Below are 60,528 nucleotides of genomic sequence, written 5' to 3' on the forward strand. Positions count from 1 at the left end.
GAGGCTCCTGGGAAGGGAGAGGGGGGCGGGAGGGGCCACAGCCACTAGGAACGGACCCTCTCCTGTCCCTGCCCCTGCGCAGGGGCATACCCCACCGACACCTGTGTGCTGGCCCCCCGAGGCTGACTGGGGACTTCTGGCTGCAGGACGGCAGGGCCGTGCGCCGTGGTCAGCCTCTACATCGTGGTGGTCCTGTGGCAGCTCTAGGAAGCCGGGTGTGACGGGGACTTCCGTCCCACTCGCTGGCCAGCATGAGAGCAGCGACGTCTGGGAGTGGGTACCAACCCTCACGGAAGGGGCGTCGGGGCTCCCTTGGCGGGGCGTCCCGTCCCGCTCATGCTTCCAGGTCAGGTCGTGCTCTGGGGCCCTGGGATCGAGCCCCGCGTGGGGTCGGGCCCGGCGGGGCGTCTGCTGGAGACTGTCTCCCTCTGCCCCGCCCCCTGCCCCATGCTGTGTGTGTGTGTCTCTGTAATAAATCTTAAAAAAGAAAAACCCCTCCCGTAGGAAGACCACACTGGAGACACGCCGCAGGAGAACAAGAAGTCCTTACGCAGTTTCCTCGCGAGCAGCTGCGCACACGTCTTCACCAACCGAGCAGCCGAGCCAAGACCTTGACACTGATGCTTATTTTGCCGCTTAAAGAGTAGGATGACCTTCCCGTTGGTTGCATTACTGGGGCGTTTCCACTCTGTATTCTTGCCAGCAGAGGGAGAGCCCTGGCGGCCGGCGCCAAGTGGCCAAGGAGGGGGGCTCCCGCGGCCAGCTGTGGGGTGGGGGGTGGTCACTCCAGGGACGAGACGAGACACTTACCCTCCCAGCTGCCCCCACGCCGCTGGGGTTCAGGGAGGCCCCAGGAAATGAAACCACCAGGATGCAGGGTGCTTTGCAGCCCTGTCCAGACCGGGAGAAGCTGCGGGGGGTCCTGGACAGCCCCCAAGGAGCCCTCAGAGCGGCTACATCCCGCTCTCAATGTCAAGGGTGCACCCGCGAGCCCAGCGCCCGCTCCCAGCTGGGACCCATTAAGCAGCCCCAGGAAGCCGGTTACAGGACGGCGCGGAGCAAGCCAGAGCCCCGCTTCTTCGGTTCCAGAATGCGAAACTCTCTTGGAATGCGGGTCCTTGTGGTGAGACGGGCGTAATTGTTACCATTCCTGCTCCTCTCACAGGAAAACAAAATTAATCCGCGATGACCCAGGAAACAAGTATGAAAACCTCGCACTGACTCTTGAGAAAGGAAGCGTTTTCAGCCCGTGAGAGCCCCTCAGCACAGAGCCAGGCCCTCCGGTGCGACGGGACAGGCTTCGGAGCGGTTTGGACGAGGGCTGCCTGGGGACCTGGAGACCCTCAGCCTCGCTGGGGGCCGGGGGGGCGGGGCTTCCGATCATTTATTTTAAATTCAGTCGAATGGCGGTCATCCAGCGGTGTCTCATTCTGTCTGTGAAACGTCTCTGCCGAGAAGACTTCATGGCCTGACGTCCTGTGGAACCGATGCTCTTACGGCCACGCAGAAATCCAGCTTTGCTGGGTGCTCTGGGCCCCGACCCGTTCGCTGGCGAAGTCGCATGGAACGTCGTATTTCGGTCTGAGACGCTCAGGGTCCTCTTTCTCGTGGCGTGACTTCGTAACTTTTATTTTCTCCCCAGTTTATTGAGGTAGACCCGACGCAGAACGTCTCGTACGCTTGGGGGCACCGCGTGCAGATGGGACACCCTGATTGTGAAGGGACGCGCGCCCCTGCCTTAGCCGACACCCCGAGCAGCTCACGTGATCACCGCTTCTTTCCGTGGTGAGAACATTTCAGAGCGAGAGTCTTCGCCACTTTGGCGAGTGTAACACGGTGTTACTAATCACCCTCCCCGTGCGGGTGTCAGATCCCCAGAACTTACTCATTTGATGACTGCGAGTCTCTACCCTTATCGCAACATCTGCCCTCCCCGCCCCTCCCGCAACAACCACCCCCTCCCAGCCCCGGTAATCACCTTCCAACTCCAAGTCATTTTATAAAAAATCTGGACAACACAGAATTTCCCGTAAAAAAATCAAAAGAGCAAAATCTCTAAAAATATGTACAAGAAAGATCCAACTTCCGGTTTGAAATTCAGGAACCGGCATCTCCGTTAAGAAGAAGGATCTGGTGTAGGAGGGGCCAGGTACCCCCGAATCCCGCGCAGAGGCTGCACTCTGCTTGTGCCAAGTGTGATCGGTAGAAAACGTCTGAGGCTTTCTGTGGGATCTGAGCTTTCCCCGGCATCAGGTCCAGACGTGGAATCACGACTTCTGACGTTGCCGGTGTCTGTCATTGATTCAGAATTTCAAGCCCGTTGTTTACATACACGTAAGCTTCTTGCGTTTGATAATACAAGTTTGTGACTATCCATCCTGTAATCGTAGCTTTCCGCCAAGGGCAACGGGCAGGGAGCACGTGGTGGATCCGGAAGGAGTAGCTGCTATTGGCCCCTGGCGGGTCGAGGCCGGGGATGAGGCTCACCGTCCCACAACGTGTTTTCTGTTGGAAAAAGGGCGGACAGTCGGGAGCTCGGCCAGTGGTCCGTCAAGGTGCCCCTCCGAGGGGTTGCAGGGCTACCAGCGGACCGGAGAAGGGGTGCGCCGTCTGCACCTCACCCTGCGCCAGGACATGACCCACAGCCATGCTCCCTGATGCGACCTTCCTCTGCGGAGGCCTAGCGGGGTTGACCCTGCTGAAGCAGGGGGCTCCTTCCTGCTTATTAGGAGCGCCCTGCTTCCTTGCACAGAACCCTGCAAAGTGAGGGGCTTCCTTGACGGAGAGAGGGGGCCCGATGGAAGTCACCTAGGACAGAGACTGTCTGTCGGACTGTCCCGGCTGCTGCTTGATTTCCTGGTGCCGAGCATGAAGTGGGCACTTGGTACCGGCTTGCGCAGGGACGGCTAAAGCCAGTAATTGCTCAACAAGGCGAGTATTGCCTCGAAGGGCGTCCGGTTAGGACTGGCTGGAGACCCTGTGTGTGGGGCTTTGCTTCTGTTTGCTTTCCTGGGAGCCATGGACACGGAGGGCCTTGATCCCATTAATGGAGGTCAGAGTGTGAACTTGGAATGTGCTTCTCTGGAAAATAAATCCCAGTGGCCCCAATCTTTGGGGCTTTCTGAGTTCCCTGTGAGTGTTTGGGGAAGAGAAACGTGCATCGGTCTCCTAAAAATCCCTAGAATTTCCTCAGAGGTTCCAGTCCACCTCTGTCCACGGTCACTAGGGATACTCTCCGGCACGGACGACACCGGCCAGGTTTCTGTTGGAGCCCCCGACCCACGCTCACCCCAGAAGAGTCTCTTGGCTGGTAGTACACTGCAACTGCATTTCTTTTCCGATACTGCCTTATGTTTTTCCTGGTCTTTTTACCTGCTTTTCTTTTCTTTCTTCCTTTTCTTCTCTTTGCTTTTCTTTCTTACGCTCCCTTCCTCCTCCCAAGCTTGCCACTCTCTTCCTGGGAGCTCACAACAGCACCTCTTCCCAGTGCCTTTGGGCGCCTATCAGTTTGTGCAAATAGACAACTACCTTCCTCCTGCTGAGTGGGTCTCCAGGGTAAGGCCACGACCCAGGGCACTGCCCGCTGTGCCCCTCAAGCTGTTGGCTTCGGGCTGTACCTGATTCCTTCCAGTTGGCCCTACAGAGGCCCGGTGTCCCACCCCAGGAGCCGGCACACACCGAGCTCACTGCAGAGCAGCCCGTAGATGGTGGGCTCTGCTCCTGCGTCCCACGGAGTGGGGGCTGCAGCAGAACCAGGCTGAGCACCCCCCGCCCCGCTGCCTCCCCGGGTACCTGCTCCACTCTACCAGCACCCCCCACCCAGCTTCGTTCCCTGCAGACACCCTGCCTCCCCAGTCCCTGCCAGCCCTTGATCCCCAGGGATGAGGCAGAGGGGACCCAGACACGACTCAATCCAAGGCAGGCAAGCCCAGGAGGGTGTAGGGGCAGGGGTAGGTGGAAGGGGGGCCGCTTCTCCCAGGCCAGAGCAGCCGGGGCTCGTCCCTCATCCATCCACAGGCATTGCTGGCTGAGCACCTGGGTTGCTGGCAGTGACCGCAGCAGGACAGATCCTGCTCTGGGCACTGGGGAGCTGGGACAGAAACGACAGAGTCCCGTGCGGTACAGCATGACCCGGACTCCGTGGGGAAGGGACGAGCGTGGAGGTGGTGGGGCTCTCTGAGCAGAGGCCAAGTGGAGCATAGAGTATGCGCCTACGGACGCCTGTGGGGAGCATATTAGGAGAGGAAACAGCACGTGCAAAGGCCCTGAGGCCGGCTGACGCGAGATGAAGGCATCGTGGGAGGGGAGGGGAGGGGAGGGGGCGGAAGATTAGAGTTTCATGGTGGTGGTTTGGGCTTTGGGGTGGGAATGACGCCTGCCAGCTTGTGTGTCGAGGGGAGAGAGGCAGGGAAGAGGAAGTGAAGGCTGGAGGGAGCGGTGCTTGGGGTGGGTCCTTCCAAGGTTTCATCCAGGCCACACACCACCTCCCTGAACACAGGCTCCCAAGTCCCAGGCTCTGACTCAGCCCCAGGCCTGTGGGTTCTTTGGACACATACCTGGGGCCCCCCCGCAGGCTCTGGTGCAAAACAGAGCTTACCCGGTCCCCAGGTCCTGCGTCTGCAGCCGTAACAGTGACATCTGTCATCCCAGGGGCCTGGAATCCTTCTCCAGGAACCGAGTAGAAGGGAATTGGCAATGAGCAACGGAGACTCAGAGACGATGTCCTGTAGGAGCCTGAGTCCAGCCTTTCCTTGCCGGTGGGCACTTGCATTCACGGCAGATTACACATAATTGAGAGCAAAATGGGGAACTTTTGTTCATAGACTGGGGGGCTGAGCAGTGGCCCCAAAGAGATGCGCCCCCCTCCAGGCCCAGGCCTGATGAATGGAGATAGCGTTTGCCGATGTAATTGACTTACGGACCTTGGGATAAAACCAGCCTGAATTAGGGATGTTGATAAAATCCAACAACAGGTGTGTTTATGGGAGGAAAAGCCGGTGCAGGCGGGAACCTAGGGGAAATGGGCAGGGGCACAGACACCTGAGCAGGCTGGGGCCGGCCAAGCTGCTGGGGAGGCGCTGTGGGCCCCCTCCCCACCGTGAGAGCAAGAGCCCAGACCTGTGGTGGGGAGGCACCCCGCAGTGCGCCCCCCAAACCCGGGAGAGCCGGCCTGCAGGGGAGCAACCGTCTCCCTCCCCCGCTCCTCTTTCTCACTCCGCTGGAGCCTAAAATGAGTCACATGGGGCGCCTGGGTGGCTCAGTGGGTTACGCCTCTGCCTTCGGCTCAGGTCATGATCTCAGGGTCCTGGGATGGAGCCCCGCATCGGGCTCTCTGCTCAGCGGGGAGCCTGCTTCCTCCTCTCTCTCTGCCTGCCTCTCTGCCTACTTGTGATCTCTGTCTGTCAAATAAATAAATAAAATCTTTAAAAAAAAAGAAATCTGGAACATACGTTCGTTTTCTCTCGCAGGAGACAGGACTTCACCTTGCGGGGGAGACTGTCTTGTAATGTGTGTGATGTCTGGATTGTGAAATAGAAACTTCTGGATGTAAAATCAGCCTCTCGGCTGCCAACCCAAGCACCTGCTCCAACTGCTTACTCATGGCTTCAGAAAGTAAGTCCCAGTGCTCGCGGGGAAATGGCTCTGATCCCTGAGGCACAACCAGCTCTGAAGCCAGGAGGAAAGGAGCCCCGAGAGCTGGCCCGCTCGGGTCTGGTGAGGCCCCCAGATCTGCGCCCCCCGCCCCCGAGGAGACACTCTGGGGCCTCAGGGTGCCTTCTGGGGGTCCCGGGGCTGGCTCCCCTAAGGCAGCAGCCCACCCGTGAGGGCAGGGGACGGGGCCTCCACACCAGGGCAACAGGGGGACCCTGCACCCCTGGGGCCTCCTCCGGGCGGCCGCGTAGGGAAGTCGCAGCCGGGCGACTCCGAATCTCTGAGCCCGGTGCCTCTGCGGCCCGCGCACCCGGCTCCTGGCCGTCCTCACGGCTGTGGCCAACACAAAGGCAGTCCTAGTAATGGCACTGATGCTGGGGAGCTGCCTGCCGGCCACACCCTGACCCGCGAGGCCACCCGAGGCGGAGTGCGGGGGCAGGGACACTCAAGCTGCCCGCCCAAGCCCAGCACCGGCCGCAGAGAGACAGGCCGACGCCCACCCCAGCAGGTCGGCCCTGGGCCTGGCCCTGCCCCCCAACCCCAAGGCTGTGCAGTGGGGGTTCCGGGCCATGGCCCTTTGCGGGCGGCTGCCCGAGCGTGGACACACCGCTGCTGTGCTACACTTCCTCCCATGACGGGCCGCACACTGGTGTTCACTAGACTTTCCTGGAGGGGTTTTCCGATGGTAGCGAGGTCTGCTCCCAGCCCGGCCTGTGCGGCCCGGGCCGTCGCGCTCTCTCTGGCCGGCGTGCTCAGCGGTGTCCCGGCGCTGTCAGGGCCCTAGCGTGACCGTCGTCCCCGCCAGCCTGGCCCGGCAGCGTACCTCGGACCCTCGGGGCACGTGGCCCGGACAGTTCTCATCCAGGGGCATAGCTGGGTCCCCACGCGAGTTCTCAGAGCTCTGCCAAGTCTGCAGACTCGCTGGGTGGTCCCTGCTGGGCGGGGTGGCCCTGCGACATCGTGCGCGGGCTGGACACTCTGCTCCCCATGGTGCCCAGGACAGAGAGACAGGGCCCCGAAGTCCGTGGCCCCGGGGAGCACCCTGCTGTGGACAGAGCCTGCACCTCGTTCCCCAGGCTGCGTTTGGCTCACTGACGTCGCGTATGCGTCCTGCCTTTTCTGGGACCGACCCTGCCCGGCACCTCCCCCAGCCCCTGAACCCACTGTGCTCTCTTCAGCCCCCGGTGCATGGGCCCGCCGCCGCGTCTGCCCCCACCTGTCCCTCTGCGTCCTTCCTCCCCGCTGGACCCACGGCCCAGAGTGAGCCCCACAGGGTTGTGGTGCCGAAACCCGGCTCCTCACAGCACCCCAGACCCCGCGAGGAGCACCAGGCCCAGGTAACCCAGTGTGGCCTGCGCTGTCGCTCCCTGCTTCCTGCAGAGGCGAGGGGGTCCTGTCCCATCGTCACCACTGGGCCCACGAGGACGGCTTTGTACGGGACATGGGATTTGAGGGGGCCCTGAGGCACGTGCGCGAGGTGTGCGCGAGGTGCGTGCGAGGTGGGCGCGAGGTGGGCGCGAGGTGGGCGCGAGGTGCGCGCGAGGTGGGCGCGAGGTGCGCGCGAGGTGGGCGCGAGGTGGGCGCGAGGTGGGCGCGAGGTGGGCGCGAGGAGGGCGCGAGGTGGGCGCGAGGTGGGCGCGAGGTGGGCGCGAGGTGGGCGCGAGGTGGGCGCGAGGTGCGCGCGAGTGGGTGCGAGGTGCGTGCGAGGTGGGCGCGAGGTGGGCGCGTGGTGGGCGCGAGGTGGGCGCGAGGTGTGCGCGAGTGGGTGCGAGGTGGGCGCGAGGTGGGCGCGAGGTGGGCGCGAGGTGGGCGCGAGGTGGGCGCGTGGTGGGCGCGAGGTGGGCGCGAGGTGTGCGCGAGGTGGGCGCGAGGAGGGCGCGAGGTGGGCGCGAGGTGGGCGCGAGGTGGGCGCGAGGTGGGCGCGAGGTTCGCGCGAGTGGGTGCGAGGTGCGTGCGAGGTGGGCGCGAGGTGGGCGCGTGGTGGGCGCGAGGTGGGCGCGAGGTGTGCGCGAGTGGGTGCGAGGTGGGCGCGAGGTGGGCGCGAGGTGCGCGCGAGTGGGTGCGAGGTGCGTGCGAGGTGCGCGCGAGGTGGGCGCGAGGTGGGCGCGAGGTGGGCGCGAGGTGGGCGCGAGGTGTGCGCGAGGTGGGCGCGAGGTGCGCGCGAGTGGGTGCGAGGTGCGTGCGAGGTGCGCGCGAGGTGGGCGCGAGGTGGGCGCGAGGTGGGCGCGAGGTGGGCGCGAGGAGGGCGCGAGGTGGGCGCGAGGTGGGCGCGAGGTGGGCGCGAGGTGGGCGCGAGGTGGGCGCGAGGTGCGCGCGAGTGGGTGCGAGGTGCGTGCGAGGTGGGCGCGAGGTGGGCGCGTGGTGGGCGCGAGGTGGGCGCGAGGTGTGCGCGAGTGGGTGCGAGGTGGGCGCGAGGTGGGCGCGAGGTGGGTGCGAGGTGGGCGCGAGGTGGGCGCGTGGTGGGCGCGAGGTGGGCGCGAGGTGTGCGCGAGTGGGTGCGAGGTGGGCGCGAGGTGGGCGCGAGGTGGGCGCGAGGTGGGCGCGAGGTGTGCGCGAGTGGGCGCGAGGTGGGCGCGAGGTGGGCGCGAGGTGTGCGCGAGTGGGTGCGAGGTGTGCGCGAGTGGGCGCGAGGTGGGCGCGAGGTGGGCGCGAGGTGGGCGCGAGGTGTGCGCGAGTGGGCGCTAGGTGGGCGCGAGGTGGGCGTGAGGTGGGCGTGAGGTGGGCGCGAGGTGGGCGCGAGGTGTGCGCGAGTGGGCGCGAGGTGGGCGCGAGTGGGTGCGAGGTGTGTGCGAGTGGGTGCGAGGTGGGCGTGAGGTGGGCGCGAGGTGGGCGCGAGGTGGGCGCGAGGTGGGCGCGAGGTGGGCGCGAGGTGGGCGCGAGGTGGGCGCGAGGAGGGCGCGAGGTGTGCGCGAGGTGGGCGCGAGGTGTGCGCGAGGTGGGCGCGAGGTGTGCGCGAGGTGGGCGCGAGGTGTGCGCGAGGTGGGCGCGAGGTGTGCGCGAGGTGGGCGCGAGGTGGGCGCGAGGTGTGCGCGAGGTGGGCGCGAGGTGTGCGCGAGGTGGGTGCGAGGTGTGCGCGAGGTGGGCGCGAGGTGGGCGCGAGGTGGGTGCGAGGTGTGTGCGAGGTGGGTGCGAGGTGGGTGCGAGGTGTGTGCAGGACAGGTGAGGGGACACCGTGGTGAGAACAAGGCCCCTTGGAAGGCCGGGGACAGCCCGAGCCCATGGGGGAGGTGAGGGGAGCAGGGGACCCAGACCTGCCGCACAGACCCGAGGCCGTCTTGTCTGCCCGGTCATGGGAGCCCTGTGAGCTGGGGGGGGGGGGCTCCTAACAGCCGCCGGGGGGCGGTCCGGGGGTGCTGGGATGGAGGTTCAACCTCAGGACGCTGACCTGGAGAATGTCCCCCTCGTAGGAGAATGACCCCTCACCGGTGTGTCCCTGCCTGTCCCACCCCTGCCCTTCACCTGCTCACAGAGGGGCAAAGCCCGGGTCCACAGTCTGAGTGGCTCGTAGGGGATTATCCTGGGCACGTCATTCTGAATCCTGATTGTTTGCATGTTTTCAGGTCAGAGTATAAACGTATCGCTTGTTGTGTTACCGCAGAGCGTGGCCCCATGGGGGTCGAGACCACAGAAATGGGCCTCGTGGGGGGTCGGGACCACAGAGATGGCCCCCCTGGGAGGTCCAGACCACAGAGATGGACCCGCAGTGGGTCCGGACCGCAGAGGTGGGCCCGTGGGGGCAGGGGCGTCCGGACCACAGAGCCGGGTCTCCGCACTTGCATGTAGTTACCTAACAGGCCCCTGGGACCTCTGAAAGCCAAGGGCACTGATGGGTCAGTTCTAGGTCTTTCTGGGGCTGAAGCACAGGGCGTTAGCCATGTCCGGTAACGTTAGGAGTTGTCTGGGAAGTGATTGTCAAAAGGCTCACCCAGTTGCTGCCCAGCGCGAGGGGCTCAGGGCCTCTCCTTCCTCCACCCTCCGAGGGGACTGGACGGGGCCCCGGCGTCTGTGCTGGGGCTGTGTCCCCTCCCTTCTCTGCCAACAGCTCTGAACCCCGCTCGCAGCGGGCAGGCCTTGCCGTGCTGGGAACCGGAGGTCGGGGCCTTGCCCGCAGCGGACAGAGGTGGTGTCGGAGAGCGCGGGCCGTTCCCGTCCTGCTCGCCCAGGCAGCGCCCTTCCGGACGGGCGTGCCGGCCCTTGTCCCAGCCCTACCGGTGTCAGAGCGCCCCAGGGACCCGGAGCCCGTGCAGACAGGTCGTGCCGTGGGAACCCCACACAGCTCTCGGGCACTTGCGACACGCCAGCCCAGTGGCTGGGTGACCCGGGCCCTGGGGGCAGGAAGAGCCCTCCCAGGGCAGCGGGCTGAGGCTTCGGGCCCCTGGAACCGGGGAGAGATTTATGGCGTCTCTGGAACGGGTGCATTCGTGTTCTCTGTGAGGGTCGCCTTCACCCACTTACCATGTGTTCTAACTCCTCAAGATAAACCCACCAACTTCAAGGTAAGCTGGGCCATCGTCCGTCTTGAGGAGCGGGTCTGTGGGGCCCTGAGTCCCTGCTCACCACTGTCAAGCCCAGCCCCTGGGGGGACGTGCCCCCGTCCTCTGGCCTCCGTCCCCACTGTGGGAGGAACGCTCCTGGTTTCTTCCCTGTGTCTCCGTCAGCAGGTGCTGGCTTGGGTCCACCCCTGATGGCTGAGCCCGTGTCGCCCCTCCAGCGGGTCACGGCTCGTCCCTGCCCAGCAGGATGCGGGGATACACGGAGTAGGTCTGCACACGCAGCGCGTCCTCAGAGCCCTCTAAAGAGCACAGAGAACGGCCCTTCTGCCCTGTCAACCTCTCTTCTCTTCCAGAGAATGTCCCTGACATTCTCTTGTTCACACGACCTCTCTGTCGCACAGCCACATCCCCAGTGCCCGGAAGACATCCTGCCCTGACTCAGTGCTTGGAGAACATACGGACCTTGAGGGCAGGGGCGGGGTGGCTGTGGAGGGAGTAGACGCTGGCTGAATGGATGCTGGCGGCGGAGGCCGGTTGGATGGAGGACCAGGTGTCTTGTACCACAGCCGCCGTAACAAGACCGTTTCCTGAGAAGAGAAAGCCCTGGATCTTGGACTTACAGAGGCAAAGGGGGCCTCAGCTGAAAGTGTTAAAAATAGAGGCCGTTAAAAACATTTTTAACCAACTGATGGAAATTCCCCTTATCAAAAGGAGCTACTGTAAATCAAGCCACAGAAGCGATGTGTCCTGGAGCTCAGGGCTATTTCTTGAGCAAACAACGCGATCTCCGGGGGCTTCCCTGGGGGGAGGCTGCAGAGGCCCCTGCTGCGGTCCAGCGGCCCCTCGGGTTGGGGGTGGGCCTGTGGAAAGCAGCCATTCAACATTAAAAAAAAAAAAGACACCGACTATTCGTCCCTGGTTTTTGAAAATAAACCACGGGGCCCGTGGAGAGCATCGTTATTTAGAAAAAATGCTCTTGGCTGATTGGTGCCGAGGGTTCTCTAGCTGAACAGCATCTCTGCAGCTAGGGCATTTGGGCAGGAAACACGAAGATCTGGATGAATCATTTGGGGAGGGTTCTGGGCTCAGACACCTGGGAGCGGCAAAGTGGCTTTCCCAGATGGGCCCAGCCCCGCATGCAGGCCCGGGCGTTGCTGCAGCGTGAGCCGCACCCTGCAGCCACCCGTGCGCTGCCGGCCCCTTTACGCCTCGCTGCAAGGTTTCTGAACGCCAGACGGCTGTTTCCCAGGTCCGGGGGCTGCAGGGCCCGAATGGGCGCCGCTCGGCAGGGGGGCGTGCTGGCGGGTTCAAGCGCGCGCAGGCCCCGTGGGTGAACGCTGCCTTGGGCTTTCGCCTGGGGCGCCATGCTGGAGTGGAGCCCCACTCGGGGACTACCTTGGGGCACAGACCCCTGGGCCTGGTTCAGTCACATCAGGAGTGGGACTTCCTCCGCCTGAGCCGTCAGGAGCGCTCCAGTCCCCAGGGGCGGGCCGGGTGGGCTCCTGGAACAATTCACCTTGGGGAGCTTTAAAACCCGGTGCCTGGGGCTCCCTCCAGACCCTGTGACACGACTGGCCTGGGATGGGACTCGATTAAAAGCTCCAGGAAGTCCTAATGTGACCCCAGGCTGCGTACCAACAACTGAACCCCTCGGGGGGATGGGGGGCGCACTGGGAGCTCGGCCGGCACAGCGGTGACTCCGGCGCAGTGGGGAGGCCGCGACTTGGAAATGGAAGGTTCTGCCATCAGCAGCGCCGGGCGGCGAGTCCGCTCAGCGTCCTTGCCGCCGGGAAGGGGCATCTGGCTCGTCCTAGCCGCCCGTGTTGTCATGGGGGTCCGCTGAGCCGTGACTCCCAACAATGCACCATGCAAATGCTCACCATTCACGGTGCAGCTGTAGAGGAAGACACGTGGGCAAGAGGCTTGTTTTCAAGTCCAGGGGTGCCAGCGCCCGCCAACAACACGGGCCCCGAGCCACAGAGCGTGACCGCTCAGCCCGGGGGGTCTACACCTGCAGAGAGCTCGCGCCCGGAGCCGGGTCTAGAGCGGGGCACGGCCTGGCCTCTCTGGACAGAGCTGGGGGGCGATGCCTGTTCTCTCTTTCCCCCCGCCTGCCCCTCCCCCAGCAGCCCCCAACGGGAGTGTCTCGGGACCCCTGGGTTGGGGCCCGGTCTCTCACAGGCTCTTGTCTGAAGGAACGAGCCCCAGCTCTCTTACGGGGTAAGACCAGGAGGTGGGCGTGACCGTCTAGAGGAGTGAATCCAGCTGCTCCATAATTTTTCGTTTTTGTTTTTTGTTTTTTCCAGAAAAAAATTGCAGGGTTGTGGAATTTGATGGAAACAATTTAAAAATTGGTTTGTATATTTAGCTACTCGTGTCCTTTGGCCCCCTGTGGTTTCCTGTCTAAACTCTGCCTCCCTGGTCTGCCTGCAGGGCTCACCCGCCGGCGGCCTTGGGGCTCAGGGAGACCCCAGAGTCCGGTGGGGACCGGCCCTGGGGTGTGGCTGTGCATCGTGACACCCCTTCCCTGCCGTGGGTCCAGCACCCTGGGTGGCCCCAGGCTCACTCCTGCGGGGGTCCAGGAGGGAGGGGCCCCTCCCCAGACCTTACTGGTCTCCCTGCCCTGCGGGACCCCTGCAGCCTCTCTGAGAAGCTGCGGACACTCAGTCTAGAGGCTGCTGCTGCAGAGGCCCGTGGACACCGCGCTCTGCAAGGAGGGGCTGGGGTGCCCGTGGGGAGCCCTGGGCAGCGTGGACGGCACTGGCCGGCACCCCGTCTCCAGCCCTGGACCCCAGCTTTGCCTGCCCCCCTCCCTTCTGCTTCCATGGGGACCCTGCTCTGGCAGGAACGCCAGGGCAGGCTTTGGGGGATTCTGTGTGTTCAAGGGGGCCCTTTCCGAGCCGCCTTCTTAGGCCGTGGAGTGTCACTTCCTCTCTCGGGCCCAGGAGGCAGACAGGAAGTCCAGGGAGGTAATTTTAACTGAAAGTGTGTCGCTCTTTCCTCTGCTCGGGTCGGGTTTTTCTAAATGCGATTCTCCGTGGGGCTCCTCGCCAACCTTCGTCGAGGACACTTCTGGCCGGCACGGAAGGTGCCCACCGCTCACGCCTCGTGGCGGTCACTCCCCAGAGCCCAACATCCCGGCCTAGAAGCCGGGGCTCACGCAGCGCTCGCTCCCGTGTGCACTGCCCCTGCCCCCAAGAAGGGCTCCAAGCCAGCCGGCTCCGTTGAGGACCGACCCACAATTTCTGATGTCGGATCACGATTCTTCACGATGAAAACAATCCAGGACAGTCCCTTCCTCGGGGCAGGGCGGGCCCCTATTCACGGTGTCCTCCTGATTGTGGGTCACCCCGACCGTGGGACCCCTGACTTTGGGTCCCCCTGACTGTGAGGTCTCTGCCCATAGGTCCCCCTCTGAAGTTTTTGTCCCCGTGACTGCGGTCCACCCCCCAAGCTTGGGTTCTCCTCGGACCATGGGTCACCCCAGAACGTGGGTCGCCTCTGACTGTGGATACCCTCTGACAGGGGTCCCCCGACCATGGGTCCGTGTCTGACTGTGGGTCTCCTATCTGCGGCCGGTAGCCTCTCCCAGACCTGGCCTCAAGATGCCTGTTACTGTACATTCCTACTGGCCTTTGCTCAATGCTTTATCATCAAAGGAAGACGGTCCCCGAGTCTGTTCCTTCGTTCGGTGTTGGATAAACGACAGCCCCGAGCCGGTGGGGTTCCTGTCCTTCGAAGCCCACAGTGCAGGTCTCCCCCGTCCGTCCCTGGACCGGTGCACGGAGCCCTGGCGGCCTGCCCCGCCACCACCTCGTTCCCAGGCCGGGGGCGGACAAACCAAATCTGGATGGTGACATGAGCTCTTCCTTCCCAAACGGGCCGCTAAGACTCCCAGGAAGGGATTTTCTTTTTCAGATTTGGAGATTTTGTGGAAAGACGAGCAGAGAACCCCATCAGTTAAAACACAAGGACAGGCCCGGATCTTGATCGCACCCACGGGGGTAAATGGGAAACTGGGCCGAAACCCTGAGACGCTGACCTACTCTGTGCAACGAGCCCTACCACACACACCTGTGTGTGGCCGAGGGCAGTGCCCCAAGTCCATAGCGAACTCGGGGGCCAGGCTCCCCAGCAGCGCCGAGCGGATCGGTGGGACCCGCGCCTTGGCCCGGAGCGCACAGCAGCCCTCGCGCCCGGCCCGCCCTGAGGAAGGACGCGTCCGTGGGGTCCACGGTTGGCATCGCTTTTAGGGGACGAGCAGCAAGAGCTTCCCAGTCCGGACACGCCGGGCCGTCAGTGCAGTCCTCGCTCTGTGCCGACACCACGGCAGGGACATCCGTTCTGCTCAAGACTCTACAGGTTATCCCCCACCTTGGTTTTTAGGAAGTGATTTCTTTTAAGTAGCTTTTCTGCCCCCAGGACGCTATGGCGTGGCTCTAAGTCCTCTCGGTTTTGGAGTCTGCAGCAAAATCAGCGACTTCTCTTCCTGGGCGGAGGGTGGCCACCAACCTCCTTTGGGCCAGGTGGAGGCTGGGCTCCGTGCACCGCTGAGCCCCGGGCCTTGTGGGGTTGGGGCCGCTGAGGACACGATTTGACCTTCTCGGTGAAGAGGGATTTGCCAGATCTCAGTCCGCCGGGGCTGGCGATTGCTGAGCCTGAAACCCATCGCCCCCGGCCCCTCCCCGGCAGCCTCGGCCGCGTGCCCGGTCGTCCCCGTCAGCCTCGGGCCGCTTCTCTTTCTAAGGACTCCTCCACCGGCCTCGTCCTCCTCCCACGACCTCCTCCTCCGGCCTCAGCCCGGCCAGCATCCCGCCTGCTGGGGGACGGAGACGCCATTTCGTTGCATGGAGGCCGAGGTCTGAGCGCTCACGCTTACGGGTGCTGCCCGTGCCTGGAGGGGACACGCCCTCAGGCAGGCCCAGAGGAAGGCAAGGGTCTAGGGTGCCTGCCTGGGCTGCCCCTTCCCCAGTCAGCCTGCCTGATGCGGACTGCGGCACGTTGCAACCGTGAGGTACCGGCGGAGAGCGGGCCCGTGGGAAGGCTGCTGCGGTGCCGAGTCAGACCGTGCAGGGGGAGTCAGGGGCCGGCAGGGCAGGACCTTGGCCGGCGCAGGGGCAGGGCTGGGACTCACCTGCTGGGCCTGGCCCGTGGGAGGACGTCCTCGGATGGACTGAATACGGCCGCGTCCGTGCAGGCCATCCTAGGGGGCCAGGGCCCGGGGCTGGGGGGGAGCACGGTGCCGCCCGTGTGCCCACGTGGACGTCTGGACCCGGCCAGGCTGTGGCCCCCCGGAGCCCTCACCCTCTCCCTGGCCCCTCCCTCTTCCTCTCCCCTCGGGTGCTGGAGTGGGTCGCACAGTGCCGCTACCCCCAAAGTTTAGTTAAGATGAGGTCAGCCTGGGTCGGGGTGGGCCCTGAATCTGGAGGCCGGTATGCTCTGGACGCAGGGGACACAGACACAGGGAGAAGCAGAGAAGGGGGCAGCTTACCGGGACGGCTGCGAGCCCCTGGCCGCTGGAGGAGGCCCGGAAGGATCCTCCCCGTGGGCCCCCACAGGCCCTGGCCTGCCGACAGCTTGACCTTGGACCTCAGCCTCCAGACCGGGAGAGAAGAGCCCTCCAAGCCACCAGGACCCTCACGGAGCTCACAGGCTCCCCCTGCCCTCACCCCCCGGGACCCCTGGGCCCAGCTCCCTCCGGCTGTGCTCTGTGTGTTCCGCCGAGGCCTCGAGCAGCAGGGATGGGAAGACCACCGGGGAGGGGCCCGGGGGAGCGCACCGGTGACAGCGTGACGCGGGGACTCAGCCCGGACCTGAAGCAGGCCGTGTCGCTGTCCCCTCGCGTCCACCACGGTCAGTTCACGGCGACATTTTGAACACGTGACTTCTGCACTCCCCGAGACACTGCGCCTTCTGGGCCCTCAGAGCACAGATCCCCGGGGCGGTCCAGTGACCGCCACCCCCACAGGCTGGGACAGGTGCCCCCCACTTCCCCGCGGCTCACAGCAGCCCCGGCACCTGCCCCAGGCCGACCTGGGGTCACATGGGGGACTCAGGGAGAGGAGTCACGCTCTCCGAGGGGAGTGGTGGCGCCTGCGCTCAGCCCAGACCCGGGGACAGGGGACTAGGGAGGGACGACGGGGCGGGGAGGAGGCAGGATCCTGGACAGTTCTTGGCTGGGACAGCCCCCGCCACTCCCCCAAGGCCCAGATCCAGGTCCGGAGGGGCCTCTGCTCCCAGAGGCTGCGTCGCGCTGGGAGCTGGTGGGCCACGGCCCCACACGGCTCTGGGTATCACAGCTTTCCTCGTCCGTGTTGTGAGGGGCCCCGGGGTCCTTCCCGGGACCCCCAGCTGGAGCTTTCGGCAGGAGGTGCCCCTCCCGGGGCTCAGCTCCTTGCCCCTGAAGGGGGCTGACGGCACAGGAGGCCCCGGGATTCTTGATCATGATGTCCCACGGGTCCTGGGAGGGTGGGAATGAGGGGGCCGGGGTGAAGGAAGGGCCTGGGGCACCCTGTCAGGGCAGGAGAACCCCCAGGAGCTGCTGGGGTGTCGCGGTGCAGTCCGTCTCCAAGGACAGAATGATCTCAGGCCCCACCGGAGTGACTGCCTTATTTCTGGAAAGCTGGGAATGGGGGGGTAGGGACCAGGCGTGGGGCTGGGGGACCTTCCATTCTGCCCAGAGCCCACCTGCCGGCTCCAGCCCCGGCCCGAATGGCCACCAGAAAACCACAGCTGCCCTCCCCAGGGTGGGGGCCGACACACTGGCCAGGCTTCTAGAAGGCATCTGAGCGGCTGGGCCAGTGGGCAACAGCTCGTTCCGCCTCCTCGCCCCATAGCAGGGACAAGCATCTGCCTCAGGCCACACAGGCTGCTGACCCTTCTGTCCCCTGCCCTCGTGACAAGCCGTCCTGCGCGCTCACCCGGGCTCCTCCTCCCCAGTGGTCTTCCCATCCCTGCCACGTGCAGGTGAGCGGGAGGCCCCCGAGGCCAGGACTCCCAAGGGCACAGGTGTCGGGGCAGGGCCTCTGGCCAGGCGCTGAGCGCACTGAGACGGTTCCCGCTCGGGAAGGAGCCAGGCTGAACGGGAAGGAGCCTGATGGGAGACGTTCCCCAGCCTGGCCCCAGGAATCCCCTGTCCTACGCCACAGACAGCCGTGGGCCAGGAGCCCCCATGTGGCAGGGGACAGGGGATTCACCCTGCCTCCCAGGGCCAGGGGCCAGCGGAGGGCAGGGATTCGCGCTCCCAGTCACGGACCCTCACGGCGGGGAGCTTCTCTGTGGCAGCCGTTCTGGGTCCCTCTCCCCATTAAAGGCCAGTGGCAACCCCGCGTGTGACAACCTGACATGCCGCCAGACCTTGCCCAACGTACCCGGAGGACATGACTCCCCGGGGTGAACACCAACGGGGCGGGGGGCCCTAGGCCAGCGGGAAGGACAAGCCAGGCCGGCGGGGGAAGCCGCCGGACACAGACACCGTTTTCATCTTGTATTCTCGTAAACCAGGTTTACAGAAGCAGACATGAGAACAATGGTCTCCGACCCGTCCACAGACGGTGATGTCCAGGCCTCCGACCCGCCCACAGACGGTGATGTCCAGGCCTCCGACCCGCCCACAGACGGTGATGTCCAGGCCTCCGACCCGCCCACAGACGGTGATGTCCAGGCCGAAGGGCGAGGGGTCACTGTACCTGCTCCCAGACCACGCTGGGTCCTGCCCGGGGGGCGCCCTGCGAGCGGGGTCTGCTGCAGGCTGCAGGGTGGGCGCCCGGGGCTGGTGGCGGGTCCCGCGCCCCCTCCCCGCACCCCGGCCGTCCTCATGCTTCCGCTCTGGACGCCCCCGACCCCGTCCCCCCGCAGGGACTTGTCCCTTCTCATGCTTCCCGCGGCCGGATGCTCACGGTCTTGCCGCGCTGGCCTCAGAGCCGTGAGGGGAGCTCCGGGTACAGAAACAGACGCGGACAGTTTCTCCCAGAAAGTGCTGGGCTCAGCTTCGCCCCGAGCCTGGCCCTCGTGTTTGTCCCAGTCCGGGTCCGGGCCTGGGGGCTCCTGACGCCGTCAGTGCTGAGTGACCGCAGGCAGGACGACAGGCTGCGTTTCCCAGGGGCTGTGCACGCTGCGTCACCTGGCAGCCTCCTTCACAGAAGCTCCTGGAAGCACGAGCAGCTCGACTCATTCGGGGCCACAACATGGGAACGGCCAGAGCCGTGGGCCGCACACCTCTGCGTGCCCCCCCAGGGCCCGGGGGGCTCCGAGGAGCCTGGCGTTTGTCCCTTCGGGGCGGGCTGGGGGTGACCGGTGCAGAGGGCGGCATGGAACTCACGCCACATTCTGACGCAGGAGGACGCCCCCTCCATGCGTGTCATGCTGTCCCTGAGGGCCCTGGACGGCCCCTGGCGAAGCTGCGTCTCCGGAGACGTGCTCCCTGTCCGGCCTGAGCGAGTTTCTGGGTTGTTCCCTCTGTGCCCTCGGAGGCCAGGGCTCCTGCCAGGGCTGCCCGAGAGCAGACTACCTTCTCGAAAAATTCCACTGACTTTTTCGGAGGGAAATCCAGCTTTGGGCCAAAACAAACAAGATCGGGGTTTCTTCCCAGTGAGGATCTCAGAGGAACACAAAGTCTCAGGAGTCTGTCAGGGGTTTTGCAGCGTTGACCGTGACTGTGCCCGGCATCCTGGACAGACACACACGTGCAGACTCACGGCCCTCGTCTCGGGGGGCGGGAGGGAGACACTGGCGCCTCCGTGTTTCACAGACCCCCCTGGGTCACCTTCACCAGCAGGGCGGTCGCGGGAGAGCCCGCACGCTCCTTCTTCCTCCTAAGGGAGACGCCCTCCGCCGGTCTCAGAAAAGCCACACTGCCCCCAACCCCCGTGGGTTCGGATGTAGAGAAGGGCCCCACGGGCTGCAGGGGTGGGTGGGGGAGGGAGCCATCGCGAAGCGCCGGAGCTGGGGAGCCCGCCCACGTGGGGGCACGTGTGTCCCGCTGACTCGAGAGGTCCTTGTCCTCGTTCCGGGATCCGGCAGCCCCTGGGGCGCTGTCCCTGGGGTCAGGCAGGGGCCTGCGTGTCCCTTCCAGGCCGGAGAGGCCCCGCGTCCACGAAAACCCCTTGTTAATGGCGCTGCTGGGGGCAGATGGTCCCCCTTGCCCACCGGGCCTGCCCGAGTCACGTCTCAAGCCGCCGTCCGCCGTCCTCCTGGGGGCATCTCCCAGCAGCCCTGTCCACCTCCCGGGCGGCGAGTCCGCATCAGACACAGTCTTAGAAAGAAAAAGAAGGGAGGCGGAGTCACGGGACCGGCACCTGCTACCTTCTGGGGGAGGGGAGGCAGACGGCTGACTTTCCTGGGGGCTTAGAAGGGTGGGAACAAAGGGTGGGAACAAAGGGCCGGAACTCTGAAAACTCACGGACGGTGTGCTTCCGTCCGCCCTAAGAACAGGCAGGCCTTAAGGGTTTGGTGAGTTGCTGGTCTCAGGCTGTGGGACACCGGCTCGCGTGGCCCCAGGAGCACATCCCGGCCCGCCCGCCTGTCCGCTGCTGGGAGCAGGTTCCCGGGACCAATGGGGCCCCCCTGGGGGTTGCTGCATTTCATGCCCAGCTGGGGCCCGACCTCCCCGGGGCGGCCACAGGGCCGGACGGGCTCACGGGGCTCGGAGCGGGGGCTCACTTGTTGGGGCTGTCAAGTGCACGCCGGCCCCTTGGCCCTCGCAGCCCGAGGCACCTGCGTGCGGGAGACGGAGGCTCTGTGGGTGGGTGTTCCCCAATCTGGGGGGGCCACATCGACCTTGGCTCCCGGGACTGGGGAGCTCGCCCCGCACACGTAGCTGTTCTCTGACAATGGGCTCCGTGTCTGGCCTCCCGTGGGCCCCGTGGGGGTGGGGTGGGGAGGGCGGGGCCCCAGGGGGGAGGGTGAAGCTCGGGGCCTGTGCCCGGCGGTCACCATCCCAGGCTCTCTGCTGGCGTGTGTGTCTGGAAAATCCCGTCACCCAAGGTCAGCAAGGACGGATCACACGCCAGAGGGGGCAAGTGGGAAGCAGCTTCCCGAGGGGCTCGCGAGGGGCTCCCCAGGGGCTCCCCAGGGGTTCACTGCGTCTCTGAACACAGAAACGTCTACCCCTGGCCATCAAGTAGTGCTCACGCCCACTCCTGTAACCCGCACGCGCCCTCCGCGGGCCCCTGCCCTGGCTGCCCACTCACCAGGGAACGTCCGCTCTGGCTTTGTGGCCGGGCACCTGTGGGAAGGAACCAGAAGTACTCAGGGTGGGCAGCAGAGGGCAGGGGAGGGGCCGCTCCCAGGGGCGCCTCCCCGGGGCCTGGCCTGATCGGCAGCGGGTTGGGGCCGCATCTGTGGGAAGTCTCTCTGCAATGACGGATTGGCCTCGCGCAGGAGGCCCCAGGGAAAGGCTCCAGCTTGGAGCCAACTTGTCCATCCAGCAGCGACCCAGGCCCTCACCCCATGAAAGATCTGGACGGTCCCCACCTTTGTGAGTATCTTAGGGGATGCCCGCCGGCCTCTCCCCCAAGGGGAGATGTCCCTTGCCCCCCCCAGGGTCCTTCCTGGTTGACCCTTGGGATGTGACTCCATTCGTGTTCTGGGCTTTTCTGCGAGTTGTGCTGCTTGGTTTTCGAGGGTCAACACCCAGACTTTCCCCATCTGTCTTAACTTTGGCCAGAGTTCGGGACCGAAGGCAGCTCGGCTTCCACGGAAACGGACGCCGTCCTGACCTCTACGCTCAGAAGCAGCCGCTCCCTCCCCAAGCGAGGACACGGCCTCCTGCTGCGCCCACACCTTGAACAAGGCAGCCGGCTCACACCAACCCGAGAAACGCTCAGCCCTGAGAGCCGGCGCCCAGTCCCCTACCTGGTTGGAAACCCGCGGGGACATCGGCTCCTACACACCCAGCCGGTGGCCACGGCCACGGCCACGACCACGCCCAGCACGGCCAGGGTGCTCAGCACCGTCCCGTGCTCCCTCCTGCGGACGTCCGTGTGGCTCCCTGTGTTGCCGGGTTCGGGGGTCGTGAACGTTTCTGCTGGAAGAGAAAAGGAACCCAAGAGTTCATGGGTCTGGAGGAAAGGCAGGGCCTTCCGACCTTCCAACACAGCAAGAGGGGCCTGAGGGAGGTGCTGTTTTGGGGACGCTGAAACCCTGAGGCCGGTGAGGGAAGGGGTCCTGTCCCTCAGGGGAGCCCCCCATCTTCCTGGGGGCACAGGCGGCCCTCCACACCCCCACCTGCCGTGGGAGCCCCTGCAGCGCCCACACCTGGGCCGGAAGTGCTGACCCACTGGGTGTGGGCGTGGGGGGCCTGTACGGGCTCCCAGCGGTCCCACAGCGCCAGAGCCGGCACCACTGCCTGGCGAACCTTCTGGTTTCCCTTCCACCCGCCGCCCACGCTGCTCTGCGGGGAGAACACGGCTCAGAGGCCGTGGTCAGAGGAGGCTGTCTGGTGCTACCCTTGTCCTGGTCCGTTTGGGCTCAGAGACCGTGACCACAGAATCAAAATGCTGTGCCCTGATTTCTGGAAGGAAGACGGTGGCCCTGCCACGGTCCCCGGGGGTCACGGCGTGCGCCCCACGCAGGCCCAGGCCCACACTCGGGAGGCTTGTGCGCGCGCTGCCCTCTGCTGCGGCCATCTCGGGTTCTCCCCATTACTGCCCAAGGAGCCCGGCCTTCCCCTCCACTTGGCACCAGGACCTGCAGGTTCCCGGGGGCGGGGGGCGGTCCTGGGGCACCAACACTTTCCTGCAGCAGGCAGGGCCCGCGGACCCCACTGCCAGCTGCGGGGAACCTGTCACCTCAACGTCATGACGGGGACACGCAGACGGAGAGCCCGGGGCCTCTAGTACCTGCCCGCACACACATGCCAGCCCCCCACACCCCAAGCCAGCAGCCAGGTCTGGTTCCAGCAGCCAGGCCCCAGCGTGGTGGCTCTGGCCTCTGACGGGCTCATAGACGGAGCCGGCGTGGGCTTCGGTCCTGATGCCGTCACTGCCCGGTCCTACACAGCCTCAGTCCCTCGTCCGTAAAGTGGGTCAGCAAAGCTGAGCCTGAGAGTGACCACTGCGTCACCACGTGCCCTGCACGCCCAGCCCCGCTCCTGCCCTTCAAGGGCTGCCTGTCACCTCCTCCCACTTCCAATCAGCTTTCGGAAGCCACAGCCAAGACCCCTTGCAGGGGCCGGTCCCTGAGTCACCGCAGGCCCCCAGGATCGGGCTGGCTTCAGCGTGCGGACCCCGGGGGACCTTACCTGTCTGGCACAGGCCCGTGAGGTTTTGGTGCAGAAGGACGTTCTCGATGCAGCAGCCGACGTTCACGCTGGGGGTCCGGCCGATGCGCAGGATGCTGACCACGTCGTACAAGCCGCGCGCGTTCAGGACGACCGTGCTGTTCTGCAGGCCCTCGGGCAGCACGCTGTTGTCCGTCTTGTTGATCCAGTACACGTTGGGCTCTGGATAGCCGTTCACGGACGTGCACGTGAACGTGAGCTCCGCGTCCTCGGAGGGGCCGTGCGGGGCGAGGACCACCGGCACGCTGTAGTTCGCTGCAGGGGAGGGCGGCAGGGGCTGGAGGTCAGAAGCGGAGGGGCACACGGCCCAGCTCCCGATGCCACAGCCCGTCGGTCTGCTGCGCTGAGGCCCTAGTCGGCCTGAACTGCCTTCCTATGTTCTCTCTCACTTAGTGCTTTACAGCGCTCGCTCCTAATCTCGTTCAGAACCTCCAGTTGGAGCCGATTTGCAGAATTCCAGGCAAAGACGGAAGATTCGGGGTTCATGCGTGAGACCAGGTCAACTCAGGCTATAGGAACTTCCTACAGGGCGGATGCATTTTCAACCAGCTCGGCCCCATACCCGCTTAGACGCAGACCCGCCTGGAGACGTTAGGAGGCTCTTTACGGTCGGAAACGAGCCCAGGACCGTGCCTTGTCCACACGGGCTCGGGGCGTAGGCTGGGGTGGGGTGGGTCCTGCCGGCCTCCGCGGTCTTACCTGCCACGTACAGCGTCACCACCACGTCCAAGATCTTTTGCAACTGCAAGGATTTCCTAAACACCAGGCAGTTGAACTTCTGTTCGTCGAGGGGGGTGACGTTGTAGAGACGCAGGGAGAAGTCGCCGTGCCTCATGCTGTCCGGCGAGAGCCAGGCCCTGTCCCTGTAGCGGTTGTCCTCGAGGCCCGCCGAGCTGTTCCCCGACAGGTAGTAGGTCACGGTCGTCGGGTGGCCCACGGCGCTGATTTGCCAGTACACGTACAGGTCGTCTAGATCAAAAGTGGTGCTTTCGGGGAAGACGCAGCTGAGCTGGACGTCGCTGCCCACCAGCGCTCGGACTTCCTGCTCTCGCGCATCCGCTGGGATGGGAAAGGACGAAACTGATTTTCTGCAACTGATTTCTGGCCCGCGAACTTGCTCTACGGGGGGACGGGAGGAGGATTTTTGGTTGCCAGACTCCAGCACCACTTCTGACTCATTTCAGCAGAAACGCGACGTATTAATCAGACGGACGTAGGAATGGGAAAGCACACTGAAAATTCAGGCAATTTTGGCAGGCACGTGGATTTCTCTCCTGACAGGAGAGGCTAACGTTGGGAGAAGTGGGGGGACGGGGGACACCCAGACCCGCACTGCCCTATTTCGGCTACTTCCAGGGTATTTCCAATTAATTCAAAATAAAATGTTTCTTTTTTCTTGTTTTTGTTTCTTTTTTTTTAGTTCAGACATTTATAAGGAAACAGTTTCGCTTGATGTTCCCACGACATCAGGAAGGCTGACAGGCTGTTCCCAGGGTGGTGCAACCGTCGGGACCACGGAAACACCTGCTGGGAGAGCCGTCGTGTCCCCGCCCGCCACCCTCGGGGCTGGAAGGCTTGGCGAGCCCTCGGCCTTCCACGTGGTGCCGAACCCTGTTCCTTGCTTTTCTGCATGGTGGCGGCTTTGCAAATTCCTGGGGGCCAACTGGGGCGAAGGGGTCAGGAGAAAGAGGGGGCCCCAGCTCATCGGGGAGCAGAGGGACTGAAACACGGGGAACGAGCTGCCTTCTACCTCCGTGAAACACGAACCCAAACAAAGACTCTGGGGCCTGCACAAGCCCTGTTGTGGCCTTTGGTCTGCTCCTTACCAAAACCCTGGACTCAGCTTCCTCGCAGGGGCCCCCAGAGGGGCAAGAGGCCGTGGTAGGAGCCTGCGGACACCCGCACCCACAGGACACCTGCACCCACAGCCTCCCTGCTCCGCTGGGGGGCAGGGAAGAGGTGCCCCATAGGAGACCCCCCCGGACCTACCGGCTTGCAGGGCACCGAGCAGCAGCAGGAGCAGTCCGGGACTGGAAAGAAACAACCAGAAAGGTGGGTGAGCCCCTGCTCCTTCTAAACAGGGCACACTGCTCCTCGCAGCCAGAGTGGTTGTGCCCAGGGAGAGATGTGACCACACGCACGGCCTCAGCCTGTCCGGTGGCTCCTGGGTGGTGGGACGACTCCGCTGGTGGGGCGGTCAGAGCCACCCCCGGCAGTGCCGCCAGTCCTGAGCCACCCGCCAGCTCCCCGATGCCAACAGTGTGGTCACAGGTATGGTGGGAGCCTCCCCAAGGTCACAGCCCTCCGCCCTCCGCCCACTGCGGGCCTGGCCTTTGCTGTGGATGGATTCCAAGAAACTACATGAATTCAGGAAAGTACACTTTGAAGGGATTTGTAGCAGAGCTACATTTAAGTTTGGGGGCACAGAGGGGCGCCTGGGTGGCTCAGTGGGTGAAGCGCCAACTCTTGGTTTTGGCTCAAGTCATGACCTCAGGGTCAAGTTCCGGGTCCGGTCTGGGGGCACGGACAGTCTGCTCACGGACTCTCCTCTCTCTGCCCCTCCCACTCCTTCTCTCTCTCTCCCTCTGAAATAAATAAATAAATCTTAAAAAAAGAAGTTTGGGACACAGAAAGGATCTAACGTGGCCAACAGCAGCGGCCGCTGAGCTGCCGGGGAGCCCAGGGGAGGAAAGGGGCGCGGTCATTCTGAAACCAGAAACCAGCTCTAAGGCTCCTCAGAGCGGGCAGGCAGCTCGGCCGCCAAGGGCCAGCAAATCCCTCTGGGGACTTCCCAGACTCCTTGAAGCAGACCTTGGACTTGGGAGACTCCGCACTCTGCATGCCTCTGCCCCGCCACCCCGTCCTGCAGCCTCCCAGGATCCTGCGAACGCTGCCTGTGTTCTGGACCCGAAGGCACCCCCGCCCCGCCCCCAACAGCTGTCATCTGAGGGGCATGGAGGCCCGTGCCTCGCGGGGACGTTCCGGCGTGCACTGCTGTCCTGCCAAGCCAGACCCTGGGCCACCATGGGCTCCCCCACGCCCTACAGAAGCCGCGGCCTGTCGGGGTCACCACTCCAGCTCGTAAGGACAACTTCCAGACCTCCCTGTCCAGCCCCCTTCCCTGGAGCCCGAGCTGCCTTCTAAGACACAAGGCTGTGAAAACCCCTTGGTGACTCCCCACGGGAGACCCACAGTCTCCCACAGTGCCCATCAGACCCCCCTTCTGTGCGGAGGGTCCAGGGGACATTCGCCTGCTAGGGCGTCAGTGGGTTATCGGGGGGCTCTCTGGGGGCGTGCACAAGAGCACATGCTCTGGGTTCTGGCTAGGGAGACAGGTTTGCCTTCTCCCTGGGTGCTCCCTGGGCCCACTTCCTGGGCCCTTCTAGGCCTCTACTGTTCCACCTGGGCCCCAGGCCAAGCCCCCAGGCTCTGGGGTATGGTGACTGTGACCTTCAAGGACCTACATTTATAACGGGGAAGGCTGGGTGTCAGGACCCAGATGTCACAGCCACACCAGCTTATCAAGGGGGGCACAGCCTGCCGACCCCACGACTCCACCCAAAGTGGGTATCCTGGCAAAAAGCTGGGAGCAAGGCTGGAGTCCGAGTCTTCCCAGTATCAGGGACCCGGAGTGATGGGCAGGCCTGAGCCCCTCCTCCCCCGGGCTCGGCTGATGGGGGCAGGGATCCTAGGCGTGTGGGGGAGGACATGGCACCAGCCAGTGGGCACCAGCTGTTCTTGGAGAGTGATCCTGGCGCTTCGAGGTCATGGCGTGCCTCTGGGCAATCTGCTGTGGGTGGCCAAGCCAGGGCGGGGGGCGCCAGGCCGCGGGGACACTCGTCCGGTACTCCGCTTTCGCTCTCACCCTTCCTCCGCGGGACCCGCCTCCAAGTACACCCACGCGCTGCCCTCGGTCCTCCGGCACCTGCCCCACCCCTGGGAGGACGCCACCCGCCTGCAGGTAGGGGCTCCGGATGCCGCCTGGCGCCCCGGGGCCGACCCTCCCACGGATTCCGCCCGGGCCCCCAGGTGAGCGGGTGTCCTACCGGACGACCCCGGGAGCCTGCTCCCCGCCCCCGCGGCGCCGCCGCTCCTTCCCCGGCACCCGCACACTCACCTTCTCAGCCGCATGGTGGGGGCGGGACCTCGGGTCGCGGGAGCCCTCGGAGCCGGAGAGACCTCGGGCGGCGGGAGACCCCGGAGCGCGGGAGACCTCGGGCCGCGGGAGCCCTCGGAGCTCGGGAGACCTCGGAGCGCGAGAATCCTCAGGCCGCGGGAGCTCTCGGGCCGCCGGAGCCCAGCTGAGCCTCCGCGTCCCGCGCCTCCGAGGCTCTGAGCGCTCCGCCAGCCGCGGCGCCGAGTGCCTGCCCTGGCCCCGCCCGGCCTCGCCTCTGATCCCACCCCTGCCCCGTCGGGCTCACGCGGGGGAGGGGGCGGGGCTAGCGGGACGGAAGCTCGGCCACAGGCCTCTCGAGGTAGCCCTCCCCGCAGGGACGCCGCGCGGGGACCGGGGCGCCGAAGGTGTCCGGGGGAGTCGGGTGCGGCGGGGTGCTGGCGCGCGTTCCCGGGCAGGAGGACGGCCGAGGGCTCCGCGGGAGGCTTGCCAGGCTGGAGGGGCCGTGGGAGGCCACGCGCTGTCCCCCGTGTCGCACAGACCGTCCGCGCCCCCCAAGCGCCCCGGCCGCCGCGGCGCCTACCGCGCCCCCTGCCCCAGGAGCCGGCGCTTCCCGGCCCGAGGCTGGGCTGGGCCGAGTGCCCGCCGTCCTGCCCCCTGCCCTCCCTCTCACCCACGGGAGTCAGGACCTCCAAGTCTTAGGGGAAGTGAGAGCCTGCGGCCGTTTCAGAACGAGTGAATGAACGGACGGGCGGGAGGGCAGGCGGGCTCTCCTCTCCAGGCCAGCGCTGGGTCCGGGAGATCCGCCCCCAGCTTCGCCCCGGATTCTTTGGGGGGTCCTGCGCCACACGCCACAGCATGTGTGGCTGGTAAAGGCTCTGAGGAGCCGCTGCGTGGAAGCCAGTTCCCGTCTCCTCTTTTCTGGAGGAAAGCCTCTCTGCTCCCTTCCCCACCCTGCCCAGCGCCCTTGGCCTGCCCTGCGCGGCCGGCCGGGTGAGTCACTTCCACCACGACCCGCGCAGGCCAGGTACGAGCCAGGGAGGTAGGCGGGGCCGCAAGGGAATGGGGTGTCCTTTCTGCAGAGGCGGCCCCGGGAGGGGCCTGGGATCCCAGGCGCCCCACCTCTGGTGTCCCGGGAGCTGGCGGAGCAGTGCGTCCTCGCCGTGTCCCCGGACCCTGTCCAAGTCCGATTCCCAGGCTGATGGGGAGGCAGAGGCCGGCGCAGGAGAAGGCAGGGTGTAAGCGAGGGCCAAGCAAGGAGGGCTCCCCCGACCCCAGCCACCTCTAGCAGCCTGCCTGCCCCCCAGCAAAGACTAGCGCGCACCTACTGCAGGCCAGGGCCTCTGTGGGCGCGAGGGGTCCGCTCCGAAAACACAATCTGTGCTCCGTGGAAGTGAGCATTCCCGTGCAAACAGGAGCGGAAGCGGGGGCGGGGGGCAGGACGAGGGGCCGCTGAGCAGGGCGCGCAGGGAGGGGCGGGACCTGCAGGTGAAACCCCGGCGGGGAGCGCGGGCGGAGAGCTCAGGGGCTTCCCCGGTCCCGCAGGCTAGGCCCTTAGGGTGTAGGATTTCAACGGGGCAAGCGGGATTCCCTCCCCTTTAGTCGGGGAGGGCACGGCCAGGGGCCAGGAGGGGACTCCGTTCACGTGTCCAGTGGGGGCACCGGCCGTCTGAACTTGGGGCGCCGTGAAGGGGGCGGGAGACGGGGACCCAGAGGAAAGGTAAGATCCGGCTAGGAGAGCACGGTGTGGGCGTGAACCGGCTCCCGCAGGGGCTCCGGACGCTGCCCACTCCCGGGCCGGAAAACGGTTGCCGTCCAAGCCCGCAGTTTGGACAAATGTAGCGGGGGACGCTTGGGGGAGGGGCGCCGGGTCAGGCCCGGTGGGCCTGGAAGGAGACGCGATGTCGGTGGCCTGGCTGCCCCGGGCGCTGGCGGCCTCGGCAGCAGAGAGCCCGTCGGGGGTGGGGGGCCCCGCCGGGGCCAAATCCGCAGGAGAGGCGCATCAGCGGCCGCCGGACACCTCCACCTCCCAGCCCTCCCGGGTTCGGCCCCGCGGCAAAGGGCAAATCCCCGGGCTCCCTCTGACTGGCCACGCTGCACTGATTGGCCGACGCCTGGGCAGCGCTCAGCCTCCGGAGGCCCCGCGGGGAGCTCACGCGGCCGTGGGAGGGGCTGGGGGAGGGGCTAGGGGAGGGGCGGACCCCAAGTGCGAGGGGCTTTTGGGCGCTGGGAAGGGTGCGTAGTCGGTGGGTCCGGAATCGTGATGCAGCCCCGGCCTGCTCCAGGGCAGCGGGGAGGGAGTGGGCGAGGGGCTCGAAGGGGTGAACCTGGGGGGCTGAGGGGCGCTGCGCTGCCACCGGTCCCGTCAGGAATGAGGGCTGGGACGCAGCGCAGGGGCTGTTGAGGGGACTTCTAGCCAGTCGGGGCCGTGGGGGAAGGGGCGCCTCGGCCTGGTACATGCATGCTGCTTCCAGTCCCAAGAGCTATGTGACCTCGGGGAGTCACTTAACTCCTCTGTGCCTGCACGTTCCTGTTGGCCAAGTGGGAACAGTCAAAGAGCAGCGGGTTCCCGTGCTGGGCTTGTGAGAGACACTCCGAACGTTCGCACGGACACTGGCGCGTGGGTCACAAACAGTTATTTTATGGAAAAGCAGACCAGCCGTCGGGGCTCCCTGAAGTTGGCGGGTTTTCCTTTCTGCCCCTTCAGGGCCACCGTGTTTCCCAGGCGGTCAGAGGCTGCGGAGGGAGACTCTGCTGGAGGAGCATCTAGGGGGCCCCGGGCACCAAGCGGGTTGGTGTTCCAGCTGGGGATCAAGGTCTCAGCCGTGGGAGGGGGCGGTGTGCACTTGCACTTGGATGCTGAGACCCAGGCTTCCCCCTCAGCGGTCCTGAGCAGCTCCCTGGGGGTTGGCACAGCCTGGACATGGGGGCAGCCCTCAGCGGGGTCCCTGGTCCAGGGAGCTCATCATTTCTCCAGCGGGTGTGCCTGTTTCCTGGGGAAGCCGGACGACAGCTCCACAAGCTTGACATCTCAAAGCAACAGAAATGCGTGGTCTGCGAGTTCGGGAGGCTGCCGCCTGGATCACAGCTCCTCCGGGGTCTCCGGGCGGGGCGTCTCCTGGCTTCTGCTCCTGGAGGCCCCAGGCTCTCTTGGCTTCTCTGTCTCCAGGGTCATGACTTTCCCTGTCCCAGGTCAGGTCTCCCTCTGCCTCCCCTGACAAGGACCTTCGTGACCACATTTAGGGCCTCCCCAGGGTAACCCCGGACAATCTTCCCATCTGATGTCACCGTATCGGCAGCATCCTTTCTGGCCACAGAAGGTGACATTCACAAGCTCCAGGGATCAGAACAGGGACACCTTTTGGGGTCTGTGGGTGGGATTAAAAACTTGGAGACTCTCAAGGCATTTGAGGACAGGGGCAGCTCCGGGCCCCTCCTGGGGTACGGTCACGGTCTGGCCCAGAGCTTGGTGTCGATCCCAGGAACCTCGGATCACGACGCTTCACGGACTGAGCCACTCAGGCACCTCTGATCTCGATTTCGATACTCATCTTGATAAATTCGCCCCTGGCCCCTAGACCTGGGACCCCAAAGCCCAAGGACTGTCCTGTCCACCCATGAGAGAGGGTTTATGCGGACTCAGGGAGGACTTCTGTATTAGGCTTCTCTACAACCGATGGCAAGGATGGGCTCGCGGAACTACCAAGGCGCGATAAATCCGAAATGTGGGGGGTGCGCTGGGTGGCCAGAGACCCGGGGAGGGGGGTTGCCAGAGTCCACAGGCCGTCTGCCGGAGAGGGCCCTGCTCAGAGGTCAACCTGTTCCCCTCAGGCCTTCTCGGGTGGGCAGAGGCCCGGTGTCTCAGGCCCCCTGGGCCGCTGTAACAAGACAGCACACACTGGTGGCTTCTGAACGGCGGAGACGTGCGGCCCACAGCTCTGGAAGCTGCAAGTCCCAGGCCTGGGGCCGGCCGAGCGGGTGACAGTCTTCCTCCTGGCCACACACCTGTCGTGCACCCTCACGTGGTGTCCCCATGTGGCGTCCCCCTACGGCACAGGGGGCAGGGAACCACTCTGGGCCTCTTTGATGAGGCCACTCGTCCCATTCCCAAGTCACCGCCCCAAACATGTCCTGACACCACCGTCCTGGGGGTTCGGACTTCAGCGTACGACTTGGTGGGGTGGCACAGACCTGCAGACCGCCTGCCCCCACGTCGTGGAAGGTCATCTGCTCCATTCAGGGCCCACCAATTTAAACATAACCTCATCCAAAAACACCTTCACGGAAACATCCAGAATAACAATGGAGCAAATATCTGGGCCCCGTGGCCCAGCCGAGTCAGTCGGAACATAAAATTAATCCTTACCACGAATATTCTACTTCAAGATATTTTTTTAAAAAGATCTTCAGGAGGTCCAATTTTAGCCCTGCTTTTCCTCTGCAAGGTGTGCACGCGGCTCCCAGCGCCGGCATGGGCCCCGGGGGCTCGTCGCCCCTTCCCGGACGCCCAGGACAAGCTGTCTGTTACCATGTAATCTGCATCCCTGGGGGATTCCCGGGCTCATCGGGAAAGATCACTTTGGGGTTCATTACGTGTGACTTGAAGCCAGCTCTGCCTCCGGCCGGGGTGCGCAGGGGTCCCGCCTTCTGCAAGCAAGTCCCTCTCGTGCGAGGGGCCCCAGCGGGCTTGTGCCTCGCGCTCGGATCTGGCCTCTGAGCGCCCTGCTCTGTCCTTCTGCCCGTGCTCCCTTTGCTTGCCAAGTGTAGCATTCTGCGATTTCCTGCGGCTGTCGTCAGGCTGGGTGGTTTTCATGATCACAGCCTACGGCGGTCACGTGCCAGCATGGCCAAGGGCACCGAGGGAGCGCGGGCCACGCCCACTCAGGACAACAGGTCCGCTCATCTCCCCCGACCCCAGACCCGCCCCGTCCCGCAGGATACAGTCGAGGCTGGCCTTACACACAGAAACACAAGAATGTGACCCATAACCAGCACGATAAATATATTTTTAACTTCTCAACCGGCACACAGAAACATTTTCAGCAGCAAACATGCTTCGTAACGGTCGGGGGCTGGGAACGTCACCCCCCCGCCCACCTTGGAGAAGGGCACCGCAAGGCTGGGTCCTCATCACCACACCCAAAGGGAAGACACGTCTGTGGCAACCTTGGAAAATCCAAAATCAAGCAAACAAAATAATAATTTGAAAGGAAAAAAGAAACAATGTAAGGAAAGTTGTCTGGTTCTAACAAAAGTCTTTTTTCTTCATAGTAAAATAAATCATTTCTAAAGAGGAAGTGAGTTCTGTTGAAAATACTTGAAATATTCTCTCAGGGGGAGAAAACAATTCTTCACCAGCTTGGCCGGTCCCTGGCCTGGAGGCTTTGTCCTCTGCCTGTCCGGAGCCAGCAGGGACAGTTCGTCGTGGGAAGCCAGGGCCGAGTGCCTGCTGCGGGGGGGGGGGAGAGGGCGGATCATTTCCAGCCCCAGCTGCCCACGGCCCCGGGGACCAGAGCGGGGGGATGGCCGGCGGGGGTGGCAGCACATGGGGAAGTTGCTGGTGCCCGTCCTGCTAGACGACCCAGAGGTCTCCAAGAGAAGCGTCTTTAGAAGCCCTGGCCCTTCTCCCGGGACTCTCCCAGCCAGCGGTAGACGATGAGCCGTCCTGGCGGTCGGGGACGAGATGGCACCCCCTGCCCCCACCCAGGGAGGAGCTGGTACCCTGGCCCCAGCTCTGCAGGTCCACTTCCCATGGGAAGAGGCCATCGCGGAGGGAACCACGCAGAAGAAAGGGCAGGACCCAGTGGGCAAGGTTGGGCAAACTGTGCTGCGCGGCATTCCCGGGGAACCCCTGTCCCCGAGAGCCGAGCCATATGGAGCAGGTCCTCGAGGGTCCTGCGGCTGCCAGCGCTGGAGGCCCTGCGTGTGGGGCCGGCCTCGGGGGAGACGCACACCGCCCGCCTTGCAGTTTGAGCAGACGGCGGGGCTCACGGCTTCCAGAGGCCGCAGCCGGCCCCCCACCCTGCGCCCGGTCTCGGGCTCCCAGGCACCCACCACAGTCGGGGAACTCCTCTGGGTTTACTTTGGGGATTAAGGGCACAAATGAGGAGCCAGAAACACAAGTGCCAGTCCCAGTCCCTCCCCAGATGCTTCCCCGGGGCAGCCCCCCCACCTGTCGTCCAAGGGACGACCCTGGCTGTCGGCAAAATGCTTCCACTTGCAGCAAGGCTGTCGCGTCTCCCCAGAGACAACGTGAGCCTGAGGGAAAGCGTCGTGAAGACGCTGCTTCCAGCTTTGCCTCTGGGAACCAGGAGCCCCAGTGCTTCCCTGGGCACCTGCATCTCCCTGGCCCCCGCCTGCCGCCCCCCGAGAGGGGGACGAGACGGAAATGCGCTGAGAGCGCGGGCGGGGCAGAAGGAGCGGCCTGACGGTCAAGGCGGCTCAGAATGCTGCTTCCCCTGGGCTCCGCCTAAACTCTGAACCCGGTGTGGGTCTGGCGAGCGCCGGGCCGGGCGGGCTCTGCCGTGAGCACCTGCCGGGGCGTGCCGGCATTGGGAGGCGGGTGGACAGAAGTGTCCAGAGGCTGTCGGGAAAAGACACGACTTCGCTTGGATCCTGTCAATGTCGGCTCAACACAAGGGCAGGAGCCACAAGGCACGGGGTTGGGGGAGGGGCTGCCGCGTCCTTAGGGGCTCTGGGGCACCGTGTGCCGCTGAGGTCAGGAGCGGGAGGGCAGGCGTCCTGGGAGCAGAAAGCTGTGAGAGCAGTGGGGCTGGGGGGAGCAGGGGTGTGGGGCTGCGAGGCAGATGGGACGTTTGTGGGAAAATCATCCCGAGAATGTTCCGGCGGCGGGGGAGGGGCACGGGGGCCCAGAGCCTGGCGTGTTTGAGGGACTGTTGTTCAGCACAGCCCAGAAATGCATCGTGGGTGAGGCTGCGTGAGCGAGAAAGTGTGAGTGAGCGTGCGCAGGAGTGTGGATGAGCGTGCCCAGGTGTGGGGCGTGCAGGGCAGGGCGCAGCTTCAAGGGGCTGTGGGGAGGCGCTCGTGGCCAGGTGACGGGTGTCTGGGAGCAGGGACTGTCTTCCCGGGACTCGGGGAAGCCCCGCAAAGCCCCGCGGGGAGAAGCCCGGACATGCCCCGCGCAGGCAGCGGGGGAGAGGCCCCCCGTGTGGGAGTGGTTGTTCCTGACCTGGATTTGCCCTGAATTTGGGGCGTGGACCTAAGGCCCGCCAGACCCAGCCCCTGGCCTGGGCACGGAGGCCGCCCGGGCAGGGCTCTGTGTTCCTTTGGTGAAACCGACGCCGCACCAGTGCCCCCCCAAGCCCCCTCCAGCGCCCCCCAGGCTCCCGCGGGCCGTGGAACACACAGGGAACCTTCTCACAGCCGGGATGTTGCTCCACACGTGCACGGCGTCCTGGACGGCTTGGCCACAGACGTCCTGGATGGTCACGGGCTCAGCCTGTGGGGTGGGAATGTCGGCTGGGGAATCGGGGATGACCTGTGGCCCCCACGGTGCCGGCAGGCCTCAGCCTCCCTGGGCACCACATCGGGCCCTCCTGACTGTGTCTCCGGCTACCGCGCTCGTGTGTCACTTCTGTTTCCCTTTATGACCTCATGAGGGAAAGAGGCTGAGATCGTGTCGTAGAACTTCTCTCGGGTGGACTTCCCATTTCCTCGTTCCCCTGGGTCACAGGGGCAGGTCCCCCCCGCTCCAGCACAGAGGAAGACCGCCCTGCGGGACAATGACGTCCACGGTCTTGCTGCCAAAGCTGTTTTGCTTCGGAAAGATAAAAGGCTTCGCCGGGAGAAAAGAGTTTTCTGAAAGGCTGGCCTTGGGAGCCGAGGGGGCTGCCTGGATCCTGGAGCCCCTGAAGCATGGGGTGGGGGTGGGAGGGAGATGGACCCTCCACCAACGGGAGGGGGAGCCACAGCGGGGGGGGAGGCATCAAGGAGAAACTGAGGCAGGAAGCCCCTTGGTCCCTGACACCCAGCAGGACACAGGCTGAATCGACCCGTGAGCACCGTTCCCAAGCCCGTCGCTGTGGACACACGGGCCGCCTCCTGCACACACAGGCCCGGCGGGGAGAGACACGCAGCGGCTGCCTGTTCCGCAGGGACAGATGCTTCTTGGTTTGTCCCCCAGAACCCACCACCGGGACCTGCCCGGGTGGCCGGGGAATGAGGCTCGTGAGCAGCCCCGGGAGCCCGGTTCTCTACAACACGTGGTCAGGCCTCCAGGTCAGAGCCGGCCCTTCCGCTCTGGACACCGAGGCCTACGAATCTGTCTCACATCCTCTCCCGCTCCGGGCAGGGCTGGCCGCCCAGGACGGAATCCCCGAGGGGAGGCAGACACACAGCCCGGCGTCCTGGAGGACGTGAAGACACGAGAACGTGGAAATGCCGCGCTCCGAACTGCACGTAGCTGAGCAGACGCTCAACCTCAGACCCCGTCACAGGCCCTAGAAACACGGCCCTTCCGGGGACAGTCAGCGGAAGTATCCGCTGTGGAGAGGACGCCCCGCCCGGGCCTGTCAGTGGGGACCCACCCTGGGTGTCTCCACGGGCCCCCCGCTGAGAAGGCTGGGTGTCGTCCGCCCGATCGCCTGGTCCTTGTCCGTCGCCCCGACTACCGTCACCGACGTGCACGTGCTGTGCCCCGCCTGTGTCTGCGGGGTTCTGGGACGAAGCTTTCTCTCCTTTGGAAGCCGGCAGGCGGCTGTTGTGAACGTTTGTGCAGAACACCGGTCACCCGCCGGGTGAAAACACACGGTACCACGTGCGGCACGTCGAGGTCTCCCCACCCCGGCAGGAACGCGCGTGCTCGGCAAGACGGGGGTGTTAGAGAAAACGCGGGGTGCAGGGAGCGCGGGACCCATCTCTGGGACAGGCAGACCCTGACGGGGTGTCCCGCCAACGTCGCGCTCCGACAGCGTCGGGCAGGCGCCTGCACCACGAGGCAAGGGCAGGGCCCCGCAGGTGTGACGTCGGACGAGACGACTGCTCTCTGCAGAGGACCGGCCCAGACGCCCAGAAAGTCTAACCGAGTCGGCCAGAAACCGCCGTGATCCTCAAGGTGACGCGATGAGGCCACGGAGCCGAAGGAGCCTGACGGACAGCGCCGTGACTCGCGCACACATCCGAACCCGCCAGATGGCAAGGCCGAAGGTCTGGAAAATCTCGGGGGGACCCAGGCCCCCACACAGCAGGACTGCAAGGAAGGGTGCACACCCCCCGTGGGCCCGTGTCTCCGCGGGGGGCTGGGGGCCGGGACTGCCCCACCGGCAGAGGGTTGCAGCCGTGAGGATGACAGCCCTTGGCGCACGCACGCCCCCCCGGGTCCGTCCCACAGACGCCCACACACGCCCTGCATCAGTTCTTTTTTGCGACTGAGCAAAGTAAAGCCACAAAACACGCCGTTGAAGCAGCAAACGAGGGGGACCGGTCCGCAGCGGAGGGGCTCGGAGGGGCTGGCTCGGGAGAAAGCCTCCGCAGATCTGAGGCATTGCGTAAAGCACCCCTGAGGTAGCCAGGCGAGGGGACAGGGCCCGGTGGCCGGGAGCTTTCCGCTGTGAGTGTGGGGGGTCGTCCTGAGAGGCGACGCCAGGCCCCAAGGGTGTCCTGTCCCAGGGGGTCAGTGCCGGGAGGGCCCTGGCCAGGGGAGCCCAGGGCGGCTGCTCTCAGGGTCAGAATTCAGGGGGGCAGAGAGAACACCCAAGGCTGTTGGCGCCCAGAGGCCGAAGGCACGTGTGGTTCTGTGCACGTGTGTGGCGTGTGCCCGCGTGCACGGCGTACGGAGGTGTTTCTGGGCACGGTCGGGAGCCCCACGCTGGCATGTGCGGAAGGAAGTGCAGGAACCACGGGCTGCGGGACGCCCCCCAAGGCCACAGCAGGGTCTGTGCCTCAGGAGAGCAGTGGGCCCTCCTGAGCCCCGAGAAGGGGAGGCTCCGGGTGGGGCCGTGAGCCCTGCTGTCCCCGGGGAGGCCACCCTGACCTGCCCGGACGCCCTCCCGGACTGCGGCTCGTACCTCCAGGAAGCGAGTGGCTACGCGCCGGTCATCTTGGCTCAGCACCAGATTGTCCACGAACATCCAGAAGAAGGGCTGCCGGCTGCCCGGGCTGGGCCTGGCGTACTGCAGGACGCGGTGGAACTGGAACAGGTACCACGCTGGGGGGTGTGCAGGGGTGGGTGCCCGGTGAGGGGGTGCGGTGGAGGGGGAGGCTAGGGGGTTGGGGGAGGGTGGACAGGTGTGGGGAGGGCGTGCTGAGGAGCTGGGGAGGCAGGGGTGACTGTGGGAAGGCCATTCCGGTGAGGCTGGCCTGGCCCGGGCCCCCACGTGCTCCCCAGGGCAGGCCTGTCCCCTCCAGAGTGACTGGGCCTCAAGGGCCCTGGGGTCCGTGTGTCCCGCGCGCCGACCCCAGCCTCCCCCAGCGCGCCGGCATCAGGAAAGGGCCGAGGCACTTAAAGCAGCGCAGGGCAAGAAGTGCCTGCGAGCAAAGAGCTTGTCTGTGTCTCCCCGAGAATGCATCCCGCAGAGCATGGGAGACAGAGACAAGACGCAAGGCAGGTGGGGCCCGGGCAGCTTCTGGGGTGACAGATTCCCCACCGCCACTGTCCGGTGCCGTGTGGCTTCCCGGGGCTCAAACCCAGCAGACCGTACCCGCCATGGGGGCAGGCTGCTCATGCGGGGGAGGCCCGGGGACGGCTGTGTGTAGGAACGCAGGCTGCCGGCGCTCAGGTGCAGGACGGTGGACACAGGAGGGCCGTGCCGTGGGCGGGCCGCCCTGTCTTACCTGGCGGGTGGTCGCAGGCCTGTCCGATGGGGGGTGTGGCGCCGTACACGAGGTCAAACGGGCCCCACGCTTCCACCTGCCGGAGACGGGCACACTGCCGATGGCCGCGCGGGACAGCCCTGTCCTGCCACAGGCTCGCAGAGCCCAAGAGCCCCCACAGCAGCGGGCACCCCGTGTGTCCAGGTGGGTGGCTTGCGATGAGGTCGAGACCCCACAGGACCCCGGTGGGACAGTGAGGCCCACCAGGTCAGACTTGCCACGGTGGCTCTTGGTGGCCCCGGCCTCAGGACACGCGGAGCCCAGCCTCTGTCCTCTGAGGAGAGGCCAGCACCCTGCAGGGCACGTGGGGTCTGAGGTGACCCCTCTGCATCTTATGGAACCGCCCCGGGAAGGTCGGCACAGGGACTGGCTGGGATTCACACGGATTCTGTGCGCGCCTGACGTGACAGCCGGTGGCCCGGAGCTGACCGCTGGCCACCACCTTCCCCGCCAGCCGTCAGCAGCCGTCAGCGGCCCTGCAGGCCCACGGAAAAAGACAAAATCCACCTCCGCTCACTCCCGGGCAGACAACAGAAGGATGCTCTTCAACCACAGGGACCCAACGACCCCTCTCCGGGGCCGGAGGGATTCCCGCTGACAGTTCTAGGCTCTGTCATTCTACTAAATAAAGAAATTCGTGAGGGACCCGACCGCCCTGAGCTGCTAACCAAGAGCCCACATCCCATGATTTGCTCCTAATCCTTGTGTCCCCTCCAGCCAGTCCCCGTGTCCCTCCCAGGGGGCGTCTGGCCGCTGGGCTCAGGGACGGCCCGGGTGTCTGCACAGAAGAGAGGGCGTCAGGGCAAGAAGCCGAGTGTGGGCTGACGGTCCCCACAGTCAGCCGCTCGCCCCCAGAACCTGGGGCCGCGAAGTTTTGCACGGAGAAAAACCGAGTCTAAACGAGGCCCCCCAGGCCCCCCACAGCTGCCGGCCCCCTCGAGCCTGGACCGGAGCCCCCATCCGGGAAAGCCGCAGCAGGTGCAGGTGCGGACCGCCGCGCCCCACCTCTAGGAGGGGCTGCCAACAGCCTGGCCCGCGTCACGGGCCTCGCGAGAGGAAGTGAGGCCGGAGGGGCGGCGTGGGGCGCTGAGGGACGCCACGCACCCCTGAGCCGGGCTTGCTGGAACAGGTGTCCCTGGGGCTACGGAGAGAACACAGGTTTCCAGTACTGCGTCAGGAACGCCGCCACACGTCCCTGATCGCAGGCGTCACGGGACTATCAATGAGGTTTGCCACAGAAGACGGGGGTCCCGCCTTGTTCCTAACCGCGGGGAAGGCGGGTGTCCGCGAGCTTAGCTGAGGGGCAGGGAGATGCCCCGGGCAGGGGAGGCCTCGTGTCACCAGCCTGTCCCACGCCCTGTCTTACCCTTGAGGGAGGACCTTGCCCTGGGGTCTGGGAGAAGCATCACCCAGGGTCGGGCTCCAGAAAGGCCCCACGGGGGTTCTTCTAAAGGGGATGGGGTGAGGGCAGACGGGGGGTCTTGGAGGAGGCCCATGGGCATGGCGTTTAAAGGTGTGGGGCTCTGGTGCGCCCCACGAAGAGGCCGCACCAGCTTTGGGGCAGGGGGGCCCGGGATGCAACAAGGCTGCCGGCTTCCCCAGGCGCAGCCAGAGAGGAGGGAAGGCCCCTCGGACCACCTGCTCCAGGCCTGACGGGGGGCAGAGCCGTGGGGCAGGGAGAGCACAACCCCACGTGGGCCCCTCCTCGGGGCCGGCCGCCCCCTTCAGCAGCCGGCACTCCCGGCCCAGATGCCCTGCCCACGCCTGGTGGCTCTCAGCAACCTCTCCTGCGCCAGAGACCGACAGACCAGGTCCTCCTGCCCCGGGGCCACCAGGGGAAGCTGCCCAGCCCCCTCCCGTCAGCCGCAAAGGGCTGCTGGCAGAGCTGGGGCCTCCTGAGTCATCTCAAGGCACTTCCTCCCAGGCCGCTGCCCCAGCCAGCAAGAGACAGCCTTCGAGGGAGCCAGAACATTCCATCACTGTGTTCGGAGAGTGCCCCCAGCGACGAGCGGCTGGGTTCCAGACTTTCCTTGAGACCCCAGGCGGGGCTGGAGCCCACTGCTTGGGCCACGCTGTCCCTGGTGCTGGGAGTGGTCCCTGGGAGCTCCGCGCCTCGGTGGAGACGTTGGGCCCACAGCTCTGCTCTGGGCTGTGGGCAGCGTGGGGCCCACGAGCACGGCTCTCTCCTCTCTCCCCTGCCTTGGGGTGCCATCCCCGCCACCCGCCGCCCCCCAGCCCCGGATCTCCCGCACACGGCGCTCGTCCTGGCGCAGGGGCACGCGGCCGCTCTTACGTCCTTCCTCACGACATCTGTGACATCGTCCAGGTGCTTCAGTCCCCCCGGGGCGGAGCCACTCTCCAGGAAGCCCAGACTCACGAGCTCTGCGCGGGGAGACAAGAGGAGGGCGCGGCAGGGCCGGTGCGTGACCCCCGCAGTGCAAAACGGCCAATGGCTGATCCGAAAACACGAGCAAACGCTCGCTGGTTCGCGAGCTGACGGGGGCTGAGGACGACGCTGGGTGCGACGCTACAGGCCAAGCCAGCAAACCCCTCGGTGCTGACTTAAGAAAGCCAAGGGATTTGTTGCAAAACCAGGCCTTCTGGGGCTGCGGTGTCGGGCTCTGGGTTAGGAAACCCGCCAGGCCGTGGTGTTCCGGCTGATGTCACCCGGCCAGCTGTGGGACACGTGGGCGTGGTGGCGGGAGCCCTCGGCCTGCGGCTGGGAAGAGGAGTCCAGAAAGGCTCGCACCGACTAGACCGAGGGAAGCAGCCTCGGGGTGGGGAGGCCGGGGCGGTGACTCCCGGCTCTTTCCACCGGCCGCTGCGGCCGCTGCCCGCTCTGGCCACAGGCCCCTGGTCCGAGCGTGGTGCCCACGGGCCGCCTTGGCCGCAGTGCGCAAGGCCGAGCACAGGGCCCGGAATGGAATGAATGAATCTCCCGATTCCATTGGACCAGAGACTAAGAAGCGTTTTCATGGGTTCCTCTTATGTCTACTGGGCCCAGAAGAGTCCAGAGGATTTGCAAAGGCACCAGCAGGAGGGGGTCAGTGCAGGGACTGGGGGGCGGGGGCAGGACCCCCAGCAAGGCTGGAAGGCGTCGCATGGCCGGCAAGCTGGGGGTCTGTGTAGAGAGCGAGAGCTTGGCAGCCCTGTGGGGCGGTCAGGCACGCGGCGAGGTCGGAGTGGACCTCGTGTTCGGTGGCCGTGGGCGGGCCGCGGCCGGTGGGCCCCTCTAGGAGGACCGCCTGGGTCCACTTCGGGACATTTCACACCCACGCTCGCCTCCTGCGTGTTGTCTCCCAGGAGGGAGCCCCGGGGTCCTCACCCGCCCGCCTGCCGCCTGACCCCCCGGGAACATTCTCGGGTCCGTCCCCAGGGCAGGACCCGCAGGCCTCACTCCACTCACCTCTCCTGATGTCCCCAAAGAGGGACAGCGCCCGGACTGGCTCTCTCTTCCACACGGGCACCGTTTTATACGTCTCCAGCGAATTCTGTTAAAAACACAATTCTCGGGGTGACGGCTGCAGAGCCCGTGAGGCACGAGGAAAAGTCTTTCTGGTCCTGCAGAGGCATTTCCCGACCGAGGGAGATACCCCTGAACGCGCCTGCAGGCCAGGCCGGCCCTGCCCCCGCCCCCAGGTGCCCTCCCTGGCTGAGGTCTCCAGCCCTGAACGCCCCCCCCCCCCCCCCGCCGGGTCATCTTGAGCGCGGGAAGGCAGGAGCGAGGGGCTTTTCCTGCCGGCGGAAGAAGGAAAGCGGATCCCGAGGGGAAGCACTTCCTCTGGGCTTCTGGGGGGACCTGAGTACGACAGGGGGATTCCCCGACTTGTCTCCTTCCCCACGTGGGCTCTCCAGGTGGTCCCCGAGCCACGGGGCCGCTCTGCGAGCTCCCAGCTGAGGACAAAGGACAGGAGAGCTCGCGGAGGACGCCCACCTGCCCCTTCCAGGACGCCCCCTTGTGCATCAAACACCCAGGGCCCCTGCCTCCAGGAGGATGCAGTTGGGGGTTCCGGTGCCCCACGAACAGGACATCAAGCTGCCGTCTGGCAGAGCCCAGGCCTGAGCAGGCGACCCCGAGCCCCGCGGGCAAGGGTCTGCGCCGGGGCTGGAGCCGATGGGTGGGGGCTGGCGAGTTCGGAGGTGAGGTGCGTGTGAGGAGGGCAGTGGACCCTGGGGGTGTCCTGGTCCCCTGCTGCAGCTGTGGGGGTGGGGAGCCCCTTCCTCCTGCCCCCACCCAGCCTGAAACCACTTCTGACACCAACTCCATTTCCTTTCTGAGGGGAACTTCCTGCAGCTGACAAGCGTGCTGTCTGCCGCACGGGGACGGACGGCACTGATGGGGTGGGGAGAGGTTCTACTAGGATCGCGTGCACTTCTGTTTCCAAGAAGCACCATAAGGCCCGTCGGGCGTGGAGCACAAGCTGTCCCTTCCCCCGGGCAGAGCCAGGCGCCTGACAGGCCCACCCGGTGCCAGGTGACCAGCAAGGAGGTGCGGGTGTTCCCAGAAATGTTGTGGCCGAGCAGCTGGGTAAGGGTGCCCTGGGCCAGCCCGGGGTCCCAGGATAGAGGGGAGCCCGCGGAGAGAAGGAAGCACCCCAGGGTCGGCACAGCTCTCTCCCAGCCTGCTGGCACCCCCAGCCCTGCCCGTGAGACGGTGGCTCTGGCACATCCTGGGGGGCGGTGGGCAGCCCCGTCACCCCACCTGCTTCCCACCACACAGCAGCAGCCCCAGAAAGCCCACTCCACGGAGCTGGGGGTCTGCCCTCTTCCCACGTCCACGGGGTGAGACCTGCTGCCTGAGAAGACTCTGCCCAACCTCCAGAAGGATCTGGAGGCTGGTGGGGAGCCGGAGGCTGGGGGAGCTGGAGGGGTGCCCAGTTTTGGCAGATCTGGGTGTGTGGGTCGCTTGCTGTCCCCGCTTGCTCCCCCAGAGTGACCACGCTTCCGTCCTAGCTTCCTGGGGCTGCCGTAACATGAAATACAAGCTGCGGCCTAAAACCACTCCTGTGCGTTTGCTCTGGAGACCCAGAAGCCCCAAGTCCGAGTGCAGCTGGTCTGGCTCCATCCGGGGACTCCGAGGGAAGTCCTCCTGCCCAGTGTCCCTTGGCTGGCAGACGGTCCCTCCCACCGCTCTCCCGGGGTCACGTGGCTGGCTTCCCTCTGGGTATCTCCATCTCTGTCTCCTACGACACCTGTCAGTGCCTTGCAGGGACTACCCAAGCAGGATGACCTCACCGGAGACCCGGAGCTAAATCGCGCCCACACGGACCCCAGTTCCAACATGGGCCCCCGTCCCAGGAACCACGGGCTAGGACTCGGAAGACGTGGCTCAACTCACTCGGATGAACCCACAGCGCCTGCCTAGCGCACGGCTCCCGGCCTCCACCCTCGAGGGGTCCCGCGTCCATGCCCTGTGTCCGTGACCCGTCTGTGCCCCGCTGCGCTCCGTCCCTGCCTATGCGGGCCGCCTCGGGGTTTGCTCCCACTCGCCGGACTCGGGGCGCACCTCTGCCGAGCCCCAGCCCCCCCCGCCGCGAACGCTCACACCCTGCTTGGAAGAAGCGCGTCCGCCAGGCCCCGGCAGGAAAATGAGGCAACAGCATTTGCTTCAAGCCTGTTTCATCATCGGCTCTCAGAGCCGCTGGTAGCACAGAAACGTGACAGTCAGGGCCCCGCGCTTCGCCATCAGTCCTGGAAGCCCAGTCCCCAGCCCTCCCCAGCCCCCCCGTGCCCAGCCCCCACCCCCGCCCCCTCACTGCCCCTCACCGACTCCCGGTCACAGAAGGCCTTCAGCCCACCCCGCCACTTCTGCCGCCTCTGCAGGAGCCCGCTGCGGGGGAAGGGCAGGCACAGGAAGCACACCCAGTTGCTCATGGCCTGCACCCTCCCCGACGTCCCGGGGCCCACCAGCGTGTCCACGCACTCGAAGCAGTAGCATCTAGAGTCAAACGGTCACCGTCATGGACGCGGCCTTCCCTCGGCCACCGGGCAGCCGGGAGCCGGCTCTGGCTTCGGAGCGAGGGAGAAGCCACCCTCATGCTCCCGGGGGGCAGGGGTGAGAATAAGCTGTCCCCCGGATCGGGGCCCAGTCCCTCCCAGGAGCCCAGAGGAACAGGAGCGAGTGTCTGCAGAAGACAGCGGTGTGGGGGGTGAGCTGCGATTTTCCGGAAGATTCCACAGAACCCACTCCGGCTGCGGCGAGTCAGCGTCTCCCAGCCCAGCTGAGGGCGAGGACACCAGCCGGAGCTGGGAGGGAGACGCAAGTACAGTGGCCCGGGGGTGGGGTGGGCCGCAGCTGGCGGCCCCTGCCTGGCCCGGAGCCTGACCGCCTGTCCCCGGGGAGCGGGTGTGCGTCACTTCCCTACTCATGACTGAGCTTGCCGCACGCCTTGGCACTGACAACAGTGAGGAGGAAAATCGGGGACGCAGATCTCCCGACACGCCCTGCCCCCCACCCCGTCAAGGCTCCACACCAGACAGGACACTGGGGTAGAGATGGAAATCGTCTTGGGGGCACGTCCCCCCACACTCCGGCTGAGGCGCCCAGAGGCTGGGTGAGCCCTAGATGGTGGGCAGGGGCTCACTGTCCAGCCCTCCCGCCGGCTCTGAGTGCCAGGCCGAGGCCCCCTCCCGGCACTGAGGTCCTACTGCCCTCCCAGCAACCCGCCACCAGGGCTGAGCCCCGCCCCTGCTCTGAGCCACTTGCTGCGCAGAGGCCCCCCTCCTGGGGCTGAGCCCCCCTCTGAGCCCCCCCCCCCCCGCAGAGCCACACCTCCCGCCACCCCCACCCCCACCCCCCCGCCGAGTCCCGCCCCCAGCCGCACCGAGTGCAGTCGGGGTTCTCACAGATGAGCAGGGTCTCCCCGGCGCAGCAGATGGAGCAGTAGGACTGGTACCCGTCATCGTCATACAGGAAGAGACAGTCCAGAAACTTGTCCTTGGAGAGGGCAGAGCTGGGCTGGCACCTCCTGGCCCCGAGGCCCCCAGCAAGGCCCCCCTCGGCTCCCCGCATACCTTGCAGGGGGCGCACATGCCGCCCTCAAACAGCGGGTGCCGCGTGTGCACCCGGAAGCTCCCGCAGCAGATGCACACGTCTGAGGGCCCGGCGTCGCATCGGGGGTCGTGGCACCGGCAAACGAGCGACACACTCAGCAACGGCGGAACACAAGGAGGGACAGGAGCCCCTGCTCCCGGCTCGGGGACTCGGCCTGGCCACTGCGCTGCCCACCCCCCCCCGCCACCGTGCACACTCGCCTCTCAGAGTCCCAGCTGGCTTCTCGGGTGTGGGTTCTTTTGTTTGCAAAGATTGATAAACGGACCCTAAACTGCGTATGGGGGTGTGCGCGGCTCCGTGGGTCAGGGACTGACGCCTGATTTGGGCTTGGGTCGGGTCACGACCTCAGAGTGACCGCCTCGGGCTCTGTGCTGGGCGCGCTGGGCACGGGTAGGCTTCCGATGCTCTCCCTTCTGTCTGCCCCTCCTCCCGGCCGCCCCCCACACCTGCGCTGGCTCTCTCCAGTGAACAAATCTTTAGAAAATGCAAATGGAAACACGAATCCACAGAAAAACAAAGGAGATTCACGGCTGCCTAATGCTGGAAAGGGGAGGCAGTACCCCAGGTGGGGTCCGGGGTTTCTTTTTGGGGGAATGAAAAGTGAAGTGAAAATCTCCACTGCGGGGAAGGCTGCGTGACCCCGGGACTGCACTGGGAGATGCTGGAATGAAGCTCTGGGCCCTGGGGTGGGTGCGGGGGGAGGGGCAGGACCCCCACCACGGCCACGGCCTTCTCCGAGACGCTGAGCAAGGCCGGCCGCGGCGGGCTGACCCGGCCCTCTCCCCCCGCCGGGGCTCACCTTCTATGTCCCTCTGGTTCACCCTGACTTCATACGCAAGGAGCTCTGAGAAACGGAACAAGAAGAGGGCCGGTCCCTCTCCGGCCTTCCTCTCCTGCAAACGTGGCCAAGGGTCACAGGGTGACCTGGTCTCACGGCAACTGAGGGGCGGCGGGGGGCGGAGGGTGCCGCCCCGCCTCTGCCAGGCTTGTGAATATTCCAGAAGCCTGGCACCTTACACATGGCCCAGGCCTGGGGCTGGCACCCTCGGGGAGGGACCCATACTGGAAGGAGCCCTCACCTCTGCAGGGCGCCGGGGAAGCCGGTGCGGACAGCTCGCTGGAGCCCACCACGATCACATCCGTGCTCTGCTCCGCGTCCGGCTCCAGGACTGGGACAACCACACGGAGACCCCGCGGGAGACGGACCCGGACGGAGGGAGAAGACGGCCGGTGGGCCTCTGCCTGAGAACCCTGGCTCCCCGCGCGGGGGACGCACCTGATCACCCAGCTTGAGCCCCCCTACACTGCTGCCTACCCCGCCTGACCCAGCACCTCGGGCCTGACCCAGCACCTACCCCTCCTGACCCAGCACCTCGGGCCAGGAAGACCTGTGGGGAGCGCCAATCATGCCCCGAGGCCCGGTGTGTCCCCTGTGGGCTGTCCCTCCCGGCCCAGAGCCCCCGCCACTGTGTAGGGCCTGCCAGGCTTCTCTCCACAAAGGGGAGGGCAGGGGGCCTGGGGTGGGCTGGAGGGCCCCAGGTCCACCCCCAGCTGTGGGTCCCTCCGATACCGCCGTGCTCTCTCCTCCCACAGGGTCCCCCAGACCCGTCCTCTGGTCTCCCCCATGACACCCCCAGCGCAGGAGGCCCGAAGCAGTCGGAAGGGCTCACGGATTTCGCAGGTGGCCTGCCACGGCTCTTCGGGGGGCAGCTCGGGGTCGGAGCGGCCCAGGGCCTCCACACTCGGGGTCCCCTCGGGCGAGAGAGCCATGACACTGTGACAAGGGGCTTCCCAGAAAACACCTGCGGGCCAAGAACAGGGGGCCAGGGGTGTGGACCGGCAGGAGAGAACTGGGGTGGGGGGGTGCGCAGGGTTCCGCGTGACGCCTGACGTGCGGGGGCGCGGGCGGGGCGGCGGAGGGGTCAGGAAACCCTCACTGCCAGGGGGTGCTGCGTGGAAGGGTGAGGGGCTCAGGCGGGCTCTCATACTGGGGGGGGTTCGGGGTGCGTGGGGGAGGGTGGGGGAGGGCCGCCCTCAGGATGGGCGGGGTTAAGAGCCACTTCTGTGAGGAGGTTTAGGGTGTGGGAGGAGGGGGCGGAGTTGGGGGGCAGCTAGGGACCTGGGTGGGGGAGGGTGCTGGGGGCGGGGCTTAGGGGCTCAGTGCTCCGGGCTGGGGTGGAGGCGGGGCTCCCGCAGGGGAGGGCAGGGGGGCAAGGGTCAGGGTGAGGGAGTTCTGCGCTGGCTTGGGTAGCTGGGGGGTGGCTTCCAGAGTGGGGCTGGGGAAGAAGGGGCGGGGGGCATTTACTGCGGCTGGGATGGGCCCAGGGACAGCGGGTGGGGGGCCGTGGTTGGGAGGGGGACACCTCTGGGCCCTCTGGGGACTCCGCAGGGGCCCAGCCTCAGGACGGTTGCAGGCTGGGCAGATGCTGGGGTGATGCCGGGGGAGGGGCAGTGACTCCCTTTCCCCCAGCTTGGATGTGGGCCCAGTGACTTTCCGGTGAGAAGTGCAGAATGGTGGGGGGGGTAAGTCTGCACGGACCCCCCCTCCGCTGGGTGGCCGGCTTGACTTCCTCAGTGACAAGGAGGGTGCTCCCGCTCTGGGGTCTTCCTCCCAACAGCCCACGAGCTCTAATCGCTTGACCTGTGAGAACATCTGTGGAAGATTCCAGTAGAGGGACTTTCTGCAAGGTCCCGCCCAGGCGTTCTCCAAACCGCCAAGGTCCTCAGCAGAGGCTAAGGACGTCCACAACATGGTGACAGCCCAGAGGAGCCCAGGGACACCTGCAGCTGAAATGTCCCACGGGGTCTTGGGAGGGAAAAGGACCGGAGGGAAACCGAGGAAACGGAAGCGCGCGGCGGCCGGTCGCGTGGGTGACTGTCAGCCCCTCGTCCGCGGGGACAGACCTCCACCTGCCAGGCTGTCCCCCGATGACAGAGGATAACGGGGCAGCTGTGCAGTCTGGGAAGCTGGGACCGCGAGCTCGGCCAGCTGACTGTACAGGTAAAAGCACAGAACTTGCTGGCATTATTCCGTTGTTCAGCAACGTGGCGGCGTCAGCTGTCGTCCCCACGGTGCGCTGTGTTCTCGCGACTTTGCCTGTTTTGTACCCGGAACGGTGTGTCTTTGGGCCACCTCCTCCCATCTCGTCACCCGACCCCTCGTCCTTCCCCTGCAGCGACCACCAGCCCGTTCTCTGCGGCCCTGAGCGCAGGGGGTGTGCGTGTGCGCGTGTGCGCTTGTGCGCGTGTGCGCGTGTGTGCGCGTGTGCGTTTCGATTTCACACCTAAGAGAGGTCGTATGGGGAAGGCAATGAGGGGGTTGCACTGCTACGTAGAATTTAAGAAACAGAACAGAGGAACGCAGGGGAAGAGAAGGGAAGGGGAATAAACTTAAGACCAAAACAGAGAGAGAGACAACTCGTAAGAGATGCTAAACTCTGGGAAGTCATCAGGGTCGCTGGCGGGGGGGGGGGGTGGGGTGGTGACTGGGGGACGGGCAGGAAGGGCGGCTCGCCATGGGACGAGCGCTGCGTGTCGTACGCTGCTGACGAGTCACCAAACTCTACCTCTGAAAGTAGTTAATACACTCTGTGTTAATTGAATTTAAATAAATTTAGACAAAACAAAAAAGAGGTCGTACGGGGTCTGTCTTTCTGTCTGACTTATCTCACTCGGCATAATGTCCTCAAGGTCCTTCCACGCTGCAAATGGCCAGATTTCCTTCTTTTCAGGGCACGCGGCAGCCCTGTCCGCACGCCGTGTGTTTTCTCTCCATCCTCCCGCCAACACTTAGGTGGTTTCCAGGTCTGGGCTGCTGCGCACCGTGCGGCTGTGAGCACGGGGGAGCACGTCGCTTTTTGAGTCAGTGTTTTTGTTTTCTTGCGACTGCAGACGAGCGATTGCTGGGCCGTAGGGCAGCTCTATTCCCAACTTTCTGAGGACCCTCCACACTGGTTTCCAGAGCGGCTGCCCCAGCTCGCGTTCCCGCCAGCAGGAGGAGGGCTCCCCTTCCTCTGCATTCTTGTCTTTTTGATCCTGGCCACGCTAACAGGTGCGAGGTGGTCTCACTGTGGTTTTGATTTGCATTTCCCTGATTCGTGAGAGTGAGCACCTTCTCATGTGCCTGTGGGACTCTGTCGGTCTTGTTTGGATAAAAGAGGCGCCATGCAGATCTGCTTGCCGCCCGTGTTTTAATAGGATTGCTTGTTTTACGGGTATTGCATTATATGTGTCCCTGGTCTGTTTTGAACATTGACACCTTATCAGATAGGAAATTTACAAATTTGGAGTTTTAAGGTTTCAGTTCTTAACGCTCAAGTCTTTAACCCGTTTTTGAGTTTATTGTTCTGTGTGGTGGAAGAAAGTGGCCCTGTTTAATCCTTTTGCGTGAGGCTGACCAGTGTCGCCAACATCATTGATAAGAGACACTGTCCTTTTCCCTTGTATATTCTTCGTTCCTTGGTCATAAATTACTTGGCCACACACCCACGGGTTTGCTTCTGGGCGGTCTGTTCTACATGTGTCTGCCGATGTGCGTGTCTGTTTTATGCGGCTCTCGCACCGTATCACAGCCCCACGATGCAGTTTGAGGTCAGGAAACACAACGTCTGCAGCTTTTTTCCTCCTCAAGATTGCGCTAGCCATGTGGGGTCCATTCTGTTTCCACACACATTTTGGGATAATTCGTTCTATTTCTGTGAAAAATGCCATCGGAGTTTTGCCAGGGGCGGCACGGGGTCTGTAGACTGCTTCGGGTAACGTGGATATTATAATAATATTAGTTACGCGAGCACAGGATATTTAAGATACCCTTATAAATAGTTAAAAGTATTTCTTCTAAAATTGTATATTTGCGACTTTTAACATTTTTTAAAGCGAGCGAGAGCACGGGCAGGGGCGCAGAGAGGACAACCCCGGGCAGACTCCCCACCGAGCGCGGAGCCCGACGCGGAGCCCGACGCGGGGCTCCATCCCACGACCCTGAGATTGGGACTCCTAACCGACGGTGCCACCCAAGTGCCCCCCATTTTTTAAATTTTAAATTTAATTTTTTGCGATGGAACCGCCTCTGTCGCTCTCCCCTCCTCTTCTTAGCTTCGTTTGGGTGTCACTTAGCAAGGACACCGGGGACGAGATCATCACAGGGACGCTGGGCCCCTGCGTCGCTGCTGAGCCTCTGGGCTTCCGCCTTGTTCTAGAGTCTGGAGGACGCCGGGCTCCTTGCAGGGCTGCAGGGGCTGTTCTGGCTCCGCGGAAGGGACCGTGTTCTCGCTGGGGGGCTCACGGGGCAGGAAGAGCATCTGGGGGGGCAGGAGCCGCCGGTCCTCACCGTGTGGGGCGGAGGCTCACAGAACGTTCTGCACGGGTTGGGGGACAAGTGCTGGTGTGGCCCCAGGATGCTCCCAAGCAGGGGCCTTGCTCTCTGTCTAGGGGTCCCTGGGCACCCTGTTGCAGCGGTCTGCAGGAGGTCACAGAGCGTGGGTGCCCTGGTGGTCTGGAGACAGACCCCAGAGGAGCTAGCCTCTTGGTGACCGGCTCACGTCCTAATACCATCCCCAGGACCAAACCATGAGATACGCGGGCTTCTCCTGCTGGCTGCAGGTGCCAGGCCTCTGGGGATCTCTGGACACCTGTTCTCGCCCGTGGAAACCCCAGGAAGCCTAACATCTCACACGTGGAGAGTCCCCTGTGGGAGCAAAGGGCAGGACATACAATAGGCTCCTCCACCTCCGTGGGAAGTACTGGCTGAGCCCCGGCCGTGTACCCGGCCTCCTTCAGGCCCCACGGGGACCTGTTCCGAAGCTGTCCAGGTGAACCCCGGCCAGGCCTCCTGACCCCCCTGCCTTCCCACGGCCGGGGCGTCCGCGGGGTGGGCGTGGGCACAGGTCAAACACGTCAACAGCCTTTGCAGGAGCCCCCACAGCCTCAGACCACGGAGGCACGGGAGGAGGACCCACGTGCCTGGGGCCACTCTCAGGGCTGCCAGCCCCCTCTTCCGGCCTGACAGGGTCACCTACAGCTTGATCCTGGCGGGGGTTGGGGGAGGACGGGGAAGTTCAGGTGCTCTCGGGCCGGCGGGTGTCCTCCAGACTCCAGGGGGGCCCCAGGCCAGCCGGGGGGGGGGTTGGTCACGAGTAGCCAGAGGGACTCCCAGCCCGGTCCAGGTGCCAAGCAAGCTGGATGCTCACGTCCTGGGGCTGGGGAGAGACAGCCCCGCCCCACGTCAGCCCGCAGGCTGTCCTCTGTGTTTGTGCAGCGGCCCCAGAAGTAGCAGCAGGGACTCGGGGGTCCCACTCCGGGCAACCGGAGAAGGATCTCGGGCAAACGAAGCGAGAGGGGGGCCTGGCAGCCGAGACCGAGATGCCTGTCCCCGGAGAGCTGGCTAAGGGCAGACGCCGGCACCGCTGCCCTGAGGCACGTTTGGGAAGAGATCAGGCACGAGTGTCCATCTGGGGCTGGGGTTCGGGACCCTTTCCTTTTACTCCAGATGTCAGGTGAGGGTCCCGGCTGCCTGTGGACTGGTCAGGCCGAGGAGACGGAGGGACAGTGACCGGGCAGCGGGAGCTCAGAGCCGTCACTCCCTCCCGGGACGGCAGGCTCCTGGGCAGAGGGGCTGCCTCTCTCTGCTCGGTCTGGAGCTGGCTTCCCAAACCGGTGTTCCGTGAGCTCACTTTCACGTGCCGTGTCTGTAAGCGCGCTGGAAGGGGAACATTCTTTGCACGTTAAGGGCGACAGAGGCCAAGCACGACAGAGGCCAAGCACATTTCCTGCAGGACTTCTCAGAGACTAAATGAACCCCCAGGCAAAGGACAGGCACACAGTATGTCCTGGGCCCTTCTGGCCGCCAGACCCTCCCGAGGCTCCCTGTGACCGGGCTTCGGAAGACAGAGCGGAGCTGCCAGCCCCCGGCCTGGGCTCATGGGCTGAGGGGACCAACCGTGCTGGGCTCGGAGCTTCAGCCACAGAGGCAGAGGGGAGAGACAAGGCGGCTAAGCCTCCGAGCTGGGTCCCCAGTGCTCCTGCGGACACCAAAGACCCCAGACGAGGCCACTCTGTAACCCGAGTGTAAAAGGCCAGATGCACTTCCAGCTGTACGAGCGGGTGCCCCCCACAAAAATGACCAGACAACCCCCTCTCCTGGCTGAGACGGGGGACTGCCGCCTCCTCCCTGCCTCTGGATGGCCTCCTAGGGACACCGGGCCCCAGAGCCCCAGAGCAGCGCCCCTTCCCCACAGCACCCCACTGTGCTGGGCAGGGGTGGCGGGAAGGGGGGGCGGGGGGGAGGGGGACAGGGGGGAACCCGGCTCCGCTGTGCTGGGTCGCACTCCCACTGTCTGTCCTTCCCTTACTGATCCGAGCACTGCTTGAACATTAAAGACGCTGACTCTCACGTCATCCGTGTCGGCCGCCAGCGTTCTCCTGGGCTTGTCGCGGACATCTTCGTGTTCAGCGCTATTTGTACACACGACTGTCCTGCATTGTTAAGTCACATCCAGTGGCTTTTTCTTTCGTGATCTCTAGTTTTCCTACTGAACTTTAAAAGTTCCTTTCCATCCCAAGAGGAAAAAGACATTCATCTTGATCTCTGTTTGTGTTTCATTTTTGCTACTTACATCTTTACTCAGAATATTTTTTGGTGTTTGGCACGATTTTTGCAAAAGATTTGCCCTTCGCCTCAAGACTGGCTACGAGGACTCCATCCACTCAGTCACACGAGTGTGTTAGAAATGACACGTGTGTGACGTCATCGGTCCTTGGGTGTGTCCGGGTCCTGCTGCGTGGGGGCTGGGATCCCAGCCACGGCGGTGGCTCCAGCCCCCACCCTCCCCCCGGGGGCTAATGACCATGCACGTGTGTAGCACCACGGTCTTCAGGAGGGTTTTGTGCCTGTGCCATCACCTTCCCAAAGAACATTGGGGTCAAGTTCTAAAGCCCCTGTACCCATGGGATTGGACTCTGTGAGCCTCATAGATTAAGGAAGAGCAGACTTTTTAAAAAGACAATTAAGAAATGAAGTCCAGAAACATGGTGGATCTTTCTGTTTCGTTCTTCTTTTTTTTTCTTTCTAAAGATTTCATTCATTTATTAGAGAGAGAGACAGAGTGTTTGCAAGCAGGGGGAGCAGCAGAGGGAGAGGGAGAAGCAGGCTCCCCGCTGAGCAGAGAGCCCGATGCGGGGCTCGATCCCAGGACCCTGAGATCATGACCTGAGCCGAAGGCAGAGGCTTCACCCACTGAGCCACCCAGGCGCCCTGCTTCTTTCTTCTGTGGGTGCTGCAGATTTCTTATCTTTATTTCTAATTATTTGATGTTTCCTTGGTATCATGAATATTTTCCACTACCTTTTATTTCCTATTTTTTAAAAAAAAGTCTTTCACTATTTTCTGTTTTTACTAGAAAAACGAATGCAGCTGCGTCTCACAGAGCCGCGGCCACACGGAAGTGTGCTGACCGCGCAGGGAGCGCCGGCCTCCCCGACCTCGGGCTGGCGGGGGGGGGGGGAGGCGGCCGACCTCGGGGGGGCCTCCAGGTGCCTGGGCTTGCTTCTTCCCTTGCTCTTCTCCACGATGGCGGCACCCCTACACACGCTGTGCGGCTGCCTAGACCCTTCGTGCTCGTGAGGCAGGTCCCCGCTCACAGCCCGGCTCCCCGGCTGCCCTTTCCCTGGCCCATGGGATGCTCTGTCTGGCTTCTGACCGCTTCCCTTGAGGGACACTCGGGTGGTTTCCATTCCTCGATCCTCACGCATCACCGGCGGTGGCCTCCCCACCCCTGCAACCATGAAGCAGGTCACGTCTGCCCTTGGTTCTCTGCAGACTCAGCAGGACAGGGGCAAGTAGGGACGAGCCAGCCCCACCGTGTGTTTTGGGAGCAGAGAATGCCGGCCCCCCGCGGGACAGGTGCCTCCCCAGGACCGCTGCACCTGTGGCTCCTCTGTCTAGAAGGCTGCTCTCCGGACTCTGCCGCTCGGGGCTTACTCAGAGCTGTCTCCTCAGTGGTCTCCCTCTCATATCTGCAAACCCTGCCCCTTCCTGCTCCTTGCCTCTCTTGTTCTTTCTGCTTCAGTTTCCTCTTCTGCATTTGCCGCCTCTAGGTGCAGCCCGGGTCACTTATCTATCTGTTCATTGTGAGTCTCCTGCTAGAGTAGGAACTTCTTGGGCAGCGACTTTGGTTAGTTTTGTTCTCCCAGAACAACGTCCGGCTCAGAATAGCTGTTAAATAAATGCTTCTGCGCTCCAAGCTGCGTGCACACCTGGCACGCCTGGGATCTTGGAGGAGGGCGCGGGCTCGGTGTCCTCCCGCTGAAACCTTGTGCTCAAAACGGAACCGCAGAAACCCCAGAACCTTCCATCAAGGCAAAGACCACTTGGGCGGCCATGCATCAGCAGGAAAGGTGCATTTAATACATGTTTTTAAAATAACAGTGTTACCCTAAAGATGCAAATGTAGTGATCCAAAGGGGCACGTGCACCCGAATGTTCACAGCAGCAACGTCCACAGCAGCCAAACTATGGAAAGAACCTATATGTCCATCAACAGATGAACAGATAGAGATGTGGTATATATACACAATGGGATACTATGTAGCCATCAAATAACCCCCAAATCTTGCCATTTGCAACGACGTGGATGGAACAAGAGGTATCATGCTGAGTGAAATAAGCCAACCAGGAAAGAATTATCACATGATCTCCCTGATATGAGGAATTTGGGAAACAAGACAGAGGATCACATGGGAAGGGAGGGAAAAATGGAACAAGACGAAACCAGAGGGAGACAAACCCTAAGAGACTCTCAATCTCAGGAAGCAAACTGAGGGTTGCTGGAGGGGACGGGGTGGAGGGACAGGGCGGCTGGGGATGGACGGTGGGGAGGGCCTGTGCTACGGTGAGTGCTGTGAAGTGTGTAAGAAGGATGACTCACAGCCCTGCACCCCTGAAACAATAGTACATTTTATGTTCATGAAAGAAAAATAGAGTCTCACCCTCTACGAAGAATTTAACTTGCACAAGCTTATAAACGGCGAGCAAGTGGCAAATGTAGAATTTGAAGCCTGAAAAAACCACAATCTCCATGTGGGAAGAGGGACAGGCATGCTTTACCTTATTCTTACTGCTGAGTCTCATAAAACCCCTGGGTGTTAATCACAAAATGAATATAAGAAGACTCTGAACAGTGGAGAGAAGGAAGACCAACCTCCCAAGGGACCTCGTAACCCAAGGATTAACATGGTGATTGTTTCCCTGATTTGATTTTTTTTTTAATTTTTGCCTCATATCCGAGGCCTGCTACCGAAGAAGCCAGCAATCCAGAAACTCCAACAGGCACAGACCAAAACCGCTACCTGATCAGTGGAAGTCCTGAAGAGCATGAAAAGGCCGCCGCCTCCCATGAGCAAGAAGGCGCTCTTCCTCCCTGACCACCCTGAACTGGGGCACTGGTTTTTTCTGGCCTTGAGGCTGGACTGAAACATGGGCTTTTCTTGGGTCTCAGACCTGCCTGCTTTCAGACCGGAGCTTACACCATCAACTCTGCTGGGTCTCCAGCTTGCGGGCTGTGGATCTTGGAACTTCTCAGCCTCCATAATCCTGTGAGCCAATTTTTAAATAATATATATGCATTCTTTTGGTTATGTTTCTCTGGAGATCTTATATGGCAGCTCTTATAAGAATGTTTCCGTGAGAAGTTATGAACACATTAGAAACAAGTAGAAAAATAGCAAGTCCCAGGCAAGAAAAAGTCTCAGCGAAGAAAGAGAAGATGAAAGGAAGAACCCAGTGAAAATACAATAGCCAAATAAATAACAACTAAAAAAATAATTAAACAAACAAACAAACAAAAAAAAAAAAAAACAGAACTCCATGGAGGGGTCAAAGGAAAAACTCGGTGAACTTGAAGATAGAACAGAGGTACCCAGAGGCATTTGGGTGGCTCAGTCGATTAAGCATCCTACTCCTGATCTCAGCTCAGGTTTTGATCTCAGAGTTATGAATTAAAATCCTATCAGAAAAAACCAAAAAACCAAAAAACAGAGGTACTCAGTCTCAAACACACAGACATAATATACTGATAAAAGTGAATGGAAACTAAGGGACCTGGGTGGCTACAGCCACAGGATATGTCACCTGTCCCAGACAGAGAAGAGAAAGTGCATGAAGCTAAAAAGTACATGAAATGATGATTGAAAAAGTCCCAGATTTTGGCAGAGGTCATAAAGCCCTATAGATTCAACAATGTGAACAAATCCCAAATAGGATAAAACCAAAGAAATTCACTCTGAGACACATCATAGTAAAACTTCTGAAAACCAAGGACAAGGACAAGGAAATCAGTGAGAGAGATCTGACATTATACCTATAGTAGGAGAAACAGTTCAAATGACACCAAGTTTCAGAAATCATGGAGGAGAGAAACGTTTTTTAGGTGTTGAAAGAGGAGAACTACCAACCCAGAATTCTGTGTCCAGTGACAATGTCCTTTAGGAATGAAGGAAGAACCAAGAATTCTCCAATAGAAGAAAACCAAAAGAATTTATCATGAGCAGTCCTACCCTAAAAGAATATCAGGACAAAAGGAAATGATTAAAGAAGGAGTTCTAATGGGGCTCCTGGGTGGCTCAGTGGGTTAAGCCTCTGCCTTTGGCTCAGGTCATGATTTCAGGGTCCTGGGATCAAGCACCGCATCAGGCTCTCTGCTCAACAGGGAGCCTGCTTCCCCCCACCCTCTCTGCCTACCTCTCTGTCTACTTGTGGTCTCTCTTTGTCAAATAAATAAATAAAATCTTTTAAAAAACAGGAGTTCTAAAACATCAGTAAGAAGGAAAGAACAATGAAAAGAGTTAAAATGTGGATGAATACATTTCCTTTCTTCTCTTGAGTTTTACAGATTTATGTTTGACAGTGGAAGCAAAAATTATAATGCTCTCTGATATAGTTCTAAATGTACTTAGAATAAATATTTCAGGAAATCATATTATAAATGAAGCTAAAAGGATGTAACATGAGGTGAGGTGTCTATACTTTCACACAAACTGGGAAAATGTTGATGCCAGCAAATGGTGATGAGTTATGTAGATAACATACGTAATAGCATAGATAATATGCATATCAGATGCTAGATAGATCACAGCATATCAGAGCAGCCACCACAAATCTATACAAAAAGATACTGTAGACAAATCACAATGGGATCCTGTAAGGTGTTAAGGTAACCCACAGGAAGGTAGAAAAAAGGAAACAGAGAACGAACAAAAAGAACAAAATTAAATGGTGGATTTAAGCCATAACACATCAATAATCACATTAAGTGTAGATTTTTTCTAAGTAGACCTGTTAAAAGCCTGGTTGCACACAGTAGATTTTAAAAAACGACTGCCTATAGGCTGTGTACAAGAAATTCACTTCAACTATAACAATTTAGGTAGATTGGAAGTAATAGGGTGGATGGGAAAAGATGCGGTATGCTAACATGGACCAAAAGAAAGCATGGTGGGGTGCCTGGGTGGCTCAGTCGTTAAGCCTCTGCCTTCGGCTCAGGTCATGATCCCAGGGTCCTGGGATTGAGCCCTGAATCGGGCTCTCTGCTCAGCGGGAAGCCTGTTTCTCCCTCTCCTACTCCCCTACTTGCATTACCTCTCTCGCTGTCTCTGTCTCTGCCAAATAAATAAGTAAATAAATAAATCTTTAAAAAAGGAAAGAAGGAGAGCATGGCTATCTTAATACCAAATCAAGTACAGATCAAAGCAAAGCAAGTGACCAAATGACCAGAACAATGAAAACTGACCCTTTTATCATTACATAGTGATGAAATGGCTAATCCACCAAGAAGACATGAAAACCTAGACAAGTATGCAATGAACAATGAAATTGAAAACAATGTGCAGCAAACCTAATAGAACTGAAGGGAGGAGCAGACGAATCCACAAGGCAACTGGAGAAATCCCATCCCCCACCCAGCAATAGCCAAAACAATCAGCAAACACATAGGGAGACCCTACATCACCATCAGCCAACAGCCAACATCTCATCAACATTTACAGAGTGTCCCACCCAACAGCAACACATGCACATTTGTTTCAAGTGTGCATAGTTGTACATCGAGATAGACCGCATCCCAGGCAATAAACAAACCCCAATGAACTTAAGAGAAGTGAAGTCATATAGCACGTGTCTTCTGATCACACTGGAGTCCAACTAGAAATTAAGAGCAGAAAGATAACAGAAAAGTCTCCAACCACATGAAAAATAATCATCACTTTTCTAAATAATCCATGGGTTAAAGAGAAATATCAAAAAACACATTGAATTGAATGACAATGAATAAAACAACATACACAGCATTTTGGGTGGTAGCTACAGCAGAGCCAAGAGGATGCTCTAGTGCTAATGCAGACATCAGAAAAGAGGAAACATCTAAGCAACAATCTATATGCCCTCAAGAATCTAGGAGAGGGTCGCAAATCTGGTTTCAACTGGTACCAAAAGGTTGGAATTATTTCCTGCATATTTTCAGACCATAATGCTTTAAAACTTGAACTTAATCACAAGAGGAAATTTGGAAGGAAGACAAATAGAAAGAGGTTAAAGAGCCTCCTATTAGAGAATGACTGGGTCAACCAGAAAATTAAAGAAGAATTAGGAAAAAAAAATGAAAACAAAGGAAAAAGAAAGCACAACTGTTCAAAACATTTGAGGTACAGCAAAGTCAGTCATAAGAGGGAAGTACATAACAATACAAGCCTTTCTCAAGAAACAAGAGAACTCTCAAATACACAACCTAACCGTACACCTAAAGAAGCTAGAGGAAGAACAGCAAACAACAAAGCCTAAACCCGCGGGAGTAGAGGAGTAATAAAGATTAGAGCAGAAATGAATGAAATAGAAACCAAAAGAACAGTATAACAGATCAACAGAACTAGGAGCTGGTTCTTGCAAAGAATTAATAAGATTGACAAACCCCTAGCCAGACTTATTAAAAAGAGAGAAAGTGAAGAGACAGGACCCAAATTAATAAAATCATGAATCAAAGAGGAGAGATCACAAGCAACACTGAAGAAATGCAATTATAAGTAAATGTGATGAGCCATTATGTCCCAACAAATTAGGCAATTTGGAAGAAATGGAAGGATCCTTAGAACTATATAAACTACCAAAACTGAAACAGGAAGAAATAGAAGAACTGAACAAACCCGTAACCTAAAAGGAAATTGAAACAGTCATCAAAAATCTTCCAACAAACAAGAGTTGAGGGCCAAAGCCTTCCCAGGGGGGAATTCTAGCAAACATTTAAAGAAGAATTAATACCTATTCTTCTGAAGCTGTTTCAAAAAATAGAAAATGAAGGAAAACTTCCAAACTCTTTCTATGGGACCTACATTATTTGATCTCAAAACCAGACAAAGACCCCACCAAAAAGGAGAATTACAGACCAATAACCCTGATGAACATGGATGCAATAATTCTTACCAAGATACTAGCCAACAGGATCCAACAGTAGATTAAAAGGATTATTCAATACAACCAAGTGGGATTTATTCCTGGGTTGCAAGGGTGGTTCAAAATCTGCATATCAATGTGATACACTAAAGTAAGGAAAGAAAGGACAAGAACCATATGATACTCTCAATAGATTCAGAAAAAAGCATTTGTCAAAGTACAGCATCCTATCTTGTTTAAAACTCTTCACAGTGTAGGGGTAGAGGGAACATGTCTCAATATCATAAAAGTCATAAATGAGAAGCCCACAGCAAATATCATTCTCAATGGGGAAAAACTGAGAGATTTCCCCCTAAGGTCAGGAACACAGCAGGGATGTCCACTGTCACCACTGTTGTTCAACACAGTGCTGGAAGTCCTAACCTCAGCAATCAGAAAACAAAAGGAAATAGAATTCATCCAAATAGCAAAGAAGAAGTCAAACTCTCGCTCTTCACAGATGACATGATACTCTATCTGGAAAACCCAAAACACTCCATCCCAAAATTGCTAGAACCCATACAGGAATTCAGCAAAGTGGCAGAATTTAAAATCAATGCCCAGAAACCAGTTGCAATTCTATATACTGTCAATGAGACAGAAGAAAGAGCAATTAACAAATTGATCCCATTTACAATTGTACCAAAACCCCTAAGATACTTAGGAATAAACATAACCAAAGAGGCAAATGATCTGTACTCAGAAAACTATAGAACATGCATGAAATATTGAGGCAGACACAAAAAATGGAAAAAGTTCCTTGCTCATGGATTAGAAGATCAAATATTGTTAAAATGTCTATGCTACCTAGAGCAATCTATACATTCAATGCAACTTCTATCAAAATACCATCACAGGGGCGCCTGGGTGGCTCAGTGGGTTAAGCCTCTGCCTTTGGCTCAGGTCATGATCTCAGGGTCCTGGGAGCCCGCATTGGGCTCTCTGCTCGGCAGGGAGCTTGCTTCCTCCTCTCTCTCTCTCTGCTTGCCTCTCTGCCTACTTGTTATCTCTCTCTAAATAAATAAATAAATTCTTTAAAAAAAAAACCATCACAACTTTTCACAGAGATGGGACAAATAATACCAAAATTTGTATCAAACTCAACACCCAAAGAACAAATAATCCAGTCAAGAAATGGGCAAAAGGGGCGCCTGGGTGGCTCAGTGGGTTAGGCTGCTGCCTTCGGCTCAGGTCATGATCTCAGGGTCCTGGGATCGAGTCCCGCATCGGGCTCTCTGCTCAGCAGGGAGCCTGCTTCCTCCTCTCTCTCTGCCTGCCTCTCTGCCTACTTGTGATCTCTGTCTGTCAAATAAAATAAATAAAATCTTTAAAAAAAAAAAAAAAAGAAATGGGCAAAAGATGTGAACAGACACTTCTCCAGAGAAGACATACAAACAGCCAACAGACACATGAAAAAGTGCTCCACATCACTCAGCATCAGAGAAATACAAATAAAAACCACAGTGAGATCCCACCTCACACCAGTCAGAATGGCTAAAATCAACAAGTCAGGAACCGACAGATGCTGGCGAGGATGCGGAGAAAGGGGAACCTTCCTGCACTGTTGGTGGGAATGCAAGCTGGTGCAGCCACTCTGGAAAACAGCATGGAGGTTCCTCAAAAAGATGAAAA

General features: G+C 62.1%; 2 protein-coding genes across 4 annotated transcripts; both read right to left on the reverse strand.

The window, feature by feature from the left end:
- Nucleotides 1-17,780: 17,780 nt before the first annotated feature.
- Nucleotides 17,781-27,551, reverse strand: ICOSLG (inducible T cell costimulator ligand). Of its 3 annotated transcripts, none has more exons than XM_032356649.1 (8): nucleotides 26,543-27,551; nucleotides 24,415-24,455; nucleotides 23,125-23,484; nucleotides 22,387-22,680; nucleotides 21,000-21,171; nucleotides 20,336-20,370; nucleotides 19,806-19,859; nucleotides 17,781-19,398 (listed from the first exon to the last, which is right to left on the reverse strand). In XM_032356649.1, the coding sequence occupies exons 1-8, from the start codon at nucleotides 26,554-26,556 to the stop codon at nucleotides 19,388-19,390; spliced, it is 981 nt and encodes a 326-aa protein (XP_032212540.1). In that variant the 5' UTR covers nucleotides 26,557-27,551; the 3' UTR covers nucleotides 17,781-19,387. The 3 variants fall into 3 exon arrangements, with proteins under 3 accessions (XP_032212540.1, XP_032212521.1, XP_032212529.1); XM_032356630.1 differs by having other exon boundaries at nucleotides 21,000-21,168; nucleotides 26,543-27,213; XM_032356638.1 differs by lacking the exon at nucleotides 19,806-19,859 and having other exon boundaries at nucleotides 26,543-27,209.
- A 4,228-nt stretch (nucleotides 27,552-31,779) lies between these two features.
- On the reverse strand, nucleotides 31,780-45,596 carry DNMT3L (DNA methyltransferase 3 like; the record flags this gene model as incomplete). The annotated part of the gene is given in 12 exon segments (XM_032346533.1): nucleotides 31,780-31,849; nucleotides 31,852-31,988; nucleotides 33,913-33,998; nucleotides 36,565-36,704; nucleotides 37,331-37,406; nucleotides 39,663-39,751; nucleotides 40,776-40,860; nucleotides 43,136-43,307; nucleotides 44,194-44,306; nucleotides 44,384-44,463; nucleotides 45,223-45,267; nucleotides 45,503-45,596. Coding segments are annotated over 12 exon segments (1,182 nt in total), but the record flags the coding sequence as incomplete, so codon positions are not given.
- Between the last annotated feature and the right edge of the window lie 14,932 nt (nucleotides 45,597-60,528).

Source organism: Mustela erminea, chromosome 1 (genome assembly GCF_009829155.1).
Source record: "Mustela erminea isolate mMusErm1 chromosome 1, mMusErm1.Pri, whole genome shotgun sequence".
NCBI classification, from domain to species: domain Eukaryota; kingdom Metazoa; phylum Chordata; class Mammalia; order Carnivora; family Mustelidae; genus Mustela; species Mustela erminea.

Coding starts and splice junctions, on each gene's coding strand:
- ICOSLG (XM_032356649.1), bottom strand. Junction 22,681..23,124: donor GGTGACGCTGTACGTGGCAG/GTAAGACCGCGG, acceptor CCTCCCCTGCAG/CGAACTACAGCGTGCCGGTG. Junction 19,860..20,335: donor GCCAGAGCGGACGTTCCCTG/GTGAGTGGGCAG, acceptor TCCCGCACGCAG/GTGCCTCGGGCTGCGAGGGC.